The sequence below is a fragment of the Melanotaenia boesemani genome, chromosome 18 (genome assembly GCF_017639745.1).
Source record: "Melanotaenia boesemani isolate fMelBoe1 chromosome 18, fMelBoe1.pri, whole genome shotgun sequence".
NCBI lineage: Eukaryota > Metazoa > Chordata > Actinopteri > Atheriniformes > Melanotaeniidae > Melanotaenia > Melanotaenia boesemani.
This window is the reverse complement of record NC_055699.1, coordinates 17,545,778-17,616,553: the sequence shown is the minus strand read 5'-3', so window position 1 is coordinate 17,616,553 and position 70,776 is coordinate 17,545,778. Positions and strand designations below refer to the sequence as shown.

The 70,776-nt window shown below is 38.3% G+C and overlaps 3 protein-coding genes across 10 annotated transcripts in view; all 3 read left to right on the top strand.

The window, feature by feature from the left end:
* The first annotated feature begins 156 nt into the window (after positions 1–156).
* Positions 157–6,272, top strand: plcxd2 (phosphatidylinositol-specific phospholipase C, X domain containing 2). 3 transcript variants are annotated; one of them, XM_041967896.1, is made up of 8 exons: positions 157–732; positions 1,016–1,152; positions 1,247–1,366; positions 1,857–1,910; positions 1,996–2,151; positions 3,789–3,899; positions 4,683–4,813; positions 5,868–6,272. In XM_041967896.1, exons 1-8 carry the CDS (start codon positions 630–632, stop codon positions 6,025–6,027), a joined length of 972 nt encoding a protein of 323 aa, XP_041823830.1. In that variant the 5' UTR covers positions 157–629; the 3' UTR covers positions 6,028–6,272. The 3 variants fall into 3 exon arrangements, with proteins under 3 accessions (XP_041823830.1, XP_041823832.1, XP_041823831.1); XM_041967898.1 differs by having other exon boundaries at positions 640–748; positions 953–1,152; XM_041967897.1 differs by having other exon boundaries at positions 646–732; positions 953–1,152.
* Positions 6,273–11,550: 5,278 nt separating this feature from the next.
* phldb2b (pleckstrin homology-like domain, family B, member 2b) lies at positions 11,551–51,855 on the top strand. Of its 6 annotated transcripts, none has more exons than XM_041967877.1 (24): positions 11,551–11,790; positions 19,434–19,490; positions 19,608–19,731; positions 21,319–21,417; positions 22,651–22,734; positions 29,403–29,522; positions 31,375–31,559; positions 31,771–33,003; positions 35,725–36,117; positions 36,813–36,974; positions 37,161–37,298; positions 38,500–38,628; positions 40,156–40,311; positions 40,786–40,896; positions 41,008–41,082; positions 41,666–41,818; positions 42,925–43,068; positions 43,229–43,328; positions 44,747–44,897; positions 48,152–48,242; positions 48,472–48,618; positions 49,362–49,581; positions 49,674–49,759; positions 49,952–51,855. In XM_041967877.1, the coding sequence occupies exons 1-24, from the start codon at positions 11,758–11,760 to the stop codon at positions 50,090–50,092; spliced, it is 4,332 nt and encodes a 1,443-aa protein (XP_041823811.1). In that variant the 5' UTR covers positions 11,551–11,757; the 3' UTR covers positions 50,093–51,855. The 6 variants fall into 6 exon arrangements, with proteins under 6 accessions (XP_041823811.1, XP_041823810.1, XP_041823812.1 ...); XM_041967876.1 differs by lacking the exon at positions 11,551–11,790 and adding an exon at positions 15,217–15,309; XM_041967878.1 differs by lacking the exons at positions 11,551–11,790; positions 38,500–38,628 and adding an exon at positions 15,217–15,309.
* Positions 51,856–56,692: 4,837 nt separating this feature from the next.
* Positions 56,693–70,776, top strand: part of LOC121628687 (TLC domain-containing protein 4-B-like) — a 17,163-nt gene continuing 3,079 nt past the window's right edge. Inside the window, exons 1-6 of the mRNA XM_041967899.1 lie at positions 56,693–57,015; positions 62,042–62,211; positions 64,032–64,121; positions 65,438–65,496; positions 65,641–65,735; positions 70,760–70,776. The exon at positions 70,760–70,776 is cut by the window's right edge and continues 57 nt beyond it. Coding sequence (XP_041823833.1) covers positions 62,057–62,211; positions 64,032–64,121; positions 65,438–65,496; positions 65,641–65,735; positions 70,760–70,776 — 416 coding nt within the window. The 5' untranslated portion in view covers positions 56,693–57,015; positions 62,042–62,056. The remainder of the gene's footprint in view (positions 57,016–62,041; positions 62,212–64,031; positions 64,122–65,437; positions 65,497–65,640; positions 65,736–70,759) is intronic.

The following is a 70,776-nucleotide window of genomic DNA, read 5'->3' as shown; positions in this document are numbered from 1 at the left end:
GACAATCCAAAAATGACAGTTATTAGCCTGATATTAAACAATGCCGTATAACCTATACAGCCTTTGGTGTAGAAAAGAAAAAGTTAGGCGATGTCATCCTACATCATCTTTGTGGCCATATATGAGATGATCCATAAGAGCTGATTAGAGCTCGGCGCGTGGTCATCCCACGCAACTAAAATATGCTGACTCTGGAAAACCATATAGTCCAAGAGGATTTCATCATCTCCCACTTTTTATGTGTCTGATTGTGTCTGTATGCCCATGAGATTATTCTAGCAAGCACAAAAGGTAGGTTAAGCCAAGAAGCAGGAGAATGGACGGCGGCCGAGGAGGAGGGAGAGGGTGTAATAAGTGGAAATTCAGTCTAAGAGGATTAGTGCAATCGTTAGCTGCCAGTCGGTCTCGTCAAGGATACCGGAACCGGGGCGAAGGAACGGTCACACCTGAACTGTCACCGACATTGTAGGTTTTGAAGATGCGGACAATGTGTTAAATTAATTGTGACCTTCCAGAATGACCAGGAAGGATTATTACCTATTGGGAGCGCACTGGAAACCATTACCGGACGTGCATCTGAACCACAGAGCGGTTTCCTGGCGGGGAGTTTTTGGTAGGCAGCTTGGGGCATGAAGACGAGACCTGCAGGGATCGGCAACATCAATGCCGACTGGATGGGCTCACTCCCCTCCAAGCTCAGTGCCATGCCCCTCAAGCACCTTGCAGTGCCAGGTATGAACCCTGAAAGGTGTTTGGTTGTTCCAGTGAACTTTGGAGGGATCGGATTTCAATATTGTCATGTTAAGAAGAAGAAAAAAATAAAATAAAATAAACAGGCTGCAGTTTTAAGATACAGACATGAATCACATAGATTGTGTGCAACCATATTTTTCTGCAGCTAAAATTTCTAACTAAATCTTCAAGTTATTCTCTTTTGTCTCACCTTCTCCAGTTTCCTCCCTTAATTAAATTAGGATTTTCCATCAGCACAAGCGGCTCTGTCTCTTTCTTCCAGGCTCTCATGACTCATTCACTTTTTGGGTGGATGTGCATGCTCCTGTGGGTCCTGATCAGAAAGCCTATGTGAAATACCTGGCCACCATGTTCAGTGTCTTGGCCAAGAAAGTCATGGTGAAGTGGTCCATGACACAGGTACTTCTCTGATATGATGAAAGCTTCCACTCGCGTGTACAGATTGTTTTATAGTCTTGTGTATAATGTTGTAATCTGCTTTGTATTCCCATAGAACATGACGTTTAGGGAGCAACTAGATGCAGGGATTCGTTACTTTGATCTCAGGGTATCCTCTAAACCAGGTGAACCAGGAAATGAGATCTACTTCATCCATGGTCTTTTTGGACACAAAGTGAGTGTATTGCAGCATCTAACAGGATGTTATTGCTATTTTATTGCCTGTCTGCCAATTTGAGTGTTGTTCAACTAACTTTTTTATATGACTCTTTGACAGTGAGATATTTTGGTTGTCTAATCTTTCTCTTAGTTATAAGTAGAGCAGCAGGGATGACCCAGAGCAGGGATCAAAGAATGTGTACCTAGTTGTAAACATCTCTACTCTGAAATAGGTCATTCTAGCGTGTCTGGTCCCTATTTAACTCTGTTGCAAGAAATGTGTCATGAAACACACTTGTAGTTGTATAATCTAACACAAGAAAGTATACAAGCCAGGCTAACAGCAAGGACAGCAGCATTACACACTGTTAGCACTATGCATTCCAGCTTTCACTCGTGAGTGTAAAGGCAGGTTTGTGGTGCTTTTTTATCCCACAGGTAATTCATTAAACTAATGATTTGATTAATTTACTGACCTCAAACCTTTCTCTTGCTTTCCTCCAAAGGTGAGGGATGGCCTGTTAGAAATTAATTCCTTCTTAGGCAGACACAAGAAGGAGGTGAGAAGCACATTTAATAGTACTTTTTGAAGGTTTAAAACACAAATAGATAGTTTGATTACTGATTTCATATCTTTTGATGTAGGTTGTGTTTTTGGACTTTAATCATTACTATGCAATGGAGACAGAGCACCACGTGTACCTCATCAGCATGCTCCAAGAAGTGTTTGGCAGTAAACTGTGCAGCCACAGCACCGTAGAGAGCATCACTCTGGACTTCCTTTGGGAGAAGAAATCTCAGGTGACATCAGGATGTGGAAGTGACACATTTCAGTGCATTTTTAGATATTCTCAGTAACCAAAATCTTACAAGTATGAAATTCTCTGTGCATGAAAATACTGTTTGTGTGGCATAAGTGTATATACAGGACATGTACACGTGAAATAGGTAATTAGGTGTGCGTGTGGTAGATGACTCAATGGAGGTCAGGTAATCCCTGCCACCTGTGACTTTCCTGGGCTGGAATTAGTGGTGAGCATCATCCCATTAACACATCTCCCACAATCCTACTCAACTTTCCCTTTTCTGCAGTTCAGCTTTTAGTCTATTTATCTTTGTCATTTCTCACCACTTCACATTTCTTCCAGTTTTTAGACACACTGTTCTCTTATTGTCCTGCTTTAATATTTACTTTTTTTTTTTGGTTTTTTTTTCTGCACTAAGTACACACATGGCATTGAGAACTCAGGGACTCCAAAATCAGCCTGTTTAAACAGGTACAGTGCAGGTACATCAGCTAAAATTAGACAATTAAATCTTTTTCCATCTGCAGTAGCAGCATGTGTATCGTCAGTGCTCGGGGAGCTGCTGTGTATTCAAAGTTGATCCAGAAACAGTCACTTTACTGGGTTTGACCCTGTAACTATGACAATATAAATGCACTTTATTCTTTAGGCTGTGTTCAATCCATCTGCCCTTTTTACAACTATTTCATCTAGTTCAAATTAGCATAGGGGCTGGAGCTTGTGCCATCTTCCTGAGCAAGAGGAAGAGTATGCCTTAGATGGGTCATCAGTCCATCGTAGGGTTAGATAAGGACAGCATTCTGAGATAATAAGACTACCTTACTTAATTTAAGAGATCTTTGGACATCAGCCCATTGCAGCAGGACTGATAGTTGCTAGCTGTCTTGCAGCCAGTAAATCTCATCTTGTTTGATTTAATAGCCTTCATTTGAGACTTTACAGTAGGGTTTTTGTGTTGTTTTTTAAAGATGTGAGCTGTGTCCACTCTTCTGTAATTGAAAATCGGATTCACTGTATTTGTATCAATGTCGATTGGGGCTGGAGCCAATAAATACCCATTTAAAAAAATTTTTGACTAGTTTAAAAAGCCTCCATGTATGGGATCCATGTTGAGGTTAGCATACTTGTCTTGGATTGATTACTACTTTAAAACATGTGCATAAGCATGCATTCAGATAGCCCTACTATCATTCCTGTTCCCATGACCTTAATCTGTTACTGGCTTACTTGGCAAATGATACAAAGAGTGTAGCATACAGGGGAGGAAGAGAGAAGAAGAAAAAGATAAGAAGATGCACTTTAAGCAGAGGGCAACCTATCTCAGGTTCTTTTCCCAGTTTTCATGTTATTTCACTGCTAGAGCAGATCAAATTCACAGCATGAGTTGCTGATATTAAGGAGTAAAATCAACTGAACATGAGACAAATCAGCATGCATGATGAACATAAGATTGTCTTTTTATACTTCATGAAACATCTCCCAGGTGTTACATGGTGTCATGCTTCTTGTTTGTGTTCCAGATTTGTGGGTATTTTATATTTTCAATGTAAGTTGAGCTCAAGCTAAATTTTTTGGGTAGCCTTCAAAACTCCTGGTTTCAGCACGCCATCTTTCATTTTCTTCTGTTGCCAGGTTATTGTGTTTTATCATCATCCTTCAGCTCAGGGCATTCCTGTCATGTGGCCTGGCTATAAGATTCCAGCTCCCTGGGCAAACACCACTGAGCCCAACAAGCTTATACAGGTAAGAGGACAAGACTTGACCCTTTCTGAGCTTCAGCATTTATTAGAATGAAATTTCTATACATACAGTCCCAGGAAAACATCTTATTGTAAAAGAAAATGTCAGGACATCAGTCAGTGAACATGATTTCAAAAGAACTTGGATTATGGAGGAAGAAAAAGACCACGAGCAAACAGTTCGTTCTACCAAAAAGTGCCTAAAGAGGAAGAAAGTAGTCATAATCTTGACCTTGACACAGAAGAAAAGTTATGGAAGGACCTAAAGTAAACAGTTTATATGAGGAAACCCACCACATCCAGGAGCTGGAGTTGTTCAGTACAGAGAGGCTCAAACTCAGCCAAGCTTATATGCAGGACTAAAGCATAGTTTCTAGAAGATACTTAAATTTTCTTCTGTTAGATCTTATATTGCAGATACATAACTAAATATAATATATAGTCTTCTTTGTTTATTGTGCTTTTATCTACTTTTTTGGAATTACCAGCTTTATATATATATATATAGAGAGAGAGAGAGATGTTGCACTATATATATACAATTTTTTTAAATTTTGTTAATTTTCATATTCCTCAGGGGAAACTCAGACTCTTACCTTTATCTGCCTCCTCATCTTTTCTTCTTCTTCTTCTTCTTCTTCTTCTTCTTCTTCTTCTTCTTCTTCTTCTTCTTTTTCTCAGTCTAACTCCTATAAGTGTTTATTTCTTACATTTGTCCTAACCTAATTTCTCATATTTAAGACTTTTTTTAATTAAGATTTCCTTTTTTGGACTTAACCTCCTCCAGTTCCTTGAAAGTACACGGAAGGAAAGAGCAAAGCATGGAACCTTTCATGTTACCCAGGCCATCCTCACGCCCACTGTCAACACTGTGGCTACGGGCCTGATCTGGGGGCTGCGCAACTACCTGGTAGAGAGGTCAGTGATTAGCATTGTATTAGTAAAGGACTGTGTTTGTAGGGAAGCTGTGTTTGTGAAGTTACATTTAAAATGTGACCTACTTTAAAAGAAACATCACATCTGTTATAATCTATGTCCACTAGAGGGCAGTATAAATAATGATGCTACATGCCACTCATACTGTAGATCAAAATGGATTTGCTCCTGACCTGAAAAGACTGGATGATGATTAAATTATGGCAATATTGAAGTCCACACTATAAGAAGGGCTTTAATTTTAGCACCACTTGTAATTATTGCAAAATCTAAATAGCATTTTGGATATCTGTGTGAAAGTGGTGTTTTCCCAGCTTAGATTATCTATCTTACATTTTTATCTTGTGTAACATCACTTTATTTGACTATGGATGAAATATAACCTCAAACAGTAGATCATTAAACATGAGCATATTTTTAATGCTCTAATAAGAGATCTTATTTTGCTTGAGCAAGTAATGATGACTTGAACCAACTTTTACTGAAGTTAATGGTGGAAATTCTGACCCAGGTAATATATTATCTGCCAGTCCTTTGACATAATCCTAAAACGGACACTGTGGCGTAGACAGGAGGTGGCCCAATTTGTGCACTTCTGAGGAAATGGGATTGTTTACCAGTAGTGAATAAACATTATAACTTCCTGCTTTTGTTCTTCTGGTGGCTGACACATACTGGCGAATTTAAGGTGCTAGGAGTGATGCAGTCACATATTCTCTGTTTGTGAATGTGTGCAAACTAAGAACCAAAACGGAATTGTCTGTATGCAAAAGAGTGACAAAATCATTTCATTCTGACAGACTGAAACTCTCTTTGACTCTTTCTTTCCACCTTTTGGGTATATTTAATCCATTACAACAAATGTTCATAAAACTAGAAAATAAAAGAGCATTAACATTCAGTAGACTTTCGCAGTGTTATAGCTATAAAACCTGCAGAGATGGATGTGAAATTTGAATGAAAGCATGTTTGGTATAACAAAAACTGTTGCAGCCTTTTGTCTTTTGACATAAACCTCCTTCGTTTTTGGCCCTAGAAATCTGCCAACCATCATGTCTTGGGTTGAGACTCAGAGGCCAGGCGTGGGCGGAGTCAACATCATCACCTCTGACTTTGTGGACCTCACTGACTTTGCTAACATTGTTATCAAACTCAATAACCTGCTGCTTTCTGAGCAGAACCTCAAATCAAGATGACACGTACTGTATCCCACACTGCAGAGATGGTGGAAGAAAGTCCATTGACCGATTCTGATGATACCGTACCACATTAATGACTTTATTTAGGATTTTATATCGTTCACGAGCAGCTATTCTACTGCTGATAGAGCTTTATCAGCTCACTCAAGGACACGCTCTGTTATTCCAAAGCCTTTATATCTTCATGGAACTCGTCAGTTTTGCTTGCAGCCTGTTCCCTTAGAACAAAGTGTAGACAATTAAAAGAAAACTAATCATTCACAGCAGAATTCAATCAACAGACCTAAGAGTTGTCATACCTTAGCTCTCTTTTCATTTGTAGATTCTTATACTGGAACTACAAAATTTAACTCCCATATACAGTAGCTCACCCAGTTTATAATCCTGTTACCTTTGATTTTATAATGATGAGACAGGAACACTATTATTATGCTGTATTTATGTATTCTAAGCAGCAACATGGACAGTTGAATGTACTGAGATGAAAAAATAAGGTAAAATTCTTTGTTTACAGACTCGTTATTCATATTGTTCCAAAATCAGTAAGTTTGTGACAGAAAATACACAACATTAAGGCAGTGGCATATGAAGAACTGTTTGCATTTAGCTGGGGAACCAAAGGCTTTTTAACTGTGCACTTTTTTTTCCCCTGGTAATGAAATTAAATTGGGGAGGAGCAGTGCATGCTGCAATCTCAAGTTGTTTTTTTTTGCTTGTTTCTACAGTATGCTAAACAAAGTCATGTGCTGGGAGAAAGGAGCCCTCTTTGCCAGCTATGTCTCAAGACTTGTGGCATTTAACAGGAGATGCAGAAGGTGGCACCTTTATGAAGAGGGATGGGGAGGTCGGTTTCCAAGGGAAAGCCAAATATGTGTGGAACTTGTGCCACATTTCCCATAAAACATATGCAAATAGACAGCTATAAAATTTTACTGTTATGAATCCTTCACTTGGATACAGAAATAGAAACTGTCTCTATTCAGAGGAATGCTGAAAAAATGCATAGAAGTGCCAGAATATATGACTGTGCACAAGTATTTCAAGCCTATATCATTCCCCATAGGACAAAAAAATGCATATTTAGTGTAGAAAGTGAGTGCAAGTGTTCGTTTGTGTGTGTGTCTGTGTTTGTGCCTTGCATGCTCAGTGACATAGACTTTAGTGCCGTGACAGTCGCCATGCATTCCTGCGGTCAGAGTAGAGGAGAGAGGAGAATAAGAAAGCAGAAAAGCAGAGGAAAATTGATTTACAGAGCAAAGAGGGGGGGAAAGCAATGAAAGACAGAAACTAGTAGAAAATAACAGACTGAAGTTGTTTCACTGGTTAGGAATCAGTGTGAGACAAGTTTAAGATCATATTTTTTCCAGAGGCAGCAGCAGTATATTAAAGGGAAATAAAATGTTTTCTTTTCATATTACTTGTGTGAAGCTGTCTGCTCTGTCCAGGCCACATTGTTGTCACGGTAGAGTATGGTCACCAAGCACTATGTGGTCCACACAGACACAAGCTAAAGCACTTTAACTGTGGCGTAATTACACATACCAAGGCAGGCAAGTGGGAGAGAAGAGAGCAGCAGATTGGACTGTGAACATTCCTTTGTTGTTTGCGCTGGTCCTCTCCCTCGTTCCCTTTCTCCCTTTCTGTCCCTGTGTCTCTCTTCACTGTATCCCAGCTGGCTTCCCGGGTTTCAGAGGAGAAGTCAACATCTGAAGCATGATGTTTCAGGATCTCAATAAATCCCCAAAGCAATAATAAATCATATTTTGTCTGGATTCACATGTTTACCAGTCAAGATTCCTTTTTTTTTTAATCAAAAGTGGTGCCAGTGTTGACACGCAATTTATTTTTTATTTTTTTTCTTTTCATCTGTTGGACACAGTAGATTTGCAGCAATCTTCCACTGGGCGATGGTTTGTTTGTCATTTATTTTCAGCCATGTGTAATTTCTTACTTAACAAATTCAACACTTGGGTGTCCGCCCCATCTGCACCACAAGATACAAACAGTTCCACTTGGAACAGTTTGTCAAATAAATTATTCAGAGACTTCATTGTGCTTTGTAATGGACAAACATTGTGCCATTTGTTGGCATTTTTGTGGCACGAATAAACAGAAACTTTGGCTTCATGACTTGGTAAGTACATGCAACTATTTTATCTCAGCCTGAGGTAAATGATTGAGTAAACTGCATCTCAAGCTCTTCTATTTCCATTGTGGTGTCCACTACAAGAGCTAACTGCGTCACTAACATGTATAACAAACAGATTTGTTGGTGTTCCCCTTCAGACTGTGATGACGATATTATTTAAACAGCTACAATAAGTGAGTTTTCTTCCTCCAAGTGACCCAAAAACATGGAAAGAGTGCAAACTGAATGAAATTCTCATCACTTACAATCAATCAAAGAGTCAGTTTTATTTTATTGTGGCGTCAATAAAAGCATTTAGACCAAACAGATCTGCCAAGTCCATAAAGACTCACGTTAGCTGTGACAATAGGAATCATCTGAGCTCTAATAAATCTAAACAAATTACAAAATATTAGTAGCTAATAAATACAAATAACAGTGTAAAACGAAGAATTTGTTTAACTGAAGCTAAACTGTTCTGACACAGGGAGGAACACCTTTCCAAAAACCCTCCTGCTCAGCCTTAGGGGTCATTTGGGAATTGTGGAATTTTTTTGGGGAATGCCTTCTGACATTCTGCAGCCTTCTCATGCTTACAGGGCTGTAAAAATTACATCATGGGGAAAGCTTAGCAGCTCTGCTTGCAACCAACCATGGAGACATAATAGTGTATAGGCTCTGGAAACACTTGACAAGAAAGAGAGATAAAAGGAACTGCTGGGCAATTTTCCAGCCGCATTATCTGGCAACATTTAGCTTTGTATCTTTCCCTATTTAAGACTAACCAACTGTTTTTAAGTAAATAAGACATCAAGACGCTAAATGAGCATGACGCCACTGTGAATGTTGTAAATTCTGAGAGCAGAGGCTGTTGGGCTTATGAACTTCCTGTGATTTTTTTAAGATTCACACCTTGAATTATAAGCTTTATTACACACATACCAGGTATGGAGGGCCTAGCAGCACTGGAGAAAGGGGAGCAGGGCTTGGTTCACACTCTCTTCCTGTTTACCCATAAAGAGATCCGTTCAGTGTCTGAGAGATAAGATAGTCCAGCTCCAATGGAAATGCACGTCTCTGTGTGTGTGTGTGTGTTTGCAGACAGACTTTTCTTGACCTTATTCCTTCACCAGAATGTGTTTTATGTTTTATTGACCATAGGAACTTTCTCATGCGTTACACAGCAGTTGGTTTGTGCTAGCCTAAACAAAATTCCTCACGAATGAGGTTGTGTTAGGGTTCTGCATAAATCATGCTGTTTTATCTAAGAGCTGTTATTAACTGGGAAGAATACACACACCAAAAAAAAAAGAGAAAAACCTGCCAAATAAAATTACCTGCCTGTGACAGTAGATTAATGGTATTTAATCAACTCTGTCAGTGTTTTTGAAAAGATGTATGACTGGACATGTAGCAGAGATTTTTCAGATGGTGCTCATAACACGCAGGAGAAACAAATATAATGTAGATGTGGTTAAATATGAATGAAACCTGGCTCATTAACTGCATGTTTTTTTCTGGTAACTTATGCATTTATGTCATGAAGGGTATTCATTTTGGATTTTATGCTAGACTCGTATCCCTGAGATTTACCCCACAAAAAGAATTGCTGTAGCGGTGAGAAATCACATTTGTTTGCTTGGATGACAAATACTAGGAGTCATGTTCTAAAATTTAATCTGTATTTTTGCAGAAGAAAGTTATTCATCTTGTCTTAGAGGCTGATGATAGGAAATGGTAAGCTCGCTACTTATTCTGCCAAGTTAAGGTAATTTGTTAATCCATCCCGGCAAACACTCTAATAACTATTGGCCAGTACAGCATTAGACTAAGATACTGATCAGACAGAAAGCTAAGAGGCCCAGCGAATCAGCCTTGGTAAATCATTAATAACTAATAGTAAGTAAATCTTATTTACTTAACACCTATGCAGTTAAAAATCGCTAAGTGCTTCAGAAAGACAATCAAGAAACAACAAAATATAAAACACAACAACAAAAGCTAAGCAAAAGCAAGTTGGAAAAGATAGTTTTTTATCTGCTTTTTAAGAGATCACCCAGTCCAGAGATCTCAGGCTCAGAAGAAAGGAGTTCCAGAGGAGCAGTTGTTGAGAAAAGCTGTCAAAGGTGCATTGGATTGAGATCTGGTCACTGTTGAGGTCATTGGAGTGTAATAAATTCATTGTCATGTTCAAGAATACAGTTGGAGATGATCTGAGCTTTGTGACATGGTGTATTATCCTGCTGGAAGTAGCCATCAGAAGATGCTACACTGTGGTCATAAAGGGATGTAAATGGTCAGCAACAATACTCAGGTAAATTGTGGAATTACAACAATGTTCGGTTAGTACTGAGGGATCCAAAGTGTGCCAAGAAAATGTCTCCCACGCTATTACTCCACCACCATCAGTTTGAACTGTTGATACAAGGCAGGATGGATCCATGCTTTCATGTTTCTGACCCTACAACTGGAATGTGACAACTAAAATCCAGACTCATCTGATCAGCAGTTTCTAAAATACTCAGACCAATCTGTCTGGCACCAACAACCATGCCACATTCAAAGTCACTTAAATCCCCTTTCTTCCTCGTTCTGATGCTCGACTTGAACTTCATTAAGTCGTCTTGACCATGTCTACATTCCTAAATGCATTATAGTGCTACCATGTGATTAACTGATCAGCTGTTTGTGTTACTTGAACACTCTGCACCTAATAAAGTAACTAGTGAGTGTCTCACTTTTTATTGGTTAGGGTTTACATTTGTCTCCCTACATCCTACTTGGCTATCTTTTAGCAGTAGCAACTTGTCGTTTTTGGATGAGCATATTTGAATGAACTTCTCAAACTCTGCTGACACTTAAATCCTTAAGTAAATAGCCTATAGACCTGTTTAATTACTATGTAAGATTATAGTCTTGCGTTGCAGGGGAAATTACATATACACACTTTAATTTTAATTGAACTTTTCCTACATTTATGTTGCCTGCTGCAAGAGGTTGCAGTATGAGGGCTGGATTGTGTCTTATGAAGGGAGACTAGATTGCAGCCCTGCTGTGATATTAACTAAACATGTTTATCAAGGTTTCTTATCTTCAGCTGCCTCATAAGCCTTAAAGAATGCTCTCTCTCTCTCTTTCTGTCCTCTAACCTTGTGTCCCTCTCTTTGGTAGCTTTAAAGACTTCTTTTCTTTGAACCATTTATGACAAGAGTTCAACTGTAGGTCTGTTAACACCTGCACATTTTGTTGTGTGTGAATGTGTGTGTGTGTGTGTTTGTGTGCATGAGTAAGGGAGACACCCCTCCCCTTGTTCCCTGTCCAGCTCTGCTTCCAGCTGTTGCTGCATTCCTCTGCACGTCGCAATTGGCTGAAGCCGCCGGCTTTTTTTCCCCCCTTCTTACCTTTGTGTACATTTGGAGGGTCTGTTGTGTTTGTGAATGTGACACGGGATTATCCACAGGTTCTTCATGCCGTGCGGGGATTTTAACAACAGAGATTGTGACCAGGACAAAACGGAAAATTAACAGAATATCAAAGGGAGTTGGGTTAGACGACATCCTCGATTTTAAACCGAGTGTGTCCTTTTGTTTTTATTCACGATGACACAAGTGGCCAGTCCCGTTTCACTAATGGTAAGTACGTCTATACATGGGGGAAAATACACAAGTTTACCTAATTTTATCAGTCAAATCGATCTCATGTCTTAAGATAAGTTTACTTAAATCTTTTAATTTCATTCACTGTTTAATCCATAGGTACGGAAACTTTTTTGTTTGACCTTCTACTTTATCCAGCTTTACGTTTTTTTAACACTCTAAACAGAAAGTTTTATGTTCTTTGGTCTGAGCCTCAGAGTGAAGCTGGAAACATTAGTTAATCATTCTTTGATTCAGCCTGTTATTCTTGAAAAAGAAAATCATCTGATTATGTTTGTAGGGCTCTAATACACAACGATGTCAACAAAAGGCAAAATTTAAGAGGAAAAAAAAACATACTGAAATTGAATGTAAGCCTGTGTTTTTAAAAAAAAAACACCCTCATCTGACATGCTCAAAGCACACACTGCGGTTTACTGAGCTTGGTTTTGGAGGTCTACAAATTAATTGAGGAAAGGGTTTTCTTTTTTTCTTTACAACCTTTAAAGAACTGAGATATTTAATATGGACAATAGCATATTGTTTGAGAGTGCAGAAGGGCATTTCTGAGTATCTAAACTGTAGTGACACATGATTTACTTTGCATTTCCCTTTGAGGAAATAACACACAATGCTACACTTTTGTATTTTATGACCAAATATCAGGTGTGTCTAACTACCACACACACACACACACGTCACACATACAGAGCACTATATCAGCTTGGCTTCTGGTTGTGATGTGAAAACCTGGAATAAGGTTCTGTCATGGGGAAAACTGATACTGCCTATAAAAACATATTGTACTTGTTTTATTTGTAACTATAATCTTTACTTTTAACTTACTATGTTAGTTTGATCTGTTAAAAGTAGAAGATCCATATGTGCTGTCAGTGTTGGTTTCAGAAATGGTCTTTATTTTTCTAGCATTGTATGTATGAAATCGTGTTTTATTTAGAGGCCGATTGTGGAGCTGGAAATGTTCCCTGTGTACCAAAAATGGCTTTTCCAACATATTTTTCTATTTTTAACCAGGTGTTTTTGTATCTAGTTCTCCTCTGCTCTCCCTAAAAGAGTCAGCTTCTTGCTTTTCTGATTTTAAAGTCCAACTGTGTTTGCTTTTATTCAGAAGTCCATTTCAAGGGTTACATTTCAGATTTATTCCAGCATGTCCTTCCTCATCTCTCGGTCATATCCGGCCCCTTCGGAAACCAAACATCAGTTGATCCCCTGCATATGGCAGGTGAAGCAATCCAGGCTTTTCCACAGACACACACACACACCCTCAATAGAAATTCAAGTCAGATTTCCTCCACCTTTGCATCAGCTGCAATAACAATACAGTTTCTTTCCTGTGCAGATCTCATGCTTTGCTAAATGACAGAAAGAAATATTTAAAGGAGTATGAGAAAGCTTGAATCCAGTGAATATCTGTTGCTTTTTGCAAGGGATCAAGGTTGTAGTAATCAGCTTTCAGAGTTTTTACCAAAACAGACTCACACACAAACATGTGCAGGGAAATGCACAACACACACTCAGAAACATTTAAGTATCTTGTACAGACTTATAAGTCATGAACCACATTATGTGTACATCTAAACGGTTGTTAGTGTATATGTTAAATGGACGTTAATCTAATAATATGAAAAGAAATCTTCTTAATGACATTACTGCACATATCCAGGCAGAGGATAACTCTATTTAGCCTAATGAGTTGCAACATATAAGGGTCACTGAGAGAGGGACTCCATATTAAACAGCATCTGTGATACAATGCTGGCTTTGTCAGGTGGGAGGAGGAGACGGTAGGGCTGGAATGTGAGGGAGGGACAGAGAGATGGAGGAAGACAGACAATGCCAGTAAGCATAGAAAGAAGCATTTTCAGTCAAATAATATTAAAGTTTAAATTGTGAGACCCACACCACAGCCTGCTGCTCAGGGTTTGTGCATCAGCAGTGACTTCATTGTGCAGAGCTAGCCTTTGGCAAATGTTTCATTAAAGACTTAAAAAACCTCAATAAGGTATAACTACATGAACAGAAGGAGCAGGTAGATAACTTCAAATATCTGCATTAAAATAAAAAAAACAACTCTGATGTCTTTCATGTTACATTTTGTGCATTTTGTGCTGTCAAATCTTTGATGTTACAATTAATATTATCAGTTTCAAGATGCTCAAAATACATGCTAAAATACAGATAGAGATTTTCCCTTTGTTAATAATAAAAATACTATTTTTAGTAAAAACTGATATAGAAAATTGAACTTTATTAGATTAAAAAAATAAAAGAAAAAGAACAATTCAGGAACTGTAACAACTGGATTTGTCCAGCCATGCAGATGGTAACTTCAAGTGACAGGAAAAAACAGATGTAAAGAAAAAACAACTGCAGGAAATTGATAAAGAAATGAAAGAAGAAGATGAAGAAATTTAAAGAGTCTGAGTATGCAGTCTTGCTTTTATGAGTCATTTCGTTTTTATATCTTTCACTTTCTCTTTTTTATCCCTCTACTCTACTCACTTCTATCCCCAGATGCCTGAACACTGAACAAAGTTTCAGAGAGAGAAGAGGCTCAGATGTTCTACAGATGACATCAAAGAGAAATTTTGTGTGCATGGTGACTTTTATGTACTGGCATGCTTGTGATTTTTAAATGCATCCTGCAGTTATGAAGTTGTTTCAGCAAGTCATAAAAGATTTAAAGGGCTGATTTGTTGTATTAAATTGTAGTTCTAAAATTTGCATCAAGAGTTAGTCGGGTTTTACATTCATTCTGAGATATTTCTCCATTTTCCCAACATCTCTGGTGTTTCATGACTTAAATGCATTAAACCATTGACTGAATTTTCTATTTCTTTCTGTCTCTTGTTTGTTGCAGGATCATTAGATTTATGTTGCTTCAGTGGTTGAAAAATCAGTTTAATGAGAGTGAGATTACTGACATTTAAACTGAGCAAACAAGAGTATTTACTAGTGTATCATGCTGTTTACAAGTTTCTACCATCCAATCTCACACTTACTTATCTTTCTAGGTCATGTTAGTTGTTTAAATCTTATATGGTGAGAAGTCTGGAGGTGAAAAAGGTGGCATCTGGGTTTCTAGAGGTGGGTGTGACACTCTTCACTGCTCTGCGTTAACCAAAGCAAACAAGGTTGCAGACTTGCCTTGACCTGCACAGACAGGGGCTTGCCATGAGAAAGGAGGAGACAGGCTGTAGAACAAAAATGAGCAACAGTGATGAGAAACAATGGAAGAAAGAGAAGATATTTGTGAGACAAGACAAGTGAAGGAAGTCAAGAAAGAGAAAAGCCTTGGAAAAAAAGAAGGGAAAATTTATATTTTCTCTCAAAACAGTCGTTTGTAAGCTTTGAAATTGTATTGGCCTTATTTTTTCAGCAGGAATCTGTAGCATTTGTCCAGGTGATGTCGCCATCATGCACGATACGTTTGCTTTGTCTACACCAGGAGTGGAAAAAAACTCAGAGGAATGTAGAGCCCATATCTTCTTGCAAGTAAAGAACCGATGTGTGGCTTTATTTGTGGATGTTTTGTGTGTGGATATGGGTTATAAGGGTAGCTGAGTTTGTGTGTGTGTGTGTGCATGTGGATGGAAGTGGGGGCGTTAAAGGCTATGAGGTTGTCAAAGTGGCAAAGGAAACGTCCTCAGAAAGGAAACTGCTGCTGAATTAGAGGAAGAGGTGCAGGCCTGAGTTTGATTCACGTTTCCCCTTGCTAGAGATTGGAGGAAAGGACCGGAAAAGAATTGACGGTAAGATTAAAAAGGCAGGAAGATGGCACATGAGAAGAAAAAGAATGGGAAGAAAAGGAGACATTAAGGCTGCTAAGTCTGTGAAATCAAAGCAAAGATTTGAAAATTGTGACACTCGTTTTAGGCGACTTATTTAGATTATTGAAAGATTATTACAGGATTGGGAAAGTATAATAAGTAATAGAGAGGAGAAGGAAAGGAAGGAAATGGCAAGGGGTGTGTGTAAAACACAATGTGGCTGAGGTGGTTTCACATAAGCTGTAATAATGTCTACTTTGGTGAGAAGCATTTCACTCACCCATCTCGGGCGGGTGTGTATACTGTATGTCTTTGACTGTGTGTAGACTCGCAAATAGCAACAGAGCTTCTATTTTTTTCCTCTCTGTTGAATTGCAGGGTACTGCACGAGTTGTCCTTGGCACAGGATCTAAGTGTGTTTACAGAAACACACTGTACACAACCTGCATTTTTGAATTAGTGTCCTTTCATCTTCATCAGCTTCCATTTCTTTGTTTTCTAGTCCTGTTTTCTAACTTCTTCCTACATAGACCCACCCATCATCATATGTTTGGGCTTCATTTGAAATGTTTTTCTTGGTTTTGTGTTAATTAAATCCCAAAAAGGAGAGTCAAAATTAAGCCATGCTTGTGTAGACTTGCTCCGAGATGGATTTTCGAGGAAATGCACCTGAATCCATTGTAAATCTCTTCAAGGGCATGAATCAGCTTAAGATAATCTGCTAGCTCTGTTAGATCTGTAAGATGGGGGCCTGTCTTGTTAGGGGCACATGTTGACATTTGACCTGTGGCATTATGAGAAGGCTAAAGGGATGTCCAAAGTGGTGCAAGACATTTTCTGGGGAGGAAGAATGTGCTTAGTCATTTTCATGGATACTATATCTTCATGTAACTAACTCTGATTCACTTCATTATAATTTAGATACAAAACTACCAATCCAATTCAATCAGTCAATTACAGATAATGTTTCTACATTAAAAAAAAAACGTTTAATTAAAATTACACTAGTAGTGGTTGCAAAACGTAGTTATTACACCTAGATAAAAAGTTTTGGTGTGATCCATCTAACATTTTTATGACATAAGAAGTCTCTTACTAAACACACACTGTTGCTTCCTCAGGGTGTAAATAGGTACAAACTTGCAACATCTTGGTGCAGACACTGAAGGATCTTACCTTCACAAGAAATAGAATATGTTCTTTCTTTTCTTGTATGACTCAGTGTTTCATTTCCAAACAAGTCTGTTTTCCAGCTGAACTCCACCTGAATGTGTAAAATGTTAATCTTAATAGTTACTGTAAGTAACATTCAAATAAGTAGAATATCTTTTATTCTTTTTAGTCTTTATTTTAATTCATTCTTCCAATGGAGACAAAAACACAACATGATAGTCAAAAAAATAAAGAAAAATAAATAAACTAGATAAACCAAAAGGCAATAGGCAAAAGCTCATATAACCCCACTTCTAATGATACCTTGGCCTTGACCAACGCAATAAATAGATTTGATGGGCAGTGTGGCTCAGTGAATAGAGTGGTCGTCTTGTAGCCTGAGAGTTGCCGGTTCAATCCTAATCCTGTCACACCGAACCCCTAATTGCTCCTGATGGGTCTTGGTTTGCTGCCTTGCATGGCAGCTTTTCGCCATCAGTGTGTGAATGGATGAATGTGAGGTTCCAGCCCTCCACAACTCTTAACAGATAGGCACAACTGTAGTAACTTCAGTGCTGTCTTTTACACAACCATATAGTTCATACAAACACATGTTTCCCTCATGCACATCATTTCTGGTCTCATACGCAGACACATTTGCTGCACTGGGCAGCGTTAGCAGCAACCAACAATTCGTAGGAAGCCAGTTTTCATGGATCATTTCTAGCAGTTCTTCATCACTGCAATAAATTCAATATGCATATGTGCATTTTTACCTTCAAGTGGTGTTTTCTCTTTGAAACATTTTCAGAAAGTTTCTCTCATGTGGCAGATGGGAATGCCAAGAGAAATTAGTGTGCATGGATGTGTGTTTATATCATATTTTTTTTAACCTGTATATAGTTATAATTACAACCCCTAGCAAAAAGTATGGAATCACCAGTCTTGGAAGAGCGCTCATGCAGTTGTTTTGTTGTGTAGAACAAAATCAGATCACAAACATGACACAAAACTTTAGTCATTCCAAATGGCAACTTTCTGGCTTTAAGAAACAATAAAAGAAACAACAAAAAAAACATTATGGTAGTCAGAAAAGGTTACTTTTACTGACCAAGCACAGGGAAAAAAATATGGAATCACTCAATTCTGAGGAATAAAATATGGAATCAGTCTATTTTCACAACCAAAAACAAAATTCTAACACCATTAATACTTAGTTGCACCACCTCTGGCTTTGATAACAGCTTTCAGTCTCTGAGGCATGGATTTGACGAGTGACGAACAGTATTCACCATCAATTTGGCTTCAACTCTCTTTGATTGCTGATGCCAGATCAGCTTTGCAGGTTGGAGCCTTGGTATGGACCATTTTTTTCAATTTCCACCACAGATTCTCAATTGGATTGAGATCCGGACTATTTGCAGGCCATGACATTGACTTTATGCGTCTTTCTTCAAGGAATGCCTTCACAGTTTTTGCTCTATGGCAAGATGCATTGTCATCCTGGAAAATGATATCATCATCCCCAAACATCTTTTCAATTGATGGGATAAGAAAACTGTCCAAAATGTCAGTGTGAACATGTGCATTTATTGAGGAAGTGACAACGGTCATTTCCCCAGTGCCTTTACCTGACATGCAGCCCCATATCATCAAGGACTGTGGAAATTTTAATGTTTTCTTCAAGCAGTCCTCTTCATAAATCTCATTGGAACGGCACCAAACAAAAGTTCCAGCATCATCACCTTGTCCAATGCAGATCCGTGATTCATCACTGAAGATAACTTTTATCCAGTCCTCCACAGTCCATGACTGCTTCTCCATAGCCCATTGTAGTCTTGTTCTTTTCTGTTTAGGTGTCAATGATGGTTTTCGTTTTGCTTTCCTGTGTGAAAATCCCATTTACTTTAGGCGATTCCTCACAGTGCGGTCACATACATTGACTCCAATTTCCTCCCATTTGTTTTCATTTGTTTTGTTGTGCATTTTCTGTTTTTAGGACATATCACCGTAAGTTTTCTGTCTTGATGCTTGGATGTCTTCCTTGGTCTACCAGTGCGCTTAGCTTGAACAACCTTCCCATGTTCCTTGTACTTGGTCCATATCTTAGACACAGCTGACTGTGAACAGCCCACATCTTTGGCAACATTGCGTGTAGATTTACCTTCTTCAAGAAGTTTTATTATCCTCTGTTTTGTTTCAAGCGACATCTCCTGTGTGGGAGCCATGATTCATGCCAGTCCCCTTGGTGAAACAGGTCTCCAAGGTGTGGTCACAGGTGTGGTTTTAACTGCAGACTAACAAGCAGATCTAATCTGAAGTAGGTGCTCATTTAGGAATAGGAAATTGACTGGGTGAGCCCCCCCCCCAATAAACAGACTGATTCCATATTTTTTTCCCTGTGCTTGGTCAGTAAAAGTAACCTTTTCTGACTACCACAATGTTTTTTCGTCATTTCTTTTATTGTTTCTTAAAGCCAGAAAGTTGCCATTTGGAATGACTAAAGTTTTGTGTCATGTTTGTGATCTGATTTTGTTCTACACAACAAAACAACTGCATGAGCGCTCTTCCAAGACTGGTGATTCCATACTTTTTGCCAGGGGTTGTATATGTTTCTGTGCACTACTCCGTTATGTTTAGATTTTGCATGTGGCTGTATTAACAGAATGTTTTTATTTTCTTTTTGTGTGCATTCAGGAGTCTGAGATGATGTTTCAACCAGAGTCAGATCAAATACCTCCAGCTGAACCTAAGGTGAAAGAGTCATACTCTTATGAAAACATGTTTTTAAGGATATAATCTAATTTTTAAAATGCAGTTAAAAAGTAATCAGTGAAAAACTTACTTTTCCACTTATACTAATGCTTTTAGTCTCCACCCCTGGACTTAATCGACACAGGGAAAGGACTGAAGGTTCAGACTGCAACACCTCATCTGGTTAGTCTGGGCAGTGGGAGACTGAGTGTGGCAATCACCCTGTTGCCACTAAAAGAAGGTAATTTACATACAAACACACAGTGGAGGGTTGGGTTATCAGGCCATGCAGTATAGAAAATTAAATCATAAAATGTAAATTTTTACCGGTTATACAAAGCTGTGACACAGAGTTTGGAGAGAAACCAGATCTCTACAGGCCTTTATAGTCTAAATCTCAGCCTTTGATTTGCCTTTTGCTGCTGTATCCCTACCATTTTTCTGTTTTTTGTTTTTTTATTTTCTTTCATTTTTATCTACTCCCCTATTGTTTTACGTCTATATAAATACTTGAAAGATGTGATATAAGTAGGGCGGAAAGTGATTTCTATCTTCAGGAAAAAGTAAAGGCGAGATAAGAAGCCAATATTTACTCCTCACACAGGGCGTGTTGAGACAGAAACATGTATTCATGTAAGTTTTTCATCCATGTTCCTTATAAATTTTATTGTTGCTGAGGATAAAAATAATGCAGATTCTTAATGCACAAGCTAAAGAGGATGACACTTTGCTTTTAGGCTATAGCACTGTCAGTATGCACACACACACACACACAAACACATAGCCATCAGTCTAGCAAGTCACAGGTGCTTCATTACTATTACACGTAGCTGCCAAACACGTGATAGCAAAGCTGTCCAAGCAAAGACAGGAAAGTCTACAGCATGATGTAACAAGAGGAACGCTTGTACATCTGATTATTATTTAGTAGTCCCAATTCAAACTGACTGAGAAATTAGTGAAAAATTTTTGTTTTAAAAAGTGTCCTCTGGAGGATAAAGGTGCTTACTTTTTTAATAGCACAAAGCCTTCAATTGATCTGGATAGATTTATAGAAAAAATCATCAATAAATTTTAATATTATTATAGTAAACCCGTGGTGTAGATGATGGTACATGAATTACATTCTGCAGGTCATGTATCATAACCATGCCCTGACATCTGTTTAGTGCACTCTCAAACTGATATACTTCTCTTATGTCTCTATCTTTATGCTACCGATTGTCAAAGTTTATTTCTTGATTCAGTTCAATTCAATTCAGTTTAAATAAAAAAAAAACCCTCATTTTTCCTGGAGGTGCAATTTATGGCACACAGAGTGGTCATCAAGTTTCACAGTATGTGGAAGTGAAAACAAAGACACAAGAAACATGTCAAACAACAAAAGTAGCTAAGCAATTGGGGCATAGATATAATAAAGTGAAATCAAGCAAATAAAATAAAACAAGTAAAATATAATATATATAACTATAACATAACATGTCACTCAGACTGACTTAGGAAAATCTGGTGCAGCCCAAAAAAAAACAAAAAAAAACAAACATGGAAATATTAACCAAATAATGCTAGATGAACATTGGAGGGGAGAAGCCAAAGACAACAGAGAGTTGTCAGAGAGAGAAGAGAAGCTGCAGCACAACTTTAAACAAAATCAGTCCTTTATTTCATTATGTGATGTAGGATTCACTTATTCATTAATGTGACTGCAGACTTGTGTTTACATAACATAACATAACATAACATAACATAACATAACATAACATAACATAACATAACATAACAACACAACACAACACAACATAACATTTTTATATTTTCAATGTTTCAGGGGTGACACGTATTGGCAGAGAAGATGCTCTAATTCCTCAAGACATCACAATCCAGGGACCTGGCATTGAAGCAGAGCACTGTATTATCATCAATGAAGGTTAGTGTCAGTTCATCTTCTGTATCATATCTTCGTGATAATGGCAAACCCCAGTTTTAACACAATTTCTTATTAGTAATTATGTTCAGATCTTTTCATCACAGTGTCCAACAGCTAACCTAATTAAGCTTTTAGTCTTTTAAAATAGTAAGATATCAATTTGATCAGTCAATGGAGTCTACCATAGCCCATCATTTTGTGAAACTCGCAAGAAAATGATTTGCTAAATACACTTGCTGACCACTTTATTAGGTACACTTTGCTAGTACTGGGTTAGCCCCCGCATTCAGAACTGCCTTCATTTTTTGTGGCATAGATGCTTGAAACATTTTTCCAGAGATTTTGCTCCATATTGACATGATAGCATCACACAGTTGCTGCAGATTTTTTGGCTGCCCATCCATGATAAGAATCTTTCGTTCCATCACATCCCAGAGCTCCTCATTGGATTAAGATCTGGTGATTATGGAGGCCATTGGAGTATACTCATCATCATGTTAAAAAAATAACGAGTTGCAGATGGTTTGAGCTTTGTGATAATGGGTGTAATATCTTGCTGGAAGTAGCCATCAGAAAATGGTACACTGTGGTCATAAAGAAATGGACATGGTCAGCAACCGTACTCGGGTAGTTTGTGGCATTTAAACCATGCTCAGCTGGTACTAAGAGGTCCAGAGTGTGTCAAGAAAATGTCCCACATAAAATTACACACTGCCACCACTAGTCTTATCTATTAATAGAAGGCGGGATTGTACCTAATGAAGTGGTCCAGGGAATGTACAATATCAATACATAATGGCTAAAAGAGTTTTTTGTCTTGTTTTAAAGAAGGTTATCACAACAAAACTACAACAGAATTAGATATAGTTACTTTATTGTACTAATATTCTTCTGAATATTCTTCTGTGCGGAAATAATAGTCGTAAGATATTGGTTGCTTGAATAAAAAAAGTCTGATTAAACAATGGAAACTTGGATATTGATTCAACTCTTGGGATTGTTGATGTTTTATGAGTTACATCATTTAAAGAATGTTATTATAACCCTCAGAGGCTTTTACAGATGATTAAGGTTGCATAGTTTTCTGCATGTAATGACTAGGAGGATTAAGGAACCATCATACAATAGAAAAATAGACTGAAGTGGGTGCTACACGTTGAAATGACATTTTTATGTGCTGTCAATTGGAAGTGTGACTAACAATGCCACTTACCTTATAAACAACATAAACAGGAGGTGTGGTGACCTTGGACCCCTGCGGTCATCTCTGCAGCCTAGATGGAGTCCAGGTCACTGTGCCTACACCACTTACACAAGGTAAGTTGTACTCTTGCATGCTCTTAGAAAAGCCCTCTATGTGGGATAATACATATCTGTTGCTTTGTCACACACACACACACACACACACACACACACACACACACACACACACACACACACACACACACACACACACACACACACACACACACACACACACACACACACACGCTCTCTCTCTTTCTCTCTCTCGCTCTCTCTTTGAGATAATGCCACCTACTGGTTAAATTGGATAACTGAGCGGAATCAAATTTAATTTTATTGCTCAGTCTGCATACTTTTAGTATTTCATAACTTGTTTGTTTGCATATGTGTGTGTGTGTGTGTGTGTGTGTGTGTGTGTGTGAGAGAGAGAGAGAGAGAGCGAGAGAGAGTGAGTGACTGAATGAGTAGTTTGTGGTTTGGTTACCTTGCATTCCTTGCTGTGTGTGTATGAGTCACATGGGCAAGTTAAAGTTCTACTGATGGTTTTCATTGGAACAGCAGGCTGTACAGTATGCTTGTGTGTGCATGTACATGTGAATCTGCAAGCAGTTCCTTATAGTTGTGTGTGTGATTTAAATTATGTGTGTGTGTGCATGTGTGTACCCCTGTTTTGGTTTAATTCGAAGTGGTTTGGAACAGCTAACTGCAATAATGAGTCACAGCTTCCAGCAACTGCAGAGCATACATAACCCTTTAGATCCTCTCGTTGCAGACTGCAGAGAATTCTCAAAACACGCAAATACAAACCCCGAGTTCTATATATATTTTTCTTTTCTTATCTTGCTGGTCATAGGGCCAGTGATCCTGTGTCTGTTTTTCATTTGCTTGTATCTTGATTGCTTTATCTGTTGCCCTTTTACCGTATCTATAATTTTCCTTTCTCACAGTTTCTAAGGATTTTTAGGTCTCCCCGTTTCTACATCTTTCCTTTCTGTAACATTTTCCATGATTTCATTTCTATTTTTATATTTGATTAAACGTGCACTTTGACTCATCTATCCTTTATTTTATTTTTTATTTTACTTTATTTTGTCTTTTTTTTGTGTGGCCTATGTGGCCTGCCCATTTTAAGCTAAATATTGACTAACCTATTGCGCTGTGCCTGGCTGATTCAAATATTGACATCATCTTGGCTGTGTCCACGCACACAAAGTCATTGGAAGAGTATTGTAAAGGAGAGGGGGTGGAGAAAAGGAATGTAAAAAGAGAAAAGGTTTGCAAAGTCAAAAGGGCACAGTTAGGAAAATTATTGAGGGAGAGTGAGGAGAACATCCCCTGGTTTCACATGCTCTGGGTTGAATTAGTTAAGCAACACACACCACACAGAGTGTAGACACATGCATGAACACTCTAGAGTAGTCTGGAGATGATTAACTATGTTTAGGAAATGATCTGTTCTGTATTTGGGAACTTGGAGTTTGACCTGGAATCACATCAGCTTCACTGGTAACTCACTGGAACAGCTGGAAGACACTTGTAGAACATACAGCCTAATAATGATTATGTGACAAATAAGCAGTGTAGAAAAACCCTTGTTCTTCCAGTGCGCACGTCGATCTGATACATACAAATTTAGCCTTCTCTATAAAACACAGCTGCTCCAATAACCATTCTTTCACTTTCTGTCATATGTATGCATAGTATAATTGATGCCTGTATACTGTGCATGTCATACAAAGCATCTGAGCAATGAAGTTGGAGAGACCGAATGTTTTTTTTTTTTTCGTTTTTTTCCCCTTTCAGTATTATCTCTCACTGAAAACCCTCAGATTTTAAGTCAGCCTATCTATGAGGTAGAACAAACTCCAAAATCTATTGTTTGCCTCCTCTCTTCTTTCATCTTAAAACTCAAATAAATAACTTTTCACTCTGCTAAGTTAATCATTACACTAAAATCAAATCATCAGATTAAGAAGTTTAGTCTCCTCAGACCAGATGGTTTAGGGTTACACTTGTCCTAAAGGGAGAGGGAAAATAGGTACAAAGACAAAGAAAGCTGAGGGGGCGTCATCCACATACCTCACAGCCGAACTGTCTTTGAACCTACCAACTAGAAATGGAGGGGAGATTCCATGCTACTCTGTGACTCTGTTCAAGTTTATAATTTTTTGGAGACAGATGTTTTATATTTTCAGTTATAACATAAAAGTTCAAGTGGAGTTTTTGTACCGGCTTTAAAATAATTTCTCCCTCTTAATCTCGACTCTCAACCACCACCCCCACCCCCACTTTTCTTTACCAACATATGGTACAGTCCCAGACTCAGGCTAGTGGATGGTAAATCACTGAACTTTCTCCGTCACGGATTGAAGTCAGCCGGGGAAGTGCTGAAGAGGGAGGCCAGCAACGACACTGCGATTCATTTAAACTTTAATTAAGTAAAAAGATATTTTAAGGTCTTGTCATGATAAATTGTCTGACACGAAAAGGAAGAAAATAGGTATTCCTGTTCTAAGTACTCACTGAATGGGACTCACAAGGTTAGTAACGTATCTATTAGCTTTATCTAAGTAACGTTTATTTGTTTATGTATTGTTTTAAATGTCTTGTTTTAACTAGACTCTCAACTCTTTATACTTTTTGTGATAAAATTACTTTCAGATTGAACTGTATCTTCGTCTTCTTTTTTTTCTTTCCTTTTAAGACATCACATTTCAGTTTGGATACGGTTAAGCATGAAAAAGGATTTAACTGCCTCATTAGCATTATTCACATACTCCATGACAGCACTAGCTTCTACAATACACAACTGCTACAGTGTTTAGTCATATGCTTTTTTATTAACGTGTTAAAGTTATCTGTTTGTCATCTTTATACCAGTATCAGCCTCACGTCTGTAGACTTTCAGCTTTGCCTTTAAATATCGTTTAAAGTGTTTACCCAGTGTTTTAAGTCTTGGATTTTCATATTTAAGTCAATGAGTTTTTTACGGTTTTACCGAACACTCAAGTAAACAGAGCATTTTACTTTTATCAGACAGGACACACAGTGTTTGCTTAGCAGTTGGGATCAAAGTCAAAAACCTTTTGAAATATCAGAATTTCTGGTTTACAGATAAGTGGAAACATTGATCCACTAAGCAGAAATCTGTTAATTCATGTTTTTAAATGCTAAAATACATTTACCCCTCAAATGGTAAAAGTAAAAAAAGCAATGCTTGCTTTGTCCCTTTTGTTACAGCAGGGTTTGAGGTGTGAATCACATCTGCTACACTGTACAAACCAAGTTACATCATGGTTGAAAATGACATTTCCTTTTTGCAGCCAAAATCCTGCAGCATGCATCACAACTTAAGGGTTGCAATAGATTACCTGCACGTTTTAATGGACATAGCATCCACACGTGTGTGTCTCTGGATTATGAATTAGCTTGCAAGTTAACAGACTAGTGAAAACACACATTATAATGAGAACACACCCATGGTAATGAAGGCAGGCTCAGCAGTCAGGATACCTGACACCTGAAAACAAAACCTGCGTCATTGTCTTGGATGTTGTTGTTTTCTGCCTGCCTTTAGCACATTTGGGCTATTTCTGTACCAGTGTCACATTATAATACAAATGAAAAGGAAGCTTAAACATTTTGATCAGTTTGTCTGGTGTTTGAATGGTTTATTTCTGCTAGAGATAGACAATGAGGTATATCAATGCTCTGTGCATAAGGTTTGAGATAAAACAGAGAGATGGCAGCTTGGTGAAAAGTGTGACTGACTGATCTAATCTTAATGAATCCCCTGGGAAGCAGCAGTCTGTTTTTTCATGAAGTTACTGCTGGACCCTTGTGCCCCATAGAGGGTTAATTTGTGGTTTTGAGGCCAATTTGCTCTTGCACAGGGATTTGTGTGTGTGTGTGTGTATGAATGGTTTCATGAATGAATAAAATCTGGTTCAGCTTTAGCTTGAGATTTTAGGGATCACAGTAGTATTACAGTCACATTTCCAAATATTTTGTTGTTCATTTAGATACAAAAAAATCTGATATTTTTTGTTCAGATTGTACTTTGAAGTGTTTGATTACTTTTCATATCAAACCTGACCAGGAACAGGTAACTTCAGTTTTACCCAGGCACACATTAGACATGGGATCCTTGAAGTTGGTTTATTTTTCATTCTAGTCTAATGGTCTCAATTTGGCAAGTCCTTCACTTATGTTAACCAAATACAGAAACAGTTTCCCTCCCATAACATTGTGGTGAGTTTAGATCTGCATGGGAACAGAAATTGGCTCCAGACTTGATACAACCCATACATCTGTGTCCTCAAAGACTCTGAGGTTTGACTTTGTAGATTGCAAACTTTAAATTATCCCATAAATGTATATACAGACTAATTTAAAAGTTTTTTGTTGCTGTAGAGGGTCTTGTCTTGAATTGTGAGTGCTTATTAGGGAGTGCATGATCTGACATGGGAGGCAAACTCAATTTGCTGGTAAACAAGAGAGCACGTGAATGAGATTAAATGTGCTTTATTGTGGCCGATGTGTCTCTGTTGATGTTGAGGGTTTTGAGTGTGTCCTTTGTTTTAAATGTTTAGGACAGCTGACTTGATTATTGTTTGCATGTAAGCAATTAAGATAAGACATTTTGAATGCAGAGATTGTATTTTTGTTGTAATGGTAGGAAAAGTGTCCTTTTAAGTGTGTGTGCTTTGTGTTTAAATCATAGCTGCTGAATTTCTTTATATCCTTGCTCAGTGTCTTTTCTTGTATCACACTTTCATAAATTTATGCAAAGGATAGAATGGAAAGGATTAGCAAGTTGGTATTTATAATTAAAAAGGGACAAGTGGGGGGCTGTGAACAAATCAGGACATTGCATTTTACTCTCCACTTAAAAGGTTGCACATGGCGAGGTTATTGAGGGTAGGAAATTAGATTTTCACAAGAGCTGACTGCTGGCAAAGTGTGCTGCCTTGTTAAATACTGTAAGGTACTGCGATTCATTAGGGAGACACTGTTACAAGGCATGTTTTCCACACAGACACACAGAGCATGCACAACATTTTGAAGACTTTTATTACTCATGTCTGGCTATGAGAAACACATATTATTAAAGCTTACTCACACTTGCTGACATGAAGGACTTTGCCTGTAGTTTTCCTCACACAGTATTTTTTGATCTTTCTGTCAGGATGCCACTTCCTCACAGTTTGCATCTAAACCTGCAAGATTCTGTTTGCATAAGAATGGGTTTGAAAATTTCACAGTCCAGCTGTGCAGACTAAACACTTCTCATATTGTTTCATGTGTGTGTGGTGCTCACTCCACCTCGACACCGCAATCGGGTCTTCTCTGCCGAGAATTACAGCTTTGAAGGCAAAAAATCTTCTGCTGAGGCAAAGTCTAGACTTGACACGAACTCTTTTATTTTAAACCATAAACTTAAATTAGGCTATTAACACTTATTTTGCATTGGAAGTGTGTTTGTGAGAAAGAATAGGGGGGAAAAATATATGAAAATGAAAGAAAGACAAGTTTTACAATCTTACGTTAAGTCTTTTTCCATTACCCCCCCCTTACCTCAGTGCTTGTGTCTGACTTCAGGTCTAAAGAATCTGATGTAACTGTAACAGAGTTATGGAGGAGGTGCTTTTTCAGCTCCTTACACTTAGGCTAATTGTGGGGGTTTTACAGTAGGTTGTACAAAAAACAGTTTATCAACATGTTTTGTAAGTTTCTATCCTCATGCCTGCATCAGTGTCAGGTTTGCCCTTTTTTTCTCTATTTTTCTATTCATTTTCTGTGCAAGACCTTTTATATTAGTTTCAGCACACTGCCGTCTATCTCTGTTGCCGTCTGGGATATTTGGACAGCTGTGGCTGGCTGTGTGTATTACAGAGGTTGCGACCCTGACATCGTGTTTAATACCTGGCCCTCTCAGCTTAATTGATGGCCAGAGTAAACACTGTGATCTGGGATGGCCGGCTGCTCGCAAGCACAGGCGAGTGTTTCTGGCTGTGAATAAATATTCCACATTCATGCTTATTCAGAGCTTTATTTTAAACAAGTATGATTCTACAGTTTAAATACATAGATACATATAGATAGATATTGTAATCTGTGAGATTCTATGTTTATGCTTGGTTCATGGTTACTGAAAAGGTTTACTTGATTACATTTAAAGGTTCTACTATTTGTCCACTCTGTTATGGCAATAACTTTCTAGTTCATACTATGAGACAAAACTTTAAACCAAAAATTCCCCACCACTAGGCTTGGTTATTTAATTTACAATACCATTAACAATGCAACTATGCCCCCTCTCTCCTCCTAATGTTTGTGAGTGAGACAGTGGGCCATGTCCTTGTTTATCGTTTATATTTATTGTTAACAACTCAGCAACTTTGTTTGCATACTTTGACAATAAAAGCATCTAGGCTTAAATGCAGCAACATGTTAGACAAACAATGGTTATTACCCATTCATGGGTTACTAGGACACCTCCACAGAGCAGATGCAGACTGACCACAGCTGTGTTTCACATGTAAATACAACCAAAGTAGCTTAGGGGCACAATTTAGCTGATGCAATGTAAAAACCTAAAGAATAGAAAGGTTTCTTGAGAGTACTGCAAAATGATCATAGTCAGTTCGCATAATTGCAGTCATATAATAACCGCCATAAGTCTACTCAAGTAGTTTTGATTTTATTCCAAATCTTGTTTTCTTATCTTTTTCTTCCAGGATATTCACTGTGTTTGGGTAAGTCATATTTGTTCCGCTTCAACCATCCTGAAGAGGCCAGCAGAATGAAGAGCATGATTCCACAAAAGAGCCCAGTATCAGCTTTAGCCTACAACACAGGTACTTAGAGTGGCAAAAACCCTTTTTCTTGACCCTGAACTTTATTTTATCCTTGGTCTTGATTTCTGTTCTTCTCCTCTCTGCTATTATTCTGCAGTTTCTCCATCTGCTTGACCAGCTTGTTTATTTTCATCCTTTCTTTGATGCACCACTTTAACATCATACACACGTTTTGTCTGAGTGTGTACATACACCCTAATGTCCTGAATTTTTGTCTTATCTTATAGAGGATATGATGCTTACATGGAACCTGGTCATTTACATCTCTATGTGCCTCCAGGTTTCAGATCTTGCGTGTTCAATTGAATCTAATTGCTCCCCTTTCAGCCACTGTGATCATATGGGAATGTTTGGAATCCTTGAAAAAGTGTTGATATGCCACAGTAGCCTGGTTTTTATCACAGTTCCCTAGGTTTCTCAAAACAAGGATTAGACCTTATCTAACTTTCTGAAAGCTGTGTAGGAGGTGTGGCTGGGCAACATTTAGCCAAGATGCTCAAAATTAAATGCACCCACTGTCTCACACATGCTAGAACTTAAAATTTCAAAGCTTATTGGAATGTTTTTGTCATCTGGTACCTTTCTCTTTTCTTTTGCCGTGGTGCTACAGCTGGACTGCGGTGCCTCCTCAGTGATTGATCGGTCTGTGAACTCGCCGTGTGCACTTTAAATGTTTGAGCTACATTCAGTGGAATTCTTGCTCTTTAAACCCTAGTCACAAGGAATGTATGTTGATCTCCTCCAGCTTTACATTCACACACATAAGCAAAACTCTTATTTTCAACAATTCCAATCAATACCTTTTATCTGTTAGGTTTTTTTATGATTCATACCCTGACATTTGCACCTTTACAGAGCAGCTGCACACAAAGGCACGAATGGCTTGGCACAGCAGAGAATTATGATAGAAGAGGTTTATCCACTCCAGGCCTCCAGTATAAATCTGCCCATGTATGGACACAAACACTGTGTGTGTTCGTGCGTGTGTTTTTAGATCTTATGATGTCTTTCATTTTCTGCCCTATTTGTCTGCACCATGTACAGTTTGACACAATCGCATATGTCTCACACTTTTAGACATTTTAGTTTCTCTCACAACATAGCTAAGCTAAAATGTTAATGAATCCATTACACTCTTGTCATTGGTTAATAAGCACATTTGTATTTCTCTTCGGCAGATCCACGGTTCTCAGTTGAAAGCGTTTCTATGTGTGTACACGTGTGTCTGGGTGAATGTGGCAGTTAAATACTGGGTGGTCTTAGCTTGAAAGTTGTAATAGCTTCTTTTCCACATAAAACCACAGATGATTTGAAAAATGGGCTGGTCTCTAGCATATTGTTATTTTTAATGTATTTTCACCTGCATGTCTAATGACAAGTTATTTATGGGTTAGTTGTACAGGGTGGGAGAACTCTTAACAGTAGTCCAGAATATTTTTTGCTCTCTTTCATTTACCAAAATTCTATTCTAAGAACTGAGCTTAAGTTGAACTGTTTGTTTTGGACGTAATAGATGATTTTTGTGTGAGTGTGCATTTACATGCAAAGTCTGTGTGTGTGTGAGAGAGTTGATTCTTGTTCTTGGGGATTCTCTGCCAGTTGTGAATTGTTTTGGCTAAGTTTGTTTTGCCAAGGCCCCATTTATGAATAGCTGCAGGTTCAGGTAAAAACACATGCTCTCTCTCTCTTGTTTCCCTTTTCTCTCTTGCTTATTTGTATGTGCCCCATTCTTTTTCTTTCTTTTACACATAATTTTCTCTTCTTTTTTACATCTAAAACTCCTAAATTTCTTTGCCCTTAACCTGTATGTGTAGATGCTCAAGTAATGTTTTATTTTCTTTCCCCTTTGTAGACTATCTGAAGTTTAGCAGTGACTACAGCCATGCAGTGGTGGGGGGCACCAGTAGTGCTAGGGGCATGCGGTCAGCCTCTGAGCTTAGGGACTTGATGGACACCCTACAACGCAAGAAAATTGCCCTTGAAAACAGCCTCAGAGCCAATGGAAATGCTAACCCCTCCTACTTCAGTGTAACACAGGTCAGCCATCATGAAGTTCCAATACAGGACTTATTATATTATTATATTAATTCTTTAATTCTGTTAATTCTTTTTCAGGGCCTCTGAAGTATTCCGTCTTATTACCCTCAATACTAAAAATGGTTAATAAGGATTGGGTCATTATCTTTGGCTCTGTTACAGTGTAAAGCATTTCCAGTTCTCATGTTTTTTTTTTCTGTTTCTCTTTCAGTCTCCACCCACCACACCTGTCTCAAGTCCTGCAATGTCTTCATCGGCCTATCAGGAGCAGGCAAGACGTTTGTATGGCTCAGATCGTCCACCTGTGTCTTTGAAATCTGCTCCCCATCTTTCACCTGGACGACGATCTGACCCTTCATCTCTGGGTTTGCGCTCCTCAGTTAACCGCGGTCAGGACAACGGCGGAATCAGCGATAGCCGGCGACTGCACAACCCAGGTTCCTCTCCTTTACTGTCCACGTGGAACGGTGGAGGTTCTTCTACTTCCGTTGCCAGTAGCGATAGTTTCCTCCTCTCTCTTCCTCCTTCCTCCTCATCCCGCACTCCATCAACAGGAGGTGCAGTCAGCATGCCCTCAAGCCCTCGCCTAGGCCGCCGTACTTATGGGAACCAAGAGTCATCTTCCAGCGGTCGAACCAGGAAATATTCAACAGGCTCACTGAATAGTATGACGACAGGAGGGCATAGCCGCTCTCTGCCTCGCCTTTGTCCCTCCCCATCTCCCCGTGGTGATAGCAATGGAGCGCTGACCTTGTCAACACTTCCTCCACGACGGTCTGATATTGCCGGGGGTTACAAATTTAGCAAAGATGCTTACAACGGTCAGAATACCAGCGCTGACCTCAACCACAACTCTAGTTACTCCTGCCAGCAAACCTCCAGCAGGAATCAAATCCAGGCCACTTCTCAGGGTGAAAGTGTTGTGTCTATCTCCCTTTCCTCCCCTAAGAGCTCCTGCTCCACCAGTCACCCCATCTCTCCCACAGCTGCCCCACCAGATGTGACAATCCCATCAAAACCAGGAGGATCCTCTTCCCCTCGTGTTGCCAAAAAACTCAGCCTAACCTCCACCAGCTCATTGGGCTCTGTCAGCTCCACAAGTTCTAGCCCTCCAGAGGTAGAGCGTCTGGCCAGCCAAGGAATCTCCTCAGGACTAGATCTGTCTTTTGGTGAGAGAGAAAAACGAAGAGGAGGCCTAGAACTCAACTGTGCTCCTGGGGAAGGACTTGGAGAGCGGAGAGCTTCATTTGGGAAGGCAGGGCTGGAACATGGGGTGGGCCTGGGGGAGAGGAGGCAGTCATTTGGAAAGGCAGGGGTGACTCCACCTGGGGGATTTAGGGAAAGAAGGGGGAGTATCAGTTCACTGAGTGGAAAGGAAGAATTGACAGATTACCATCAGCGACAAAAAGAGGAGAGACTTCGTGAGCAGGAAGTAGAGAGACTGGTGAGTTTCTTTGTGTTTGCATAGTTTGTGTCCAAAATTATCACATTTAAAGACTAAGCCCATAACTTTTATTTGAATCAGGGTTGAATAGTTTTACGAATTAACTTAATTACATAGGAATAAAAGTCACTTGATGACGTTGATGAACCTGATTAACATTTGGTTACGAATAAGAAGACATGTTGCATGCCAGTATTTGCTGTGGATGACAGTGATGGCATTTAGGAATGGCTTCTTTCATAAGAACATTCTCTCTGGACTTTCAGACATACTCTCTCAGGGAGCTTAACACACACACACTCGGTGAGGTTTACCACTCAACAGATGCTTATGGCAGTTAGCCCGTACTAAAGGACTATTCTTAACTGTGTGCTTGGATTGTGCCTGTGTGTGTGTGTGTATATGTGGGGTGCATGTTTATGTCAGTCATCTGGAGGTCCGCCCAGTGTGGTTTGTACCACTGAGGAGCCACAGAACACATAAGTCAGCTGTGGGTCAGAGAAACCAAGATTACAGAGTGATACTGTAGCAGGTGGATAAACACACAAAGGCCCAACACATAATAACAAGTGGGGTTATAATCACACTGTCTTCCTGTCTTTATGTCTATTCCAAGGCTTTATTATGTTAAGAGTCCCTTTATTGCTTAATTCTGTACAAATGTGGTTCATAAGATTTGCAAGCCTTCAGTCTTTTTTTTGTGTACACACACACATATATATATATATATATATATATATATATATATATATATATATATATATATATATATATATATATATATATGAGCAAGAAATGTTTTGAATAAGAACAAGAAAAGTTTACAAATAACAAGTACTGAAATGGGGAGTTGCTTTTAGCAGTTCTGGCTTTGAAGCTTTGAAGGCAGACTGCAAGCACAATTTCAGTATGGCTCTAAAGTGGATGTAGGGCATCATCTCTTATTGCTTTATCCTAGTCTGCCCTCTAGTGGCAGTTTTGGAAAACCCCTTTCTGTTTACATCAAAGTGGTATTTGGTCACGTTCTAAGTTACAGTACACAAAATCACCCATTGTGACACTTAAAATTGTGCAGTTCAGAAGTGTTTGGTGAGGTTTAACTGAACCTCAGTTCCTGTTTTTTACCATTAGAAAAAGTTGATGTTTTGAAGTGTAAGTCATTTGAAATGTAGAGAGAAGAGTTGTAATAATTGCCACTGACAAGAAAAGCTTTTGCTCGTAAGGACTTGTGGTTAAGAGATGAAGGTTTATCTTTACGTGAAAGAATTTTTTTTATTTACCATTAAAAAGACTTGATTTTTTTTCTCACTTGAAAACCATGACCATAAGGAAGACAAAACACATTCATGCCAATGCACTTTGTGTAAGGCTAAAGCAGCGCCTCACATTTTCTTCACCTTCTTTCCTACTTCTCCAAATCTTTCGCTTCCACTGTCCCCATTTATTGGTTTCTTTACTCTTTCATTATCTTTCTGTCTTCGTCTCTCTGTCTCTCTGCAGTTGGCTGTTGATCTTCTTGGATCTCCACTGAGGCCTGTATCTATTAGAATAGAACAAGGTGACAAACTGACACAGGCTTGTTTTGTATCAGCTCCTGGTTCACATTACACATTATAAACAGGATGTGTTTATTTGTTAGGGTGCACTCATACATGTATATGAACATCCCTCCTTTGCAGTGTACTCAGTGTTTTATTTCACAAAATTTGATCTAAAAAATAGATTTCTTTTATATTTTGTTTCTGAAAAATAATTGGTTTTAGTGATGAGCCCAATAACATTTTTGTAGCAGTTTTTCACCAGGTAAAATATTTTCTTAGGTCTTAATTAAATGGCAGATTACTGCCTTAAGTTTCACAAGCCTCACCTGATCCAGATTACTTTGTAGAACACAGTTCCATGGAAAGTGTCCTGTTTCCTTAGCAGCATTACACACGGACACATTCCTGTGTTTGGAGTCATGGCCTGTTCTCATGCACACTTCCGATTGTAGTTGTCAGCTGTCTGCCTTCTTATTAGCTCACTCGGTCTCCCTCTGTTGCTCACATACACACACACACACACAAGCGTCTGTTTCTTTTTTTTCCCCTCTCTGTATCTAATATTACTTACAACAGGCTAGCTGTGTGGCTCATATACTTCTCGCTTGGGAGATGTTACAGTAAGGGATCATTTTGACTCTTTGCAGCTTCCATGACTCCCCACATATAGCTGTACTCAGGAAAGCAGAACTGTGGAAGTAGAAAACTTTGCTGTAGGGACTGTCAGTGAAAGGAGTTGTTCATACCAGAATATGCTAATTATAGTTAATTACAGTCTGTTGCTAATATATGTAAAGGGATAGTACTGAGTACAAAGTAAATACTGCTGCATTGGGACTTTATAGAAGATTTTAACTGGAGTTACTGACTTCTACGATGCTTCCTCAGGTAATCTTGTTTTACCCTTGCAAAACTGTTATTTTTACGTGTTTTTTTTTTTTTTTTTTTTGAGCTGTTAAAATCTGACTCCAATTAGGATGTAGTCTTAATGTAGATAAGTACAGAACATTTACACGATTTTTATAGAGAATCCAACATAAGAAGCAGTGCCTGAGACAGTTTTTAGCTTAATCTTTTAAGTAATTTAATTTAGGATACAACATTAAAACACTAAAAATGTAGTAGTAAAGCAGCCTATAACTCATCCATATCTGTGTCTGCCTTTGTGTGGTCATCACAGGAGAGGCAGCGGCTAGAAACCATCTTGTCTCTTTGCTCTGAGCTGGGTCGGGCTGAATGTGATGGAGGTGGAGTAGCTCAGACCTCCGCTTCAGCTGTTGCAGACCTTCAGAAGATCAACCAGGAACTCGAAAAGCTCCAAGTGAATGATGACGACGATGAAACGCCATCTGTGTTTTCGGACTCTTCGATTGTTAACGGAACAGCAGGGAACAGTCACATGACTTCTCCTGGACCAGAGAACGGTTACTATGATGATGATGATGATGATGATGATCTGCAGGTACGACAGAGACGCAGCAGTGGACACAGAGACTTCAGGGCTGAGTCAGCTGTTGTCAGTCTGCGGGGGTTCGCTCCCTCACCTTCTCCACGCACACAGAAAAGAAATGAGGTATAACACATAAGACGCTTAACTGGATGCTCACCAGAAAGCTCATCTCTACTTTATTAAAGTATTAATTTGCTCCACACGCACAAATAAATAAATCTAAAGCTACAAATGGAAGTCTCTGTAAAAAGTAGATAAAATGTTGGGTGTCTTATCATCTTGTGTGTGAAAGATAACATGACTTTGATCAGCTTCTTAAAATATCAGCCGAGATTAATGCGGGAAGTGTTTATGCTTTCTATTCTCTATGGAAAACATAAGTGTAACAAGGATCCCTTGTCTTAATGCTTGAAAGATAGCAATATCCTTCACATACACAGGTGGAAGATATTTACAGCTCATTTATTAGATTAGAGCCGGCCAAGCGTTACCTTTTTGAATTGACAGCTGCTTATTTATGAGGTTGTGTGCTTGCTTGTATCTACCAAGATTTTTTGTAAGATGTAAATTCATCTCAATCATCACAAATGGCACAGAGCACTGCAAAAGCAAACAGGATTTAGCTGTTTTGCATGATTTTTGTTGAAATATCCAGCAATGAGCAAGAAGGGCATAGGTCCCTCATTAACAATGACATAGTACTACATCGCTGGCACACAGATTTATTCGTTACACCACATAATTGATCACATCATGTAAAGTTGTCCATTAAACTGTTTCTTCAGCACTTCGATCAATGACTGTATTGGTGTTTTTAGACTTTTGAGGATTCAACTCATCGTCGAGGACTAGACTTGATGCCTTCAGAGGAGGAAGTGAGGTGTGTGGAGGAGGAGAGAATTCAGGTGCTGAACAACATGGAGGAGTTGGAGCAGAAAATCAAAGAGCTGGATAACCAAATGGAGGAATCTGCCAGAGAGGTAAAGAGAGGAGACAAGATGAATGGAAAAAATCCATCCTCAGAATTCAGTTAGATTCATGTCAAGTTAAAACCTGCATATTGTTTTATTGTTTTGTGTTAAAAGTTTTAGTTAAAAGTAAAAATAGACCAGACATACTGTAGGTCCATGGTGATTGTTTTTTTTGTAAATTTTATCTCCTTGAAGGTGGAGGTTGAGCGAGCGCTCGTTGAGGCAGAGCAGGAGTCAGAAGTTGCTGCTCTCCAGCGGGAAAAAGATGCTTTGGAAGCACTTCACAGCAAGATGGAAGACATGGAGACCAAATCCAAGCAGGAAAAAGAAAAGGTATTTAATAGACTAATAAAGTGAGACCAGAGATTTAAAATCTTTCACACAGCTAGTGTCCATCCATCGAATAAGGGGCAAATTATTTTAATTTCTTCCTTTAGATGTGATATCAATAATCATGTGAAGGTAAGAAACATAAACGTGTAATGAAAAAAACTTTGAAAACCCAATACAAACATAAACTTTTAAGAGCTTTTGACCAGAAATTTTGTGGCATATATAAAGGCAGTCCAAAGACTCTCCTATATTCAAGGGTCATGTGACCAAGTGGTAGGTGTTAATCCCTCTCATGCTCTTTCTGGTCCAAATATATATCTGCTAATACTGCCCAGGGTGCACCAGTCACCAAGCGATCCTATCTGACACTCAATATTCCAAGACATCTACAAATGTATGCAAGCAAGAATGTGTGTCTGCTTTCTACGTTTATGCCGTTCATTGGTAAAACGGACAGAGTGGGAAGTGTAAGTGGATAAACAGATGGAATTTGTTATGAGTTTGTGTGTGTACATGCATGTATGTGTGTGTGTGTGTGTGTGTGCTGTTTTAGTTTGGCACTTGGACATTCCCATTTGTTGGATTGAGTCCCGGCCCGCCTCAGAAATTTCCATGCAGCCGCAGCCAGTGTAGCTGATAAACCCCCACCATGGTAGTGACAGAGTAAGGGAAAGAGAGACAGAATGATCAGACAGATAAGTGTTACCCTAAGCGCTTTAAACCGAAGTTCACCATTGGATCAAGTTGTGTTTGCACACATTTTGGGTGCCTGTGTATGTTGTGTTTATAGGAAGAACCATTAATGTGATTGTTAATCCTCTGTGAGTCATTCCATGTGTCCTGTTTTCCCTTCCCACCCATTGCTTCAGTCATTTCTATTCAAACAAACTGGAGAAAAGGCAGGACACAAAACACAGTTTACACCAGCTCCATATTACCACTTCCTCAATTCCTTTAACCAGCTCTCCATTGCTCTGCCAGATTTACTCATTCCCTTCCCTCTAGGCTAGCCTTACTGACCTGATCGCTGTAGTAACTAACTGTGGCTCTTCAATCCCCCACTAACTCAGCCATCCTCTCTCTGTCTTGTGTGTCTGTTTGTGCTTGTCTTTGTATTTTTATGTACACATGAACAATGTGTACATGGTGTATATGTCGTCGTGTGGGACTGTGCGTACTTCCATGTATGTACGTGTGCCAGGCGTGCGAGTTGCTGCAGGCAGAAAGGGGCAAAATAGAGAGGTTGGCTCAGATTGTGTGTGAGCAGCGCTCCCAGCTGGACAGCTGCCCTGAAGCCACCAAGGAGCCCCTGCAGGAGCAGCTAGCCAGGGTCAGTACACACATGCACACCCACTCATACACACAGAGTCACAGGGAAATATGTGCAGACGTTTTTGAGCCAATGAATCCATGTAAGGAAAACGTAACAAGTTTGCAACAAAATATTCAACCTAACATGGAAATGCAACAGTTTGTGCATAAACATGGAAAGGTACTGAAGTGGCAGACTCATGGAAAAGGTACATGGTGCTTTTATACTTGAATTGCATGTTAATTTGCATGCTTTTTCAGGGCTGATTTTCCCCCAGCTTCCCCACAGCCACCTTCAGTTTTTAACTAATTCTGTTGGACTTTGTTTCCTCATGCTATTCTTTCATCAGAAAGGCTAAGCCTGTATGGGAGTGTAAAGTGCCTTAGGATTTAGGCTGCAAGACCGTTCGGTACATCTGGGCAGGGCGTTTAATGCCTTTCTGTTTTACATGCAACAATGTCTTACTTAAAAAACAGTTTTATATAATTTTTGGGAATGCTTGTAGTTTGTAAAATGTAGCATGTTGACCCAAACAGTAGTTGTGTGTGGGTGTTTGCATGACGTGTTACGTGTTTGGGAAAAACCAAGGATTTCTTTGTCTGGGTTGTTCATATCTGTCAGTTTGTTCTGGGTTGAAAAGTTTGTGTTTGACTTTGTATGACACTGATGTATAACACTACTATGACTATTATCATCTCTCAGGGAGAAATCTGGTTGCACTTACATCATTAGGTTTGACATTTTTGTCTGAGAAATAGATAAAAATGTTTCTGTAGTCCTTGAAAGTTTAACACTTTGACACCATTATATTTAATTTTTTTATTTGTTCTTTTTTTTCAAAGAATATGAATGTCTTGGTTAATTTACAGGTGAAACTTGCTCAAAGGACTGTAAAAGGTAAAAAAAAAATATTTAAGAGTTTATAATTCACCAATAAACTGTCAGACAGATTATGTGTAAATTCATGACCACTGTAACTCATCACAGGAGTGACGCACAAACAATCATTCAAGAGCAACATATGCACAGCCATAAAAGAACCCAGGGTGACTCATAAGCACCTAAAGATTTCTCTTGTTTATTACTGTTAGTGTTGATAACATGGGCTGCAGATTATTAAGAAATCACAACATATGTGACACCACTGTTGTGATCATGACGTGACTTATGATATATAAACAAAAACCTCATTATGTATTATTTGTATTAATTAAGCTGCATATCGCTTCTGCACACGCTGGTTAGTTATAGAAGCAGAACCTAATATAAAGGGAATGTAGCCCTCAATAACACACCTGTGCTTGTGCCACTATTTCACAGGTCTACAGCATACCAGTCATTACGTTGGTGGTAGTATTGTCGTTTGGGACTGTTTACCTGCATCTGGGCCAGGATGGCCCCTACAATAAAACCTAAAAGGCTTCACAGACTTTCATGAACACCAGCATGTGCTCATCGTTTTCCTCACTCATTAGCATGTAGTGTTCTGTTGGGCCACTATCTTTTTTTAAAATTTTGTGTGTGTTTTTTTCCAATGTTTATTAGGACTGTGAGATGCTTGAGGCAGAGACAAAGCGGTTTGAGGACCTGGAGTTTCAGCAGCTAGAAAGAGAGAGTAGGCAAGATGAGGAGAAGGAGACACATACACAACATCTTCTCAGGGACATCGCAGACTACCAACGCAGCACTGTCACACGCAAGGTAACAGCTCTCTTTGTATTTTTCTGGGGCAGTTCACTAGCAAGGAGGGCCCCACACCAGTATAAGAACTTAAATGAATGAATGGATGGTTGAGGGAGAAAGAGGGATGAATCGGTGAGAGGAATGGCGGATTGATGATGAGGGAGTATGAAAAAAAAGAAAGAGGTAGGGTGAGGATGGATGAACAAATAAATGGTGAATAAATGTTGGGGGTGAATGAATGAGAGGTGGTTGGATGAGGGAGAGAGGAAGGTGGGATGAAAGGGTGACACAAGGAGAAGATGGGTGAATAGATGAAGGAGGAAAGGATGGATTGGTAAGGGGGGAGGAAGGAGATGGAGATGAAGAGTGATGGGAGGTATGGTTGAGGTATAGCCTTGCTCCTGAACCATAATAAATAGGCTAACTTCACACAGTATGACCCCCATAATAAATTAAGATAATTTCACTAAGTTTGTTTTTCTTCTCCTTTAGGAGCGACTGTTAACGCTGAAAAAGCAGGCAGCGCAGATTATCCAACAGGCTCAACGAGAAAAGGAGAGCTTCCTGAAGGAGAGGAGCAACCTTGAGTCAATGCTGCAAAGAGTACGAGGATATCCATGTTTGCTTCTTGTGTTTTTTGTGTAGAAAATTGATAAAGTTTGGTTTGATTTTGATGACTTTTTTCTTTCTCTTTTGTTGTTTTCTGTCCGTAAGGAAAAGGAGAGCCTTGCTTTACTGGAAAGAAAATATGCTGACCTCACTGGTGGGAGAAGTTTCACTATGAGGGAGGTAGGTTTGATTGACAGCTTGTAGACAAGATGAGAACAATTCTCTTTGAAACCTTTAAAACTCATCAAGTGGGCAGAATCCTTTAGATTTAATCATTTGGATTTCCTTCTTTACTTGCTAGGGTTCAGTCTTATTGGCTGACACGTGTCAGTCCCTCCTTTCCTCTATTTTTCTCAAGAATGCCGAGGTACATTTGTTTTCCTCGAGATGCAGATAGACTTCTCAAGTCTATTTCGTGCTTTCTTCTCTCCTTAATGTCTTCTGCTTGCCCCTTTTGGTTTATTGTTGTAATTACTAGTCTGTGTTATGCAGGAATAATAGTTGCAATAACTTGAGTTGACCCTTATTTCATTAACAGTGAGAGCAGCTTTAACTCACATGCTGTATATTAATACTGACTGGATCTTGAATGTCTGTTGTCATGTGTATTTTAACAGTATTGTTTGTAAGTAACTTGTTGCCATGGAATTCTGCAGCATTCTAACAACTAATTGTCATGTGTGAGATTTTAATGTGGCTGACTCACTTCATGCTATGCCTCACCCATTCTCTTTCCCCTATTTCTCCTCATGATACCCTCCAGGGCTATGTCACTGTCAGTGAAATCAATGAGCTTTACTCACAGCTTGGGCAGGACCCTAAACCTTCCCCTGCCCCCTCTCTGGCCAAAGCCTCTCCCGAGTCCGAGGTAAACCTTTCCCCTGACGACGACACCCCCAAACCAACGGAGGACGAGGTGTGTGTAGTGGTGTGAAGGGTGTTTTCATGTCTGTATCTTTCCCCTGACTCCTTTTGCTGTCTCATTTTATTTCGCACAGTTTTCTTACAATTCTTCTTTCTTTTTTCAAAGCTCTGTCGTTCTTCTCCACCAGCCAACTGTCAGTCTTCTTCCTCGTCTTCTTCTTTCTCCCATCTAAATTCTCGTCCCCTTCCCAAAACACCCTCTGTGCACTGGCCAGAGATCATGGCAACATATCGAGACCCCTCCCCCCTCCCTGAAACTCCCCCTCCTCCCCTTCCTGTCAAAAACCATCATCAACGACACAGGCAGGTAATATGTATGTGGTTGTGTAAAGAATATTCAAATTAGATTTACACTGCCTGACAAAGATCAAAAGTCACAGACTTTAGCACTTTGTTGGACCACCTTTAACTTTGGTTACAGCTTTAGTATGGAATCTTGTTGATAACTTTATGCTGAGTTTCATTAATTTTTCATACTATTTGAGCTTGATAAATCCTGTCATTGTCATCTTGGAATTAGGGCTGTCACAGTTAACATTTAAGAAGTTAGAGCTGCTTCTCCTCCGTATCAAAAGGGGTCAGTTGAGGTGGTCCGGGTATCTAATTAGGATGCCTTCTGGTTGTCCTTGGAGATTTTCCAGACACACCTTACAGAAAAGGAAAGCCTGGGGGAGACCCAGGACTTACTGTAGGGATTATCCCTAGGAGGAGCTGGAGAGTTTTGCCGGGAAGAAGGATATCTGTTTAAGGAATGACAGGACACTCACTTGCAGCACTTTTCCAATGTATGGTTTTTACCTATTTTTGTTGTTAAATCCAAGTTGTGACTTTTTATTTTTTTCTGTCAGTGTATAGTTGTTATAATAGCAAAATATGGTTTTAAGGTACAGAAGTGATTGAGATTCAGAAGAGCTTCGGCTTGCATGACTGCCATTGTGTCTATTGCCACTAGAGGGCAACAAAATAAGAAATTCTTAGGAATTAAATAAACTCTCTATAAATGAGACATAATGGTTTGACTTTAATTAGGCTTTTTAAATTATAACATTAATAGCTGATAACCGCGTGCATCTCTTCCATCTCTGTGGGTTGAATTAGCATTTTCGTTTGCTGGAGGAGCGAAAGCGGTCTGAGAAGGACGGTGGGTCACATCTGAGTGATACTTTACCCAGAAAGAAGACCACTCCCATGCTGAACCCTCAGTTTACATGTGCAACACTCGGACGGAACTTCCCAACTAAGGTACAGTTGTGTGCAGTAGATGGTTATGTATGCATTAAGATCATGGCTTGGATGGTTTCAATTCTCAACCTTGGCATTTAGTTTAATTGTATTATAAAATAATACAATATATATGTGTGTGTGTGTGTAAATAATATTTATATATTTTGGTCTTTTATAGCCCCATCAGCCTCTGGTGCAGAGTACAAGTTGTGGCAGCATTCTTCCAAGAATTCTTTCCTTTTCGAACAAGGAAAGTGAAACTCGACGTCTTCATAGAGGTATACTCATACAAACAGATCGAGATTGCACAGGGTGGATTTTCTAAACATGGGCATAATTGCACTTGAAAGGAAGCACACCCACCAGAAAATGTCAAGAAAATTTCACAGATGTAGTCTCTAAGTGAAAAACGAAAAAATTAAATACTTAAATAATTTAAAAAGTTAATAATTTTTCACTTAGACACCACACCTGTGAAATGTTCTTGACATTTTCTGGGTGTGCTTCCTTTTAAGTGCAGTCATGCCCATGTTTAGAAAATCTTTTAAAAATGCACAGCGAGTATTAATAATGTGCAGTGCAATAACGTATAGTGCACTGCGCTTATTATTGCACTGCACATTACTAAGAACAATTTTGTTATCTGATTCTCCAGACATTCTCTGGTTTTAATGAGTAAAAACAGCTTTATGGACTTTTCCCCCTTGTGTTATACTTACTACACTCATCTTCTTGTTGTAACTTGAAAATAAACCTTTTATATATCAGAGTTGATGACAGAGGTTTTGTTTTTTGGGTGTGCACCTCATTATGTTTTGGAAAATTACAGTGTTGCCCATTTGTTTATCTGTGGGTAGATAGTGAAGGAATGCAAGTATGGGATGGCTGCTACTTGATTCCTCTGTTAGCTCATGAAAACAATTCATGTGCATTAATCGTTAATTGTTTAAGAAGAAAAGCTGATTTCTTCTATCTCAGTCATTCACATAAGCTTTATTTAGCCATTTCAGATCATTAAGAATATCAGCTGTTAACTCATCTGAGAGTAAAACTTTATGCATGTGCTTCCTACAAACATCAACCGGTTTTAATTTTTATACATGGTTTTTATCACTCTCCTATGTAATGTTAAGATTTTACATTTTTTCAGTGTCTCTTGCCTCTGTTTCTTTTTCCTGGTAACTGCCGCATGTATCTGGTCCCTTGGTCCCTTTGGTCCCTTGATCTGGCTCATCTGTTGGGTGGGTCTCCTGTATGGGCCTGATGGTATCAGGGTTTTTGTGAGTGTGCCTCTTCCTGTATCCTGAGGCTGAGTTAGTCTCTCTTCAAAGTATCTGTCATTTTGTCATCATTCTTCTGTCTGAGTGTTTGCTTCTCCAGACATATTTGAACTGCTTCAGCTTGCTTTTAGGATTTTGTTTTTTTCTTTAGTTGCTTTTTATTTAGCTTTTTGTTTAGTGTGAGTTACTCTTGGGGAGTAGTAATTGTGCCGTTACGGTGTACCTTTTCTTGGGACGTCTGAGGAACGTGTCGCAGTGGCGGGGCATTGTGTTCAAAATCTGGATCCACCTGGGCAAACTGCCCCAGATGGATTGTCAGAGACAGGTACAACACATGGGAGCAAGAAGAATGTTATGTTAGTATCTACTAAAACCATTATCTTTCTCTCTTTCTTTGTTCCTGTTGTTGGATTCAGGCCAGCAAGGCTCCCGAGCAGCTTCCCAGACTAACGTCTACCTCGATGCCTTTGGTTACCGTGACAACCAGGCCTTTGACACGATGAGTGTGGATAGCAGTGACTCCATTGAAACCAGCATCTCTGCTTGCTCACCTGACAATGTCTCCAGGTAAGTGTGGCATTTTAGGTGATTTTTGAAGTCAACTAGTCAGGCCCTTGAAAATCAATTAGCCCATTAGTCATGATTTCATAGTGATGTGGCATCAATGCCATCTATAGTGAGTACGGCTTTTAGCCACTCAGCTTGGTGAGAGGAGAGATCAGTTTCTTACGCGCTTCAAGAATCAGTCCAAAAAGCCACTGTCCATGCTGGTGAAGTTCCCATTTATTTTCAGTTATCTTTTGTGCGCTACGCTGATGACATATTTCTAATCACAGTAAAAGGTGCAAAAAAACGAAAAACTGATAGCGGATAAAACTGTGTGATTTTCCCACATCCAAGCTAATTAGAATGCCCCTTATCACCTGTGGCTGTAATTTAAAAAATGCAAGAGACAAATAAAAACAAATGGCTCCTACACCATCAATAACGAATAATAAAAAAAAAAAAAACATACGATCTCCAAAGGGAAACTGTAAAACGTGTGAGATGTTATTTGTATAATGTGTGTGTTCCAGGTGAACTGAACACCACGCCCACAGGAGCGTTATTTTCTTCGTCTTTCTGTCTGGTCTTTTCGCTCCTGAAGCTCAACATTTCTGTTACGGTTTAGTAACCGTGCTTCTCCGGTGTGTTGCCTTCACTATTGGTGAAAACTCTTACAGAAACAGCTGTAAAATTTTCCTGTTTCCGCCACCAAATTGAAGTCGGGAGGCAGAGAAGAGGTAATTACTCCTGGGTGAAGCTGCAGCTAGCTTCAGGGTTAGCCCCCTTTACCCAGCAGTGGTGAAGCAGATACTGGAATCTGCTGCAACTAAAAGAGCTGTGTGATGTTTATTTCTAAAGCTTGTAGCAAAACATTCACCTCTAAACAAGTAGCTTCGCACAGTCAACTTCCTCTGCTCTGAAGTCTTCCCTTTGCTTCTCTACCCTACTGCTCTAACTCTGGCGCTGTGCGTCAAACCAGCTGACATGCTGTCTCTCTCCCACTCGCTAGCTCGACCTTAAAGCGAGCACACTATTCTTGTAACGCAAGGCAGTAAACAGCACTATGTCTCTTCACACTGAGACATAACTCATCCAAACAGTAGTAGATTTTTAAAACAGCTGTCGACTTAGTCGTTTTGACTAATTGATTAGTTGATTAGAAGTGCACATCCATACTGCTGATGGATGTACCAAGAACTAACTCTGACAATCAGTCTGTGTGAATGTAACATACTTTGGGGTTGGAAGAAAACGAAGAGACAAAAACAAAGAGAGAAATACTGAAAAATGACAGGAGACCAAATGGGACTTCAAATAGGAAGTCAGTTAATGTAAAAAGTGTGGAAAAGTTTCCTGGCTTTCATGTTCCCTCCTGGAGAGTGGGATTTGTTGAGGTGTGTGTGTTGTATAAGTTAAGGGTTTTTTTTATTAGTGCTCTAGGGATCAGGTTACGGAAGACAGAAAACATGAAGGTATGTGTGTATAAGAGTGTGTGTGTGTGTGTGTTAATCACCCTCAGGTTCAGTTGAACTGAACAAACTAGCATGAGTGCAGAGATACATCTGGGGGTGCAGCCCCCCTTCTGGACTAAACCATGTGTGCTCACTCGCCCTCTCTCCTATTCAAGTACTTAGATCCATTTTTTCTCCCCCTTGTCTTGTTTTGCAGGATGGTATGTTCTTGTTTCAGCAGATTTGAAAGCATTTGCAGAATGACCTCTTTGCATTGTAATTTTTGATCTTCAGTTGGGCTCCAGTTGGATTACATTCTTCCACTTTGGTTTGGATTGGAAGGCATGTTTTTGAGATGTGGATCTATCCCAGATGAAAAGGTGGATTTATAATAGAACTGCATTTTTGGTTGTCTTGCAAGAGATGCATTTCATTTTGGAAATATTGTGTGTTGGCACAAGAAAAAGGAGACATTTGACATTTGAAGGATAAATGTAACCTGGGCTGGTGCACAATGATTATGAGTGCAGTTCCCTCTCATCGATTAAGGTAAGAAAGTTGCAAAAAAAAAAAAAAAAAAGAAGTAAAAATGGAAATGGTGAATGCAATTGTGAGGATGGAACTTGAATATTTGTCCTATTAATGTAAATGACAGTTTTTGATATCAAATTATCTGTAATCTTGAAGCAAGCGGTTGATCCTGCAGTGAGAATTGCAGATTTTTATCTTCAGAATCTTACATTTGGGATGAATTTCAAATAAAGAGAGCCATCAAGCTGGATATAAAATTATATAAATGGAAAAAAAAAAATACCACAGAGCGGGAAAAAGCTTTTTATTTTCTCCACAAGCTTTTTTCATTCCATACCCTCCCACTCAGTCCTTTTTTTTCTTTGCTGTTACCACTTTTCTCCTCCCCATTTCCCTGATCTCTGTATACTTTACAATAATGTGAACCATTCCTCTTGACAATGTTATGACATCATCACACACCAACACGGAGTATCCATTTCCTTCTGGCTCCAGATTAGAGAGACGTGTGTGTGTGTGTGTGTGTGTGTGTGTGTGTGTGTGTGTGTGTGTGTGTGTGTGTGTGTATACTTACAGACTTCTGTTCACACAATTTTCATTGTTAGTGTGGGTGGGCTTCCTTCCCTTTTTAGGCTCAAAATCAAATCCCTACTATCTTCAGGCTTATTTATGAAAGTTATATTTATTTTAGGGTTAGTGAATATCTGTTTTAGAAAAAATGGGGGAAAAAAAAGGAAATGTCCTCAGAAGTGATGTGTTTGCTTGTATATGCATGTTAGAGGGAGGGAGAGCAGAATTTGAAAGAAAATTAGTAAGAGAAATTGTGTTGAATGTAACAGAGTCTCACACAGACAAATTTATACACGAATCCTTTCCCTTTGATGTTTGCAAAGAATACACACCATGTGCAGACCATCTGCATCTGACCTTCTGCACTTCTCTGTAACTGAAGGCTGTCAGAGAGAGAATGGGAATGGTCTGATCCTAAAATTACCTTTACATCCTTGCTTCCTCTCCCAGTGGTTTTCTTTTTGATGGGGCACACACACATATACACACATGCATAAACAGTGAATAATAAGGAGTATTCTCAGAGGACTTTTTTTGAGCTGGAATACTAAACACAAGTCTTTTTTAAGCTTCTCTGTGTTGACTGTATGCAGTGTAAAGTCGCATCTTTCACAATGGATAAAATATCCTTTTTTTTGTCCAGTTGAAGGATTTTTTTTCTGAGTGGTTGTGCAGCGAAAACATGTTTTCTTTTTCTTATGGCTGTTTTGTGTGTTGTTGCAGTGCAAGTACATCAAATGTGGCGAAGCTGGAGGAGATGGAGCGCCTGCTCAGAGAGGCACAAGCTGAGAAAAACCGCCTCCTGGAGCACAAGGTTTGAAATGCACAATTTATATTGACTTATTTTCAGTTGTAACTGCATATCTCTTTTTTTTTTTTGCTAACTGATGTGCTTTGATCTTTGTAATAAATTCCTACGTTTAACATAAGGTCATACTATTTTAACTTAAGAGTGATATTTCTGCACATCACTGCTTTATTTCACAAGTTTTGTATTTATGTCGCTGTGTGTTCTGAAACTTTATGATAATTTTGTTATTCAGGAACGGGAAATGGAAATACGTAAACAAGCCCTGGAAGAGGAGAGGAGAAGAAGGGAGGATTTGGAGAAAAGGTTACAGGAGGAGACGAGCAGGCGTCAGAAACTCATAGACCGTGAGGTTAAAATGAGGGAAAAACAGAGAGCGCAGGTGAGAAAGGAAAACAAGATGAACAAAAAAAAAAAAAACATATCTTGAAAGTGTCTGGCATTAAAAGTTCCAGAGATTTTTTTGTGTGTGTGTTTCCACTGTGGTCTAAAGTATGAAGATGAGGCAAATTAGTGCCCCGAGTTGCTTCAGCACATCTCTGAGCTGAAGTCCACAGATGAAGTGTCTTTCAACCACACAACAAGACAGTGTGGCCCCTTCTAACAGGGTTGTTCATTTGAATGTGATCTTTAGAAAAAAAAAAACATTTGCTTCAGCTGTGGTCATGTTCTTCCAGTCAGTGAAAAGAACCTGTAATCAAAATTTTAGTGTCTGTTAATATATGGTTTTTCTAGTGTAGGCTAGTGAAGGGCTGTAGAGAAGTGAAATACTACAACTTTTCAGTAACGTCTGAAGAGTTAACTTTTCATTTTTGATATTGCATTTCATCTTGTTTCTGTAGCTAACTTTTGTATGTTCTATGCACATTTTCCTCATTCTGAGTGGTTTCAGTCATTTCTCTGCTGTCAGGTCTTATTATAAACGCCATCTATCCTTTTCAGCTTTTTTCTTTGGACCATCAACTCTTGGCAGCAGAATAAAGACTCATTCCCTTTAAAGTCTCCTAACATGTGATACACATCTGTGTGATTTATATGATGCATAAAAAGAACAAAGAAATTCATGTTTATCGGTGCTTTAAACAAGCCTTTCTCTGTTAATCTTTTTATCACCGTATCCCGCAGTCCCGGCCGCTAACTCGATACTTGCCAGTGAGAAAGGATGATTTTGACTTGCGAGCTCACATTGAGTCAGCGGGCCACAGCACAGACACGTGCTTCCACTTGTCCATCTCTGAAAAGACCTGCAGAGGTTACCTGGTCAAGATGGGAGGCAAAATCAAAACCTGGAAGAAACGCTGGTTCGTCTTTGATCGCAACAGACGCACACTCACCTACTACGCAGGTAATACAGGCAACGCACATATGCACAAATAAAGACACAAATCATTTTCACGTTTGTTTATATATCTGCGTATATTGTAACACTGACTGCAGATAAGCATGAAGCCAAGCTGAAAGGAGTGATTTACTTCCAAGCTATTGAAGAAGTATATTACGATCATTTAAAGAGTGCACATAAGGTACGTTTTAACATGCTTTGCATATATTGCATTTTGCATGAATTCATTTAAAATAAATTGGGAATTTCTGTTTTTCATAGCACATCATCTTCGTTCCCTATCTTTTTTTTTTTTTGTTTGTCTTTTCCTCTTTTCATCCTGCATCACCTCTTGCCTTTCTAACTCCCTCATCTTTCTTGTTTGATCTTTCAGAGTCCAAACCCCTCCCTAACCTTCAGCGTAAAGACACACGATAGAGTCTACTACATGGTCGCGCCGTCTCCCGAGGCGATGAGGATCTGGATGGATGTCATCGTCACAGGCGCTGAAGGGTACACCCATTTCATGGTGTAGTGAAGGTAGTGGTGAAGACATGCGCATTTGGTTGTTTATATTGTGTTTCTACTGACAGGAGTTTATGTCAGTAACCCTTCAAGTAAATGCGCCTATTCACTTGAGAGTGGACTACAGCTTAAGATGAACAGTGTCCGGCTGATCTGCTTCCGTGGAATTTTCTGACTTTATTCCAATTTATTCCTAAAAGAATACAGGTGGTGAAAAGTTTGGCTTGTTTGATTGGTTGTCTGAAAAGAGATGACATTACTTGTGCTCTCTCCTCATTGGGAAGTGTAAAAACAAACAAAAAACATTGAGGGGAAAAAAGTGCCTTTTTATTCTTGGGAAAACCCTGGAGATAACCGTCGTATTATAGTCAAGATGGCAGGCTTTGATTGGTCTCAAACATTTGTGAGAATCTGCACAAATATAAAGGGCAGTAATTCCACCATTCATATGCAGTCTCTTGTTAAATCCAACAGTAGGATCAGATTCAACAGTCTGCTTTGGGGTGAGCTCAGATTTGTCTCATAATTTTCCTCAAGCATAAAGGAATCTACATTAGCTAGAAATGGGTTTAATCCAAGTACTTTTTTCTTTGAGCTTTGTACAATGTTCTTCAGAAGAGAGCAGACTGTGACTCAGCAGCTCTTTTTAGCCTTTTTGTTTTATTTCCCCCCTCTCAGGTTTAACAGTATGTATGGACCTGCATGCATACATCATGATGATGTGTATATCTACACATTAGGTAAAGAAGTGCCTGTTTTTGGTGCATGCTTCATGTACACATGTTTTTACTGTGGGCTTCTATTGTAGCTCCAAGGTGCTATTGTTATGCAATATTCCAAAAAACACCCTCACATTATAGTCCTGAGCAGTGGTGTAATTAGGCACTCAACATGGTTGAGTTTGATTTTTTTTTCTGGTTGTTATTATCGTCTTTTTAAAAACACCTTAATGTGCTGGGTTTACAAAAGCATCGCCACACACTCTGAAACACACACTAAACAGCTGTTTAAAAGGTAACAATAAGAACTGATACACATGAGAGGCACATCGTTGTGGCACAATGTACATTTTGTTTCAAAATTGTACTTTTGAAATATTTAGAACGGTTTAGATTAATTATCAACTTAAAAGTTAGATTTGTGCCTTTTTCTTTATGATATTTTTTAGCGGCAGTATTTTTACACACATTCTATCGCATTTTTGAGACCCACATTTATCCATATACGCAATGCCAAGGATTAAAGTTTCTAATTAAGATGTCATGCAGACAGATTTATGGTACATTTGTCAATTATAAAAGTTGACTGATTACTGTGCTGCTTTTATCCACTAGCTTTCAACACATTATATTTGCAGGTATTACCACTAACGAAATGTTGTGCTTTAAATTAATATTCCACTACGATCAGTAAAGCTGCTTTTCCATCCATACTATGTTCAGTCCACTGACAAGCATATGTACTATCTTGCCTTGTTGCATTGTGTGTGTTTTTTTTTTTTTTTTTTTTTTTTTTTTACCGAAGTAGCTGTCCTATTGATATGATGTATATTTTTCTGTCGTCTCTATAAGTACTCCAAGAACAAAAGTATATATATATGTTGTCATTTTTACCATGTGATGGCGCTATTGAATTTTTTTTTATTTAGTTCCTTTAATCCTATAGTTTGTATTTTCTATAATTGTTTTATGTTCATCTTACTGTATTTATGTCATTATCAATGCATGTTTCTTAATTTTGTATCACCATATGAATAATAAATGATATATCTTACATGTTGTGTTGTTAATGTATTAAGACGTTCATATCTGTGGAGTAGACTCGCTTCCCCAAAAAAGAAGCAAAGATAAAAATGGAAACAGGAAAATTCTTTAGGAAAAAAGCCATAACATGACGATATAGAATAATGTTTATGAAACTTCTCTAGTTGTAGCAGATGTCATATCTCATTAGTGACAAGTAAGTTGCAAGTGTAAGAATGAAACTTGTTTTTTTTTTTTTTTGGAATGCAGGAAATTTTATTTTGCTTCTTTTTTCAAACAAGTGGCTGAAAGCATCAGAATAGTTGCAGAATTTGTTAGAATCTCCCCAGCTACAATTATTTAATCCTGATGTCAAGGAGTAGTAGGCATCAAACCAAATGGCCACCAATGCTCCAAGAACTAGATGACCACTGCTCTTCTATTTCCACAAGATTATGTGCACCTTCACCTGGCATATTACAGGAACAGAGGCAAAGTGGTTGAATCTTGATCTGCGCACTAAACTTTTCTCCCATCACTTGGTTTATCCACAAAGAAACAGTACTGGTACCAACTGACTTTACATCTGCTTCACTGATTGTTTTCTACCAGAAGACAGAGAGAGAGAGAAAAAAAATGCAACCACTTTTTTATTTTTAATTTTTTTGTGATTCTGTGAAGTTATAACAATACTATGTAGTGTCCAGAAGTGACATACAATTTACTGTGATGTGATATTACATTGTAGTAAACTATTTTATAAACAACACAAAATGTAACTAAAAATTTATTCTCGTGCTTTATAAATTTGATATTTTAGAAAGGGCTTAATGGTAACCCCTAAAGGTACTTTTCTCAGGGTCCTCCCAGGGAAATCGAGCACCATCGTGTGGCAGAAATGGGTACTGTCCTCTGACTGTACCCAGTAGCAGTAACATTCTTCCAGCCATAATCTGGTAAAATTAGGTTAAATTAGTTTTGGTTAAAAATGAATTCCTTTTAATAATGATTAGAATGTCATATTCGTTGACTAGGATAGATAATTATCCAGGTCGCCATATCCTTGTATTCTTTGCTTTTTATTTTAATTTTATAAGAAAAAAATCATGTAAAAAAACACACTGTATGCAATAACAGTGTGTGCGAAATTGTAGGAACAAAGATAAAACAGACGATGCAATGTAATTATTAAAGCAATAATTCGCAAATACAACGTAGCACATGACGCTGACGTCATCACAATAGACCTGACGCATCGCATTGTGATTGGTCAGTACAGACACCCATGAGTCCTTGCGCGAGAAACTCTGCAAGATATAATAAATTATTTAAATCTAGTGCTGTTACGCCCACGTCTATGAGCAGGGTGAAGTCAAGATATAAAAGACATTGGCTTGATTATTAAAAACCAGGTTAAAAGATAAATACTGGAACCGTGACTGAACTTGACATGTCACATGAGCCCTATATCTAGCCGTGGGACAGCTGTTTACAACGGCTGGTCCGATGACAGTGGATTTTCAATCGATTGTTTCAGTCAGTAACAGTTTCTCCTCTCCTTCACACTGTCGGTTTTGACTAGCTTTTATCAGCAACCATGTTATTTTAAGTCTGACTGCACAGTAGAAGCGCATGTTGAGATCCTTAGAACCTCTGTGAACATAGGCAGATTATGCGTGGGCTGTTAGACAATAAATATTACACTGAACAAGTAATACATACACAAAGAAATATTTATGCTAATAGAAGAATAGATGGCAAAAAAAAAGCTGCAATATACAAAGAGCTAATTATACAAGTACACAGTAGTATTATATGAGATTGTCTATCTACAAATGGTCACCAGATGTAAAATATATGTAAATATGTATGTGACATGAAACTGCTATCAGTGAAATCAATAAATGGTAACTTGAAACAGACAGTGGTGCAGAAAGAGAATAGTATGCATAACACTGGAAAATTTACATAGAATTTACACATCAGCTGTATGCACAAATGTAAAGTGCAATTCACCTGTTTCAGAGGTCAGTTGTTGTGCAGTGTTATTGTGAATGGCAGGAATTTTCTTTCTGACACAAGAGCTGAATATCTCTGATGAAGAATGAGCCTTGCTTGCTGTAATGAGTCATGAAGGGGATGGGATGTCCGTAATGGAAGAGCATTTTGTGGATAAGTTTATTGAGCCTGTGGCATCTCGGACATTGATAGTGCTCTCAAAGCAGACCTCTGCACAGTAGATGGAACTTACCATCACAGACTGGTAAATGATCTCAAGCACCAAATTGCACATGCTGAAGAATCAGAGCTTCCTCAACCAAAAGTACTCATTCACTTCTTGTACACAGCATCAGAGTTGGTCCTCCAGTCCAGTTTGATGTTCAGGTGTACTCCTAAATACATTACTGCTTGACCACTTTGACCTTATTCTTTATGATGTTGATGGGCTTGGACATCTTGCACTGGGGCCTGGTACTGACTCATTGCAAGACTGAACAATTATTTGTATTAAACTGAATGTTTTAAAACAATATTTAGCTAATAACTTCAAAATCGGACATATCTGAATTTATTGGCAGTTGTCTTACTACAAACATTTCATCCAACTTTGACCAGTTTTGACAGCAGCAAATTGGACTTTTTCCCATGTTTGATAGACAGTGTTGCCAAACATTATATAAAGCTTGTATGCATATAAATATGATATGGGAGGTTTAACATGACGTGTTGATATTTAGTAGCCAGTATGCTGGCGGCAGTGAAACCTGATATACCTGCAAATCAAGCTGTTTGTGCTGCCTTTACACACAGCCAAGCATCTTGGTTTTTAAACTTAAACATACTTTTATTGCAAGCCTCAAAGCATCCCAGTGAGGAGGAAGCTGAGCACAATTTTTTCCTGGAGGATTTATGTTATCCTTTCCTGACCATGGTTTCATGTCCCATCACATTGCTGGTGTTATTCCCCTCTCACTGTCAAAGGGCATTATGGTTGTATTTGTATTGTGCTCTCAAGCAAAGAGAAAGACAAGGAGGTTTATGAACAGCAAAAAGAAACTAGGATCGACACTAAGCTGTATGAGAGAAACATTGACACTTCTAATTTTTGGTTACAGAGGTGGGTTTGGGTCTGGAGAACCTGGGTTCAAGTCCCCAGGCTAGCAACTAAGGTAAAAACCATCGTGGGCCCATGAACAAAGCCCTCAACCCCCAACTGCTCCCCAGGCGCTGGAATCTGGCAACCCACTGCTCCTAGCAACTAGGATGGGTTAAATGCAGAGAAACAATTTCCCAGCTTGGGATTAAGAAAGTATAATAATAACAAAATAATAATAATAATTGACACACCTATAGTGTACATTGCAGATCCAGAGATTCAGACTCTGTTTTGACAAATCAGCTCATACTGACCAAACCATAACTCATAACTTATAACTAAACATGCTGCTTATTAAAGATATAATCTTGTGTTGCATTCAATGGTTTTTCAATCAGTCATCAGTCCTCTGGTTGTGCATATGGGTGGAATGTGCAGTATGACTAACACCTGAAGTAAACAAGAGACACAAGTGACATAATAAAGGTGCCGGAATAGCTGATGGATTATGAGACAACAAAACCTTGACACAGGTAAAAGGTTGCCCCACTTGACAATGAGTAACTATAAACCATATGTATGTGATTGCTTGTTGTGCGTCAGAACTGGGTATCTTTAATTTTATGATAATTTTAGATCTCTTTATGGTTGTTCTTTCTTTTATTTTGGTGGTTTTGCATCTATTTGTGGCCATACTGTGTCACTTTATGGCCATTTGCTGTTTCTTCAAGTTTATTTTGGTGTCTCATTTCACTCATTTAACATTTCTTTGATGCCAGATTGTTTCTTTGTAGTTACTTCTGTTTCTCACTTGGGCTGAATTGTGTTTATTTCTGGAGCATATATTATTATAATAAAATAGAATCCAAATCATTTTGACCACTGGACCTGTTAAGAAATTTCCAATGTATTTGACCATGGAGAGGATGTACATGTAAGGGGCCTGAGAAGACCTCTCCGTTCTATATTCTGTTGAATATCTATCCTCCAATTGTGTGTGTGTGTGTGTGTGTAAGTGTGTGTGTTTTGGGGGGGATCTGTTTATAGTATACATATATGATAAAGATAAACTTTCAGGATTTGTGCAGTGCCGTTAAGTTTTTATTTTAGAGCATTTATTTAAATGCTCACATAAACATTGACATAATTTGTGTAACTTGAGCCCAGAGAGACAAAATCTTTAACAATGTGTATCAATTACAAATAAATTAATTTTAATCAGTTATAAAGGCTGTACTTTCATTGCTGTTTAAACAGTTTGTACTCATGTAATTAAACAAAAACAATAATATTAATAAAAAATCTATGTACGCTTATGTGTGTATAAACAATCTAAAAATTGAACCATTCAGTAAAGCTGTTTACAAGATAAAAATCCTGACCTTTATTCATAAAAGCTTGCATGTGCTGGCTCTGTACCAGGTACAGTCTATATTTTCGCTTTGACCTAAATTAAACTCCCACTAAAAAGTCTTCCACAGCTCTTTTTGACATTTATACATGATAAAGTGGGGGTTGGCGCAGCTAACCAATAAAAGACCCGTTACTAGTTGCTTTCATTATGTCTGTTCAACATGTATAATGGCTTTAATGCACATCGCGCGGTCTCGAGGAAGCTGGAGTTGTTGGATATGTGAATGGATGCGCTTCTGTTTGTATCTTTAAGAATGAAGCTGTAATTTGAGGCCAACAGAGAAAGCGAGTCACCCCACACTAACGCCTCACACCAGTACCACTTCCTCCTCCTCCTCCTCCTCTTCTCCTACCACCCCCCATCCGTCATTTCTGTAATCGAGCGTCGAGCTGCACGATCTGCACCTCTGCAGCAGCAGTTATGAACGCCTCGCGCTGGTCGGGATTCTCGGTAAACACAGCCAAACCAGCCACTGGCACTGAGCTGCTGCCCCTTCAGATTCCCCACAGGTTGTTATTAGCGCGTGCGGAGAAGCAGTCGGGCTGTCTAGTTGTTTATCAATAATGACTCGACATGGCCGGGGCGAAATTTCACTCAACATACGCGGTTTTGCGAGCGACCCTGGAAGCCGTAACCAGTTGTGAGAGCGAGACACAAATAATCTGAATGAAAGTCATAAGGTGAGTCCGTCTGTTGTCTTTCGTAGTGACAGTTTCCATATTTGTGGTTGATACACACAAGACACGACTAGGCCAGTCTTATTTCTCTTCACATAATAGCAGCTGGATGGGCAATGCGGCGTGAACTGGCCTCGCGCGAGCTGTTATTTACACCATATTCTTTGCTTCAAAGAAGATATCTTAATAACCGGGGAGATAACATAATTGGGTCTCGTTGCCCAGCACGTTGACAATTTTGTATGTAACAAGTAAATTTCCTCTTTAAAAAATTAGCTAATAAAAGGGGGGAAAAGAGAGAGAGAGAGAGAGAGAGAGAAAGTGAGAGAGAGACAGTTCCACCCGTGTTACGCAAGCGCATTTGCCAGTGTTATAAGAACATATAAGCTAGCAATACAATATTTCCAGGAAAATCTGATACAGTCACTTGCCACGAAGACTCGTATCTCTTTGTTGCCCAGAATATTTAGGCCATGTCGTTATTTAGCGCGGTTATTTATTCCTGTGCTTGATAAAGTCATATTTGGGGGTCCTAAAAACACCGCTCTGCAGGATTCATTCTTTCCAGATTTTCAGTTTGACAAATGCTCATTTATTTCAATGTCTTGTGACAACAGTTTGCTCCTCAAGCAAAGATTAATATGCTTTTTTAAATAACGGAGGCGTTTTGATGACATTTTGATTGAATGTGATGGTTTCATCCATCTCTTTGCTTCTAATCTTCTTGGATCAGTTAAAAAAAAAAAAAAAAAAAAACTCACTTGTGAACATACAGGAAGTGACCTGGCACATTTTTGTCTTATTTCCCTCCTTAATTTGAGCACAGCTCATTTTAGTTTTCATTTAAACTCAATAAGGTAATTTTCACTTGTAATTTATTCTCAAGGGGTTTCAGTTGTTTCCTCTCAGTATCCCATGTCGACCTTTGTGACCATTTGCCCTTGGCAACTGGTTCCTGTGTTACACTTGTGGGCCTCAAAACATGCATGTGTGCATGTAAAGCAATCCTGCTTTCTTTGTAAGCTTGTCAGAAGGCTGCTATTCTTAGATGTCCAGATGTCCCTGGGGGTCGTTATCACAGCCTGGTTTCTCATTTATAAATTCTTTACAAATGCTACATTACATTTTTAACTCATTACAAGAAGGGAAAAAAACAAAAACAAAACAAAAACTTAAACCAAACCCGGAGATTGCCCACTCTTTTTTTGTGGGAGAGGTAAATGCTATACCAGTCGTTTACTTCTAAATAGGCAGATGCATGCAAACATTGAACTTTGTACTTTCTGTCTTAAAAATGAACTGTTCTGGCTTCATTCAAAAGAATTACCTAATGCAAATTAGCCAGTGCAACACTCAGTGGACTTATACCCCTGACATACTTAAATATTGACAACAAGCCAGACAGCCTGTAGAGCTGCTAATTTTGGAACTGCAAAAGTAAGCTTACTCTTCACACAAACTCACATGTAAACATTGGTTATTGGCCAGAGTGCAAGGTTCTGTATAAAGTTTAGATGTTTTTTGTTTGTTTGTTTGTGTTGATGTAAGAACTATCCTGTGATGTATAACCTTTACAACAAAAACAACATCATGTTCTGATCTTAATACACTAAACTATGAACATTTGCTACAACATTATTATTTATTACAATTTCTACACCAAAAAGAACATAATTTTAAAAGTGCAACTATCAAACCATGCCTATTAAAACCTTTCTTATTGAGTTTAATAGTTTAACACCAGTACTCTGAAGGCTACAATTAAACAGTAAAGTGTACCTCTACCCCTCAGAGGACAGGTGTGTCACTATGACAACACAAGGACTGGACGGTACAGGCTGTGATTTTGACAACCACAATTATGAGATAATCAGCCTAGTTTTTTTTTAGAGCATGTTAAATGAGCTTCCAGCTGTCATAACAACATGTAAGGTAGCTGAAAGATGGCTTATCTATTGTTTCTATTAGTTTTAGAGCTTCAATGTAATATGTTATAGTCATTAGATGTGCGTTTCTGTAAAAATGTGTGCACATATCCATTCCCTTGAGTGTGCATCCTCAGCAAACATTCTCTTGTGCACCCATATATTATGTTACCATTGATCCTGTAGCCCACTGAAACCTGCGTACACTGCTGCCATTTGTTAGTGGGTGTTGGCAGTTTGGCTTATAAAAATATTGCCTAATTTAATCCAATCATTTAGCAGCAATCAAGACATTTTTTAGCTTTAAGTGGTAAGAAATGTGAGTTGTTGCAGGAAGCAAAGCATCACTCAAAAAACCCCAAGCCACTTCCTTTTAGTCACACTTCTCATGGAGTTAAAGAAAAAAGTGACACAGACACAGAAATCTCCAACTGACATACTTTAATTTCAGCCTCACTAAGTGTCAAGAAGAAAAATGAGACAAAACCCACTTTGTGTCCTATTTGCATGCCTAAATTTATTTTTGCATTATGTTCATTTCCAGATTTACCATGAGTCCTGATTGATATTTGTATAGTTCTATGGCTGTGATGCCAGAGCATTATCACATTTTTTGAAAGAAGCTTCATGGCCTGTGTAGAGAGGAGGAATAATTACAGCATACAAGGTCTTTCTTTTATAAAGTCATATAGGTGTTTTTAGGGTGGGTAGATGCATACCAAACCAGAACTGTCCGTTAAATACAAGGAAGTGTGAAGCATTATAATAAGGTTTAAAAGTCAACTAGTTCAATGCTTTGGAATTTGATTATATAATGTCCTGAACATTTTGTGCTTTGTGCTAATTATGAAATTTCAGTCAGGAAACATCCCAATCAAACCCTGTGAATAGTTGAAGCTGAATTCAAGCTTCAACGAATTGCCAGTTTTGCCTTTGAGGTGGTGAGGGTACATGTTGTAACACTTAATAACCAAATAAAACAGTTTTACACAACAGTAATATGTCTAAGTTGTAGATTGCTCTTCAGCTGTTATTCTGTGGCAGCTGTTTAAAAAACAGCTGATCAGACTTAAAGCTGCTTTGGAAACCTACAGTATATGAGCCTTTGCCTTTAGACATGTCCTGCTTTCTCTGAGGGTTGAGGTGATTGTTAATAATGTGACTCAGTGACATTTACAGTCTCTAATAGTGAATTAGACCAGATTCAAGGTTAGAATGTCCACTAGCAGCTCCATTTGTGTCTACTAGAACATTTTGGAGACATGTTATGTGCAAGCCATGCATGAAGTCAGAACCCACTGTTTTCATTTCAGTGCATTCCTTTCACACCTTAAGGTCATCTGCTGCTGCTGTTAACCTTTGATTACAGCCATCAAAGCAGGTTCATTAAAGATAAATGTGTAAAGGTTCCTACTGGGACCCAATCTTTTTAGCTCTGTGGTTACTGGTTGGAAGAGATCTGTGAATCCAGAAGGTTTAAGGTTAAAAAAAGGTTCTCACTGCATTTCAAATGTATTCTGAAGAGCTCATTCTGGAGATCCTGAAACTGAAGCTCTTCATATTTAATTACACCATTGCAGAGCTTTGCATTATTAAAGGCTTTCTTTTTCTCATGCATTTATACACACACACACACACACACATATATATATAATATATATATATACCTCTAAGTTGTAAAACATAAAATAGTTATTGTGATAATAGGTCACTGCCTTGTGTGTGCAAGCATGTTTGTAGGTTTAAGGTCAACAGTTCAAAGTCTAAGGTTAGTTAATAGCCCCACTAAAAGTGCACATTGCAGGTTAACAACCCCAGTAAATAATAGTGTAGAAACATGTGGCTAGTTGTTTGAAAAAAAAGATTCTATGCTTTCATAAGGGTTTACTGCTGTTTTAGTGTTTTGTATCTCGTAAAAATGCATCTTGACAGTGACATAGCATAAGGGAGAGCAAACCAAGCTAGGATAAATGGACACGGTTTCCATAAAAGGGTTTTATTGCAGTGGGGATGGAAAATGTAATCTCACATCTGCAAATATGTTTCTAAATTTTCACAGTACTGTAAATTTTTCTTTCATGTCAGTGTATATTAAAAGTATAGGTGGTCAGTTACTATTTGAGTGTTAAACAAGACACAAAACAGAGCTCAAAGTGACTGGCTGGTTGGGCATTAGTCATATTACACAATGTCGAACAAAGCAAATCAATGTTTTATGATGCCAGAGTTGTTGACTTTGATCGGAAAATCAAGAGAGAAATTAAAGCCTCACCATTACAGGAGTTCCTCTCTCTGTCAGGTTGTATCTCATCACTGCCAGTCCCTTTGCACTAGTGTCCTTGCAGCCTGATGCTGATGAAAATGAAGTAAGAGTTCTACAGGCATGTGGGTTCTAGATCTCGTCTGGAACTCTGAAAAATCTCTTGGTACATAATCCTCTAGTCTGAAATAAGCATCACAAATGTTCACATTTGTTGATCCAGAAGCCTCAGTTAGCTTCTCTTTACCTGCTTAGGATTAGCAGCACTGCAGAAATACAAATTAAAGAGTCTTAAGAGTTGTTTATCAGGTCTTTGTCTCTTCTTCTAAGCATTCAGACCACAAACAAGCTCATTTTTGTCATAGAGTTTCTGGAAAGTGATTGTGGTTTTAGAAATTTTGCCAAAACCAGTAAAACTGATGTCCCCACATTCATGCTTTTGTACTCTGTCTGAACAGTTTCTCTGAGGTGGTACATTAGCTTGTCATTCCAAACTTCAAGCTAATAAATTTGTCAGCCAATTTTAAAATAAATAACCCAAAGAATTTGGAGCATATTTAATGCTTTAAGTGCTTATGTTTATGAGCGCTGCGGATAGAGCTGTCGTCTAGTTAAGGGGTTGGTGGTTTACTGGGGCCCTGCTGTTATTTGCATTTTTCTTCTGACTCACAGCAATTAAAAAAAATTTAAACTCAATACACCAGCTTCTTCAGTTTCAGTTTAACTGAAAGTGTAAAACTGTTGCTTTTTTTAAAGTTCATTACAACAAAATGTAACATTGCTAGTTTTCCTTTTTTTTTTTTTTTTAATCTTAACCGTAAATTTTCTTCTCGTCCTCCCATAGTGAGGTTGGGTGGCCATGGACCCATTCAGCCAACTTATCCTCACCATCTCGGTGACCAGCTTCCTCACCTTCCAATGGCTCTTCCACAGAGTCAGCCCCTGGATGTCCCTGCGCATCAGCCCAGGCTTCCTTGGTCTCAGTGACAAGCAGAAGGTGGAGTGGAACTCAAGGTGACCTGACATTACCTCATGTCCACAAGGACTCTGAATGGTCACATCATTTATGCAGCACAGACACTGACACAACTATTACTTGTCATGCTGGGCCGGAAGGGGTCTGTTTTTACTGAATCCAAAGCTATGCACTGACATTCAACTCATATATTTCTTGTGACCTAAGTGTCTGACTCATCCCATCCAGGAGGTTTACAATCCAGCTGCAAAATGTGGTACTTATTCAAAAACTGAGTGATCCATGATATCAATATTATTCTTCACATTTTCGTAATGAGATCGATATCACTACCATGTTGCTATGAGACCTCTATTTTGACCAGAAAATGATGATAAAGCCACTTCCTGTCAAACTTTCAACCAATTAGATAGCTTAGATTGACGGTAATGACCAATCAGGAGCAGCCAAAGATCAACAAGTCAACAGAAAGTTATATGTCTGTCTGAAAAGAACAAAAATAATGGTCCTCTATGGTGGGAATAAACATTTTTGACATATGGTGTCCCCAAAATCGAGCTGAGTTGGGCTTGGCTTTGTGAGGAAAGTAGGTAAACAGTAGCATAAATAGCAAAAAACAAATAAATGAAAATGCCTGGATGAAAAAGCCTAAAAAGTATCTGTGTTTGTTTCAGAGCCAATATTTTTACTCCTGAAAGCTAAGACTTGAGATAATCATATGCAGATGAGAAAAGGCTTGTTAGTGATTAATTATGTTTAGCGTTTTGATGAATTGTCTTTATAATAATATTTCTACTGATATATTCATTTTACATCATAATCTGGCAACTGAGGCCGCCCTGATAAAATAATGCCTGTATCTTGATTCTTCTTAAAAGGGTTGAGGTTCTAAATGCATTTTTACTTTAAAAAGAACAGGCAAACCAAAAATAGCTAACAATAGCTTGGAGTTTTAATGATTCAAAATCTCATATGCTCTGCTCCATGGATAGTACAGATAACTCAGTGGATAAAGTGCATATAAGTTTTTCCCACACAACTTAATCAGCATGAGTGATTTTAATATAAAAATGTAAATAACATCCAGTACTGACTCATTCTGTTTCACTTTCGTAAGAACTTACTGTTGTAACTGAACAAAATGACAAATAAACAGTAATCTTTCTTTCACAATCAGTTTTGTTATCCTCTGATCTGTAAAGGGAACATCACAGTTACAGCCTAGACTGATAACACTGAAACAAACAAGCTGCTGTAATTTTTAAGCACCATTGAAATGCATGCTGTGAATTCAAGGCCCCCTCACGTCCAGATGGGAAGAAGTGCTGAGAGTGAGCCAACCTGCTCGAGTGTGCATCTGTCCCTCATTTTCATTTTCTCTCATACTCTGTTTATACAGACTTACTCATGAGAGCACTTGTGGAATTGAAATGGTCACATGGGTTATGAGTAAATGGAACTTAATGATGAGTGGTTATGGACCCCAGCTATGAGGATCCCTGTAGAGGTCTGTGACTTTACAGACTGTATTTAAACAGTCTTATAGTAAGAGTTGCTGTCTTTCGCTCACTGAGTAACTGCTGAGAACAGTTGGACTGTCTCACTGTGTGAATGACTGACTGGGATTTTGCGCCGCTCTGCCTGACCCTTCAGCAGTATTTAATCTCTTGGTCTAATTGGTCTGAATCTGTGTGCAACCATGACAGGCAATTAGTTGATCCACTGTGAGTACTAAAAACTCCTCTCTTTCAACCACAGCGCAGTTCCAAAGCCCATGTAACAAATAAAGATAATGTTCTATTTCTGAGGAAAATCTGTGACACATGTCTATTCCTTTTTGTTTTTTTTTTAATTTCAGGACGGTGTCAACGTTCCACGCACTTTTGGTGGGAATATTTTGTCTCTACATCTTGTTCTTTGATGATGCCGTCAATGAAGATCCAGTCTGGTGAGAGTTTTGCAGCACATGCCATGTTCTTAACCTTTTCTGAAGAACAGCTTGCTTAATTTTATTTTAAATGTCAGCTATTTCTTGAGGAATTGCCCAAGAGTGTAGTAATAGCAATTGGAGGCGCAGCAGGCCTGTTAGACTTTGAACATAATTTAGCAATGGTGAAAAGGTGTGGGTGGGTTCAACGTTGGCACAGAGTTTAGTGATCTGTACCTCTGTTGTCATTCTTTCAAAAAACATTGAAGAGGATAAGCGTAAGGAATGTATTCATTGGATTGTCTGTTGCAAGGTAAGGTACTGTATAAATCATAGATTCAAAGAAATAAAAAAGAATGTAGCTATTGTGACATCACTAATTTGTTTGTCTGGAATTTCAGACATTTTTCTTTTTTATTGGATGTGACAAATAAATGGGAAACCCTCGAACACTATGAATGTACATTTGGTGAAAAAGCTTGTAGACCAATTCTTATTCCTGAGCCAATCCTGATTGTAGGTTCAGCTGTAACAACACTGTTCAGCCTTAGCAGCCCACCAAAATTTCTTTCAAAACAGATCAAACGTGCTGGAGCAGTTAATTAATCCATCTGTTTAATCTTCACTTTAGACAGCTGCTCAAAAATTGCATACCCATAATACAATGGGCGTACTTCTGCAATCATAAGATCTATTTGAAAACTTCAAAGTCATAATAGAGAAACACTTTTGAGATGTAAGACACTTTTAGAATGAATGTTAACTGCAATGTCACTACCACACTTTCAGTTGTTGTTACGCTGCCCTTGTCAAAGCCTCTCTTTTCTACACAGTGTAGATCTACAGCTGAGGAGCCATCATCATAAAACCAAACTGCTTTTTGTTTTCTTGTCTCCTAGTGATAATATTGACTGTCGCTTGGTAGATGTGACCTAAGCTTTAGTTGTTTTACTATAAGTAAAAACCAAAGCTGAAGAGTATTGTCTTGTTAGCTAGCTAGCTAGCTAGAGCAGCTAAAGCTAGCTAAGCATCACTGTTTCAGCTGCCACAAATTGAATAATGGTTCATCACTGTTTTATCAGTAGTCAATAATTTTAGGTAAATCTTCATTTTAAAGTTGACCATGCTAACAGGAAACTTTGGGGACTCAGACATTAATCATAGTAGCTCAATGAAAAGACGAATTAGTCTGTCATCAATTTTTGATCAAAGTCTCAAAGATTTATTAGACTTGATGGAAAATCTGATCAAATCCTTCTTACCACCAAAATGCCAAACATATGTAGAGATTTTGGAATTTAAGCACCAAGTCAAATCAAACATGTTTTTTTCAATAGGGGAGATCCTACATTGGTGAAGACTAATGTTGCAATCACAACAGGCTACCTCATATCTGGTAAGAGAACCATATAGTTTATCCAAATAAAATTAAACATTTGATATGTGTACTGTGTAGTGTTCATCATTTGTATGCACGTTCAGTATTTTTACTACTGCAGTGACATTTTCTCCCCCTCCCCCCCTTACTTTTGTTTTCCAGATCTGCTGCTTATATTTTACTATTGGAAGGCGATAGGCGACAAGTTTTTTGTAGTTCATCATCTGGCAGCATTGTATGCTTACTACTATGTACTGGTGAGTGCCTTATTGTCCAATAGCAGAACATGCAGGCAAGATGGGAAGGAGACAACCAAGGGTGAACAGCTGTGTCCTTATTAGCTGGGTTGGTGTTGTAATTAATTTAGCCACCATTCAGCAATGGGGTCTCAAATATTGTAGGCTAGATATAAAAATATGCAAAGTAAGGTGAGCATAATTAGTATTCTTAAATTTATTCAACCTCAAACTGTAGAAATGCATTCATCAAAGAAATCTTTTTTAGGATTTTAATTTCACCTCAGTGATTTAGCTGTTTTTAAGTAAAAATGCTCCCAAAAGATGGCAAGGATTATCATTTGTACATCCGAAAAACATTGTTTTCTGTCTTGTTTTTTAGCTGAAGTCTGTTCATTAGTAAGATATTAATCAATTCCTGTGTGGTTAGTTTGCCCAGAAATGGATGATTTAAAAATAATCAATTTAAGCTATATTGTGAGAACTGCAATAATAATGTGCATCTTGATGGGTTTGGTTTGGTGTGACTATTTTACCTGTTGAAATACTCTATTAAAACACTCTACTAAAATACTATGTTAAAAGGTTTAATGTTGGGGAGTATCATTTGAGTGGCTTTTTGCTCCATTGCCTCCAAGTAGTTGGCTGCCGTGGCCATAGTTTAGCCTATCCAGCATTTATGAGCAGCACTGTTCACTCTTGGTTCAATCTGAAACCCTTTGGGTCAACAGGATCTGTTGTATAAATACAGGAAATGAATGACTATGGTAATTTTTGCATGGAATGCTCAGTGATGGTACTGGCTGATGACCCCCTCTCCCCTCACCTTGCCCTTTCAATTTTTGTGCTTTCTATTTTTATTTTGTTTTTGTTATATTTTTTTAACTTACCCCCTTTTGGTGTTGTATTACTTTGACATCAGCTGAACTTTTCTAAGCTTAACACAGCTGAATGCTGAACTGTAACCACTGTGTGCATGCTGATAGCTCTTAAGCGTTCGACACAGGCAAGGTTCCTTTCTTGTTACTGTGCATGCCAACAAGCAGTACTTAACTTTCTTAATTACTCACTTGCTTATCTACAGTACCATACACCTGTGTGTTTTTTGTCCCAGTGCCTAGTTCTGCTTCCTCTTTCTTCTTCTTCTACTCCTCAAGATAGACAGGCCTCTATCCAAATACCATGGTGGACGTAATAAGTCAGGTTTACTCTGAGCATGAAACAACTTAATAATGTTTAATGGTCCTACTTATTTAATTTTAGTTTAAGTCACAGTAAAAATAGTTTTTTTTATTCTCTAACAGTAAATTCTCTTTATTTTCACTAGAAATAATGCAGGACATACAGTGTGCATTGCTCTGCTTTTTTGAGTTTCAGAACAATTTTTGAATAAGAGTAAATGCTTCATGCTGCTTTTTGACATTTTTGGTTTTAACTTGACAAAATGATTGTAAAATGTTGCTAAACAGCAGAAAAACATACTTCATGCTAGTGACCAGCTCTACACCATATCCTTGATTTCATCCAATTCCAGTCATTTGCCACATTTATGATGGATCAAACGGCATAATAGCTAATTCTTGTGTGTGTTTTTTATTACAGTGTTTTGATTTTTCCTTTGTAATAACTATAATGACAATAAAACCGTGTTACATGGTTGCAATACAGTTGTTATTTGTAGAAACAGAGCAAGCACCTGTATCTAAAATGGTTAGGTAAGTGATACAAAGTAGGCCATACTGTTACTGGACACTCATGACTGTTTCCTTCAGATTAGATCTGCAGTTTTTGTGGGATAGCTGGAGTATTGTGACTTTAGTTGGCAAAAGCAAGAAGAATATTGTAGTCATATTACAATTCCAATAAGTCTCACAGCAAAATTGGCTGATCCTTGATGTCATTTTCATTTTATTTAGTTTTGTACCCAGACTTGTCATGTTGTCAAGGTCTTATTAGTTAATGTGTTGGATGTGTTTATGTTAATTTTTTTTATGTTTAATGCTCAGTGAATTTGACCTTCAAATATCAAACTCATAGGTAAATGGCCTGAATAAAACCGACTGATAAAATTTAGTAAGATTTCGTAAATCTGTTTCACTCCAGTACTAATCAGCTTTATATGATCTTGTTGGTATGTTTTTAATATTGATCAGTCAGTGACAAATGGCTTGATCAGAATGCTGTTCAAGTCATTTACATGTTATTTAACGGCAGCATAATATGTCTTTTGTGTGTGTTTTAACTGTCAAATACAGCTTATTAAAAAAATATGGTATATTAATTGCATGCTTTCTTCTAAGTGTTGTAAGTGTTGCTTCTTATTTGTTTCCAGTTTATTGTGGCTTTGATTTCCTTCTAATATATCTGTCTGTCTTTGTGTCCTTTGCTGACTTTTAACACAAACAGCCCCTCTTCAAACCCTACATGCAAAAACTACCAAAACCAAGTTGGGATGTGTCATCCCTGTTCATGCAAAAACTACCAAAAAGGGTTATGTGCCATTTTGAAACATGGAGCAGGTCTTGATCTAGATGGGGACTACTTTATTCCTGTCTTGTCTGCTGTTATTGCTGTTGTGTTGTACAGAGCAGATATGATGCCCAGTCACAGTATGGACTTACCAGTTCCTAGAGGTACTAGCATGCTCATGCTGTGTGGAAAGTTGACATGATGTGGTACATTAACTGCAATGCAGATGTACCTTGTTTTTAGTAAGTATGTTTGAATGACCAGCTTCTGTTTCAGCTCTGATGGTAAGTATTTTGTCAAGCGCTGTAAAAGTCAGGCAGCTTGCCAAACAACTTTTGAGTGATGTACTCTTTATGAGTGTTTTGGTGAAATTGAATTAAGCTTAAGTATTGAATTAGTATGATCAGCACTTAGGAGCACAGCAGTCTATTTACTCATCTCACTAATGCACTTTTCTAACCAGAACTCATAATTCAAATCTATGTGCCCAGTGGTGCAGTTTTAAAATAACTAGCCTTTAAAGTTGCAGCTGATTTAGTAAGTTAGTCTTTGTTAGCTGTGTTTCAGATCCAGTGTCCTTAAAAACAAAGCAGCTGGAGATGTGCTGTTACATAAAACAAAGTGAAGTTCTTAACCTGGTTTTGTATGGTAAACACAGTGACAGTTGAACATGTTGCTTTTTACTCGCATGGCTTTGGATTGCTTCCTCCAGTAGTGGCTGGCTGAATGTTTGTATGGGTGTACAATAAACGTACTGTATAATGTGCTATGTGACTTTCTCAATGTTTGTTTCATGGTTAATGTACTTCAGATAAATTGCATTCTATATTGCAGTATGCTTTCCTGTTTTTTATGTGAGCAAGTAAAAGTTTGCACACAGTTTGTGAGGATAAAATGGTGATTTTTACCTTGACATATACAAAAAGTCCTTTTATACTGCCATTTTTGTATGTTGCCTTTAGTATTTTGAGGTTTTCAAATGCTACATATTCAAGATGTTCCCAGTGTAATTAAATAAGACACCTTATATGGGAAATATATGGTTATATGGTTTGATGTTAATACGTTAATATTAAATTAAATAAAAAGAAATATATAATATTTGGGAATAGACCAACACTAATAAGAAATTTGTGATAAATGATATAGAGTGTCAGAAATAAAATTTATTGGGGTTTGATAGATAAAAGATTGAGCTGAAAGAAACATATAAACTATATTAATTTAAAATGTGTAAAACAATTTCAGTTCTTTATGAAGTTAAATAATTTTCAAATAAGTCATCATTGTTCATATTGTTCTTTTATACTACCATTCATGACCTATTGTGATGGGGTAACACATACAAGACAACATTAAATTCAGTCTTTCTTCTTAAAAAAGCCATAAGAATACTTACCAACTCCACTTACACATTTCCAACTAATTCTCTGTTCATCAAATTGAAAATATTGAAATTTGAAGACCTGGTCAAATTTCATTTTTCATGTACAGAGTTAAAAATGATCAATTGCCTAACAGTATCCAAACGTTTTTGCAATTAAGGGAGAGTAAATTCAGCCTAAGAGGAAAATACATGTTCAAAAAACCAGCTGTGAGAACAAAGTCTAAACGTCACTGTATTTCTACAAGAGTAGTTCAATTTTGGAAAAGCTGTAGTGAAGGTACAAAAACATGTCAATCAATAGGAAAATTTAAACAAAAGATAAAAGATAAGAAAGATATGAAGCTAATAATGATATTTGTTGAAATCAGTGCATATTGTATATTTCTGATTTACTATGAGATATTGTGTGTTGTGTAATGTGATATTGTAATATGATATAATGTGTGATATTATTCAGAGATGCTATGAATGTGTCAGTATTTAAGTTGTTACTGACTAAAGGGTTTTGGACTAGATAAGAGTTCAACTTCTTCCAAAATCCTTTTTGAACTTTGAACATTTTTAATGCTAACATGCAGAAATGTTAGCATTAAACAACAGTTTGTGTGCTACTCAAATAAATATATTAATGTTAGGCTAAGCACATTTGTAATCCCAAATGACTTGGCCTCTTTGATTTAGACAAATATGCTAAGAGACTTTGAGGAGAAACTGATTATAGTTTCAGTTGTGTTTAAAACAAATGTGTTATTTTGTACATCAACTCTTTTTGTTCACCGGTTTGTGAGAAGGAGTTTCTGTTCAGTCAATGTAGTGAACCATTTGTAAAGCAGAATTAGAGATGACACTCTAATTTTGGCTTGCAAAACTGAAGGAATAATCTGGTGCCCTTAGGGGGGGAGATTCTTGTTAGATCTGCCAAATGGATCTATATTTCATTCAGGCTGTGTGGACCATTAAGCCTGAGTTTACTGTGCTTTTGCAGCACTTATTGCATTTTTTAATCTTTTTAATGACACAATTACAATAAAACAGTATATGTTTGGTTTTGTTAGTAGATTTAGTTGCTTTTATTGTCTTTTTGTGAAGCAGGTGATGCATTGGCTTCGTGCCTGCTGAGCCAAATGACTTGATGTCTTGTTTTTGTCCCTTTCATGTTTCGTTGTCCTGTGCTTGCCTTTTCTTCTAGGGCCAAGGAATGTTGCC

Coding starts and splice junctions, on each gene's coding strand:
- plcxd2 (XM_041967896.1), top strand. CDS start 630: ATGAAGACGAGACCTGCAGGGATCGGCAACATCAATGCCGACTGGATG. Junction 733..1,015: donor CAAGCACCTTGCAGTGCCAG/GTATGAACCCTG, acceptor TCTTTCTTCCAG/GCTCTCATGACTCATTCACT. Junction 4,814..5,867: donor CGCAACTACCTGGTAGAGAG/GTCAGTGATTAG, acceptor TTTTGGCCCTAG/AAATCTGCCAACCATCATGT.
- phldb2b (XM_041967876.1), top strand. CDS start 15,232: ATGCACGATACGTTTGCTTTGTCTACACCAGGAGTGGAAAAAAACTCA. Junction 40,312..40,785: donor GCAGCACTGTCACACGCAAG/GTAACAGCTCTC, acceptor CTTCTCCTTTAG/GAGCGACTGTTAACGCTGAA. Junction 44,898..48,151: donor TCACCTGACAATGTCTCCAG/GTAAGTGTGGCA, acceptor GTGTTGTTGCAG/TGCAAGTACATCAAATGTGG.